Source organism: Episyrphus balteatus, chromosome 4 (genome assembly GCF_945859705.1).
Source record: "Episyrphus balteatus chromosome 4, idEpiBalt1.1, whole genome shotgun sequence".
NCBI classification, from domain to species: domain Eukaryota; kingdom Metazoa; phylum Arthropoda; class Insecta; order Diptera; family Syrphidae; genus Episyrphus; species Episyrphus balteatus.
This window is the reverse complement of record NC_079137.1, coordinates 69,923,250-69,984,197: the sequence shown is the minus strand read 5'-3', so window position 1 is coordinate 69,984,197 and position 60,948 is coordinate 69,923,250. Positions and strand designations below refer to the sequence as shown.

At 31.1% G+C, this 60,948-nt stretch overlaps 2 protein-coding genes across 4 annotated transcripts; one reads left to right on the top strand and one right to left on the bottom strand.

The window, feature by feature from the left end:
- Positions 1-275: 275 nt before the first annotated feature.
- On the bottom strand, positions 276-26,344 carry LOC129919338 (uncharacterized). The gene is made up of 2 exons (XM_056000197.1): positions 26,195-26,344; positions 276-913 (listed from the first exon to the last, which is right to left on the bottom strand). Exons 1-2 carry the CDS (start codon positions 26,342-26,344, stop codon positions 299-301), a joined length of 765 nt encoding a protein of 254 aa, XP_055856172.1. The 3' UTR covers positions 276-298.
- LOC129918622 (uncharacterized) lies at positions 26,225-30,758 on the top strand. Of its 3 annotated transcripts, none has more exons than XM_055999245.1 (3): positions 26,225-26,991; positions 27,138-27,449; positions 30,048-30,758. In XM_055999245.1, exons 2-3 carry the CDS (start codon positions 27,145-27,147, stop codon positions 30,652-30,654), a joined length of 912 nt encoding a protein of 303 aa, XP_055855220.1. In that variant the 5' UTR covers positions 26,225-26,991; positions 27,138-27,144; the 3' UTR covers positions 30,655-30,758. The 3 variants fall into 3 exon arrangements, with proteins under 3 accessions (XP_055855220.1, XP_055855219.1, XP_055855221.1); XM_055999244.1 differs by having other exon boundaries at positions 26,226-26,991; positions 27,086-27,449; XM_055999246.1 differs by having other exon boundaries at positions 26,228-26,991; positions 27,086-27,449; positions 30,066-30,758.
- The last annotated feature ends 30,190 nt before the right edge of the window (positions 30,759-60,948 follow it).

Here is a 60,948-nt window from a genome sequence, read left to right as displayed (position 1 = left end):
TATAAGTTTTTTTTTATTTTTATCTCTAATTTATAGTTTAATTTATTTTTTAACTGCAATCTATATCACACTGCTTAAAACCTCAGAAAGAACGGAAGAAAATGGCGACATTTTTTCATGGATCCAGCCAGGGTTCATTGATTTATAAGACGTTATCACTTCAAAACAAAACTAAAAAAAACATTTATTTTGTATTCTTTATCGAATAATTATATTTATTGCAATAAAACTATGTGATTTATCATAGTTAAAAAATGTTTAATAAAAAGGTACAGATTTATGTAGCTCACTCAAATTTTTAATGACGATATTTCAAACGCCTAACGGTCTTGTAACGATAACCATCTTCAGCTAAGTCAGCACTTTTTGGCTCAGCTTCTTCAACTTCTTCAGCTTCTGCTGCTGGTGGCAAGTATTCATTAGCAGCTTCACGACGATGACGATTTCTGTACTTGAGCTTACGCACAGTCTTGTAACGGTATCCATCTTTAGCTAATTCAGCACTCTTAACTTCTGGTGCTGCCGCAACTGCTACAGCATCTTCAACTGGTGGTAAATATTCATTAGATGGCAGTTCACTAACATCACGACGATGACGAGCGCGGTATTTAAGCTTGCGGACAGTCTTGTAGCGATATCCATCATCAGCGACTTTGGTATCAGCAACTGGAGGCAAATACTCAACTATTGGCTCGGACAATGGTGGTAAATATTCACTAGAAACATCCCGACGATGTCTATATTTCAGCTTGCGAATGGTTTTGTAACGATATCCATCTTCAGCAAGTTTAGTTTCAGCAGAAGGTGGTAAATATTCACTGGATGGTTCCTCACCAGGTGGTAAGTATTCACTGCTTGGTGCAACAGCAGCAGCAGCAATTGCCAAAAAAGCGAATGATACTACAAATAATTTCTATAATAAATAGACAAAATAGAAATTAATTAGATCCTTAAACAAATGATGAATAAATCTTATAATCTTACCATTGTTAAATGTTGTTTAAACCCCAGAAGGTTACTTCAAGTGAATGATGAATTGTAAGACTTAGCCTAGGGTATTTATACATTGTTTAAAAGATTGAAAAAAAAACAATAATATAAAATTGTACTGTGCGTACTTCAAATACTAAACAATAGAGATGGGTTTAGATCATCTATAAAATCACGATTTAATATTTTGATCTTAAGAGCTATTCAAGTTTTAAAGAATAACAACAACAATAATAAAACAAGTCAACGCCACCACATTGGCCATGTTTTAATATAGATACACTTCATGTATCTTTTTTTTTTCATTAAAAAATCCATGCCTAATATAATAATTGATTGATTAAGTGAAGACGGAAGCCCACGGTAATTAATCAAAAATAAAACATAATTTTGATGTCTTCTGCAATTTAATTTTGAACATAATGAGTCAGATTCTTTTGGGTGTGATGACGTTTTAAAAGTTGAAGGAAATAAAAATTGATGATGATATCATAATTAAAGAAGTTAACATTGGTTTAACTCTTTTTGGTGAAACATTCTTTAAACAAAAGATAATAACCATTTATAAAAATAAATTTCAAGTTATTTACAAGTTATTTGTAATTTTGGAAAGGAATGAAATAGATCAGTTAATTTTTATAGGAAACATACAGAAATCGCCTAAAAGTTCAAATGAGAATAGAGATTTGTCTAATTGGATTGTTTTGTTTCCCATAAGTTAAAAAAAATCAATTTAAAAATACTCACCACAATATTTTTATAGCAAACATTAAAAATTCGTTTAAGAGTCGAAAAGAAACTTTAGATAGCTCTGGCTCAATGGGTTTGTTTTAATCATAATTGATTTAATTTTTGTGCATCAAGTCATCATTTTTTTTGTGCAGAAAAATACTCACCACAGCTATTTTTATAGTAAACATCCGAAAGTATAACAGCTTACATATTTTTGGCCAAAACGCGTCCAAAATGCCTCCGAAACGCGTCCAAAACACATCTGAAACGCATCCAAAACGCGTCCAAAACGCGTCCAAAACGAATCCAAAACGCATCTGAAACGCATCCAAAAAGCGTCTGAAACGCATCCAAAACGCGTCCGAAACGCGCCCGAAACGCGTCCGAAACGCGCCCGAAACGCGTCCAAATCGCGTCCGAAACGCATCCAAAACGCGTCCAAAACGCATCCGAAACGCGTCGAAAACGTGTCGAAAACGCTTCCGAAACGCATCCAAAACGCGTCCAAAAGGCATCCAAAACGCTTCCAAAACGCGTCCAAAACGCTTCCGAAACGCGTCCAAAACGCGTCCGAAACGCGCCCGAAACGCGTCCAAATCGCGTCCAAAACGCGTCCAAAACGCATCCAAACAGCATCCAAAACGCATGCAAAATGCGTCCAAAATGCATCCAAAACGCGTCCAAAACGAGTCCGAAACGCATCCAAAACGCATCCGAAACACATCCAAAACGCGTCCAAAACGCGTCCGAAACACGTCCGAAACGCGCCCGAAACGCGTCCAAATCGCTTCCCAAACGCGTCTAAAACGCATCCAAAACGCGTCCATAACGCATCCAAAACGTGTCCAATTCACCTTGCCAGGTTTTCATAGCAAATATCGAAAAATCAAAAATCTATATCTTAAAGCGTAAAGGAAAATTTTGATAGTTTTGAATTATTAGGTTAATCTTCTAGTTTAATGTTTGTCCAGAAAAGATATCTTCAGTCCAATTCCGTGTTAAAATACTCACCACAACATTTTTATAGCAAACTTATTGTTTAAAAAAAAACTTTAATAAATAAAGAAATTAGCCTGTCTAAGAAGTATTTTTCAACCTTAAATCATAAAAGCTTATAGAAATAGAAACCTTTATCGGATTAATATGCTCTGATGGTTGTGCTCCCAGGATTATATTGATCCAGAATTGCAAACAATAAGAGTACTATAAAGTTTGGGACTCCTGTGTTCAAACAATTGAACAAGATACCACCAACAAGAAGACCGACCAAACCAAAAAGCTTGCCAATTTAAGGAAACCTTGACTTTCAATCTGAAACTAAACGAAGGAAAGAGATAGACAAATCCAATAATTGATTAAATGAAGATGATTTTATTGGCTTTGACAAATTCCTTATCCAGACATAGAAAGAATGGCACACAAATTGGTGCTCATTTTCTATCAGAATATACCTATCTATAAAGACTTATCTCAAAACCTGTGTAAAATAAAAATAAAAATAATGTTGTGGTGGGTGAACCTTGAATTTTGTTGACTTTCTTTTTTTTTCTCTGGGGGTTTTCTAGGCAACAAATTTAAAAAAAAATCCTCTTTCAATTCTCCACATTCACCGGTCACACAGAAAGGCAGGCATTAAGTCACACGTGCTAAGGATAATTTTCATTTTATTCTAAAATGCAGGAAGTTTTTTTTTTTCAAACGGAAATGAAAAGTTCAAAGAAGAAATCCTTGAAAAAAAGTAACGAAAGATTTTGGGAAGAGGGGGGCAAAATTTTTACCTGGTCTAGAACTATACTAAAAACCATTGTGATGCCTTAGAGAAGGTTGATTTAAGGGACCTTGGGAGGGTGGTTAAACCCTGGCGATTCATTGAAAATTTTTTTTTTCATCCTGTGAGCAAGATGCACTCTTTCTTCTTGACTTTCTAGTCAGTAGCTGCTTGGTTGGCCACATTACTTTCTTCCTTTTAGCCCGCGGTTGTCGTTTTAGTTCGACACTCGGGACTCGGATGTGTGTTTAAGTCAAAAAGGTGAACCTTTGTTACACATCAAAGTCCGTCGGATATGGTGGCAAAGTTTAAATATATAAAATACCGAAAAACCAAAAGAAAAAAAATTGAAATCTACAAAATCCTACCGAAGGATTCTAAAGGATATACCATCTGAGGTAACTGAAGAGTATTTGTGACTCTGTGACTAAAGTGCAGCTGGTTTTTCTTTAAGTTGATATATTTTTTTTTTCATTCTTTTTTTGAGGCGAAATTGTCCATTTAGATCAACGTTTTCTTTCGGCTTCTCCTTTTTTTTTTTAAGGATTTTTGGAGATGGATTTGTTTTTGTTTTCATTTCTCAATCCTTTCTAGAGCTTAAGTTTTGAGTAGAAATACACACGTGTATATAGATGAGATACTCGTACGTATAGTTAAAAGGATTTTGTCTTCTTTGTTTTTTTACTTGCTCTATAGGGCAAGTATTGGTTTCGTGTAGAAAAAAAAAATCGAGGTTTTAATCAAAACCAACATTACGATAATGGAGAAGATCAAAAAAGTGGTTTTCGTCATGCCGTCCGTCGGTCTGTGCGTGTGTGCGTCTGTGCGTCTGTGCGTCTGTGCGTCTGTGCGTCCATCTGTACATCGAGCTAGGGCCTAAACGGGTGGATGGATTTGCTTGAAACTTGGTACAGATGATTTTTACGTAATTCCCTAGGTCCGTTTTTTTATTTTTTTAATATCTCCAATTTAACGCATATCTCCCATATAACGTTTTCGAGGTATTTCAAATTTCTCGAAAACGGCTCTAACGATTTCGTTTAAATTTGGTGTGGGCAGTACTCTTATTGATTCCAACAAAACTGCGTTTTTAGTTTTTCTCAAAAAATGCCAAGAGCGGAAATATGGCGTTGCCGTTTTTCAAAAATTGACATGTTTTTTAAGTTCATATATTTCATCAAAGCATAAGTCAATTTTTTCAAAATTTACAGACATCATAGGTATTGAAGTGTAAAATGTAAAAAAAAATTTAAAAAAAAAATTAAAAAAAAAGTTTTTCAAAAAAATTTTTAAAAAATTGAATTTTTTTAACTTTCGATTTTTTTTTTTGTTTTTATTTTTTTTTCTTCACAAAATCTTAAATTTTCAATAGATATTTAAGATAAAGATGCTTTGAACTACAAGAGCAAGTACGTGCGACCCAGTCGTGCATTTTATTTTTTTGTATTTTGAACTGGAAAATCAAGGATTTAGACATAAAAAAAAATATATGCAAAAACAGACAGACAGAGAGAAAAATGGCAATAATTGAAAAAAAAACCTTAATTCGCATGGGATTTGGAAAAAGGCGACTGACTGGGATTCTCTAAGCCCAAAAAAGATTGCTTTCAAACAATAACACAAACTCAAAGTTTAAAAAAAAATTTCAAAGTTGAACACATTATTTTAATCAGATAAAGAGAATTGAAAAAAAATAACTAAATAAATATCGTAAAGAATTGAATTTTTAGAAAAAAATTTAAAAAAATCTTGACTGCCGCACCACAGCTGCACCATGACCGTTTGGCGAAAAATTTCAGAGCACCACCGCCACACCACAACTGCACCACGTCCATACCATTTCATTTTGAATGAAAAGTTCGGTCCACCACCGCCGCACCATGTCCGCACCATTTCATTTTGTTTGAAAAATTCGCTGCACCATGATACATAATTTTGGATCAATGAAAAATAAAAAAAAAAAACTACTGACGAGAAGGAGATTCGAACCCGAGTGTGCAGAGTACTTTCAAGTCTGTAGGAACTGGCAATTTGTTGCTTAGGTCAAAATAACTTTGAAGACGACTTAAACATTGTACCTACGAGAATAAAATTTTTGATCATGGTGCAAACGCGGTGCAGCGGTGGTGCAGCGGTGGTGCAGCGTTGGTGCAGCGAATTTTTCACTAAAAATGAAATGGTGCGAACGTGGTGCAGTCGTGGTGAGGATGTTTTGAAATTTTTGATCATGGTGCGGACGTGGTGCAGCGGTGGTGTGGCGGGATTCCATTTTTACTCTAGTTTTTAATGCAAAATTTTGTACCCCCACTTTAGCAAAGTTGTAAGCAAACAAGTCTACTTTTTCCGTTTTTAAATTTGAATCATTTAGGGTAAAACTATACAATACGCCCCAGTTTACAAAACGCCCACCAGTCTCGTACGCACACAGATGTTGTTAGGCAAACAAAACGAAAACTGTTCAAACTAATTTAAGTTGCTCGTCAATTGTGTTATTGAGCTGTAGTATTCTGTGTGCCCTGAAAGGAAAAAAACTGCAAAACCAAAATTTGGCACCAAAACATATTGCGGAGAGCGCAGACAAAATTTCATTTTTTCAGAAAGTATAAAGACCATATCAAACTGATATATATATTTAGAAAGTTAAAAAAATGGGCTTCTTAGTTCATTTTTGGTAATTTCTTGAAATCAGTTTGGGTTGCTATATTTTTGCATGCGCGTATTGCACTTCGAAATTTACAAAACGCCCCAGTACAGTGAGTGTAATACGCCCCAGTAAATTATGAAGTAAAATACTCATCAACATTTTTTTTAATTGCTATATGCTTAAGAATTGCATTAAATTACAAAAGGACGACACTGCGGCCATTATGGTCAAAAACGAAAATTATTACAGGACCGTTTTTAAAGAAGTTTTGAATTCAGCGCATATCTTGCCATATAGCGTTGCACGAGCTTTTTTTACCATGTATACATACAAAATTGCAACATTTGCGGCCGCAAAGCATTTCAAAATTCTATATTCCAAAATCAAATAATTTCATTTTTCTAATTTAATACATTTGTACCTACTTTTTCCTTAGGGGCGTTTTGTCACTGGTGTGGGGCGTTTTACCCAGCAAATGAGTTACAAAAGGCCCCACTTGAACTTTTTTTGAACGATTTATATATTATATATGCTAACATATTTTAGTACATATGAATATGCCAAAACTAAGAAAAAAGACCATACTTTCTATATTTAACACAAAAACTATTATTTTCCTTAATTTTTTTGGTTTTATTGAAGATTCAAAAAAAGTGGGGCGTATTGTATAGTTTTACCCTAATGCTTTTGCTCTGTCTATTGATTCAAATCAAAAATTTGCTAGATATTACCAAAAACTATGTCAACATTTGTTATAAAACTTTAAATTTTTTTTTTGTCAAAATCAGATAACCTCTCTCAACCACACCTCATTCACCTCTTTAATATTAGTTCATCCCTTATTTGACACTCACTAAATACGAGTTTTATCGAAATAGTCAACAAAACTGTCTAAAAATTCGACTGCCCCACATGTTGTCGTCGTTCATGGTTTTGCACCTTGTTTTTTTTCTAAATAGGACACATGCTCATGTATAGTTTAAGCCAGCATACCTTCATACATACATACGTAAGCCAACATAGCCGAGAGAGAAAGAGGATATGGATTAAATTTACCATCCACTTAAACAAATCCAATTAAATCTATCTGAAAACGCGTCTATTTACGCAATTTAATAATGTAAATGCAGTCAAACACTATAACCAGCCAAATGCAGCAGCATCATCATTGCCATCAACGCCATCAACCACCACTAGAGGGCAGCACAATGTTTCTCTCCCGTAAACATCATCAGTTTTTTTTTTTTTTTGTTTATATGAAAAATACATTTAGGTAGGTGGATAGAAATAGAGTACGAGTAAGAGTATCTACACAAAAATTTTTGTTTGTATGATGATGGTATGACTGAACTAACAGTATATTGTTTTAAGGACAACGCGAGGGAAGCTAAAATAAATTCGAAAATGTGCCATCCAATCTAAACACACGAGAAATCAAATAGAAAATTATCTGATTGAACATTTTCTATATCGAAAGAGAGAAGAGATATAAAGTTAACGTTTAAACAGATGGAACCGAATGGCGAACGGCCCAGCACCGACCAGCCAGCCGACAAGTGCTGCTTAAACCGACGAACGCCCAATTCAATGGATAAACATCATCAATTTCACCCGCGGGAAATACACCGAACACCGCACTGCACCGCACCAAAACTTCGTTCTCTCCCTCCATCCGCTTCGTCACGGTTTTTGGTATAGAAGGGTATATATTTTGCCTAAAGATAACGATGCACAGCCTGGAACATAGGCAATTACCTTTTTGTAATTAGCAACTGGTTTGAGGGATAAGGATGTGTGATATGGGTTTGGAGAGGGTAGAGGGAGGAGGAGGTTCTTTTGCGTGATCAGTTAATTGGAAACCCCATCGAAAAGTCTAAAGCGCGTGGTAATTTCCTGACTAAAAACTCATATTGAAGTTTTGGATTTTATTTTAGTTTATTTTTTTTTATTTTTCAATTTTTGATTCATGTATGAAATAGTGTTTGGTATGAAATTTCAATTAAACTCGCTTAAATACAACCAATAAAATCAACAAATTTCGAATGGACATTGATTTCTGTTTTAAATGGAAAATTTGATGATTTCATCATTTGAACTCGAATGTATGTCATATATTTTTTAGAGTGATATTTGATGTACTGAAAAGATATAGTTTGTTCTACCGTTTAATGTTTACATTTATGAATTTTATGTTTGAAACTTAAACTATCGTCAATAACTTCATGGATTTTCACTAAGAAATTTTGGGCCCCTCTTTATGGATTTTTATTTAGGACCAAAATTAAAGGTACCTGCCAAGCAAACAGGAAAAACTTACTTTTTCCAATCTTTAAAATTTTTTAGATTGCATCCTTCATAGCACCGTTTTCTTAATTTCTCACTTTAACTTTAACATCTCATAGACACTTTTATATTTATTTTAAACAGGTTTAAGTTTTGAATTTTTTTGAAATTTTGTTTTTGTACTGGAACTAATAATATTTTCGTCTTTTTATCTTATATATTTCGTTTGAATAAAATTTAAGATTTTATATGAAGTTTTTTTTAATTTGTTGTAAAGTTAATAAAAAATTAAATTAAAATTAAAAACTATAAGTGTTACAAGTATTTACCTCTCGTTATAGCTATGCTGAAGATTTGGCATATATTAACTTTTCTCATTTTGTAAGCTTGGAATTTTGCAAATCAATATTAATAAACTGCACGATAGGCTAGCACTTGTAGCTCGAAGTAGGTACATACCACACTAGGGCGCATGAATTTCTTTTAAAGTTGAAGTTTCTTAAATTCTTAAAACTTTTATATGGTTTCAAATGAAATGAAAGGTAAGAAAATCGTTTTTCAAAGAATATTAACAACATCATGAATTTGAGTTCCAAAAAAGTACCTATACAATTTTTTTTTTTTTTTTAAATCAAGTTGCGCTTTTCAAATTCAAAATCGCTTTTCAAATTGATGATTTTTTTTTCCAAAAAATCCTCTATAAGCCTCCAAAAACCACTATACATACCAAGTTTGAAACAAGTCAGCCCATCCATTTAGGGCCTTAAATCTAGGCTGTAGCTCCTTATACAGGTAGTCAACAAAACAGTAGTATTAATTGGTATAGCACTTTTTTTTAAGATAGCAAGTTCACTATAATCTACATCTTTCATAAATACTTCCTTATTTAGTATTTTTTAAATCGATTTTTCTTATTCGTTTGATTATTTTCTTTTTCTTTAAAAATATTTTTCATTCCACCAATTCGTAGTATTTTGTCACGCAGAAGAGGTTTGGGTTAAAATCCAGCCATCCTTAATTTTTTTTTGAAATCTCAAATTTTTGAAAATGGATTTCTTTTTAAATATTTTAACTTGAGTTGTTTATTATTACGAAACTATTAAAAAATGGCATTATTATTATTTTTTTATAAAGTCGTAAACGACCATCGTATAACTCTGAATTCTTTTTAATTGCATGCTTCACAAAATTACAATTAATATTACGCTTTGAATGGTTCTTTGCATTTAAAAATGTTTAAAAAGTTTTGACAATATACGAACTTTCGAAAGTATTTGTACTTTAGTACAAATACTTTCGAACAAGTCAGCATTTTATTTATTGTAGATTGTAGTTATTGTGGAAGATGGACAGCAAATTTCGTCAAGTTATAAAATTTTTTACAGAAAAAAGACATCGTTTCATCATTAAATTACGTTGAATTGCCGGGCCCCGGGGTAAGGCTGAATTTTGGAGGCCTCAAATATCAAAGAAGGATAGAAAATAACAAATGAAAAAGTACGTATTCAGCCTACTTTTTGTATCATTTGTTGGTCGCTCAGATTATTCAAGTAACTTTTTTTGGAGCCCTAAGACAATATCTTTATAATTTATTTTTTTGAAGCCCCTGAGGAATTTTTTTTTAATGAAATATTATGTGGCTGACTATACCAATTATGAAAAATTTTCACCTATAAATAAAATGTTTAAACTTTTTTACTTACATAACAACAGTTATTATAAAGGAATAGCAAATTCTTGTAAATTTAAATTAACATTTTTCTCTATAATCAATTAAAATCATACTTTCCTAGATTAAGTATAATTATTGTAAACTAGTAAATTAGTTATGTTAAATAAATAAATAAATAAATTATACATTACATTGCAGAATATAATTTGTCTCTCTTGTGTCCGATTCATGTCAAATAACTTATCTTTTTGCTTCGTAACTTTTATAAGTAACGAACTTTCTGCACTGTCTCCAGTGGGGGCCCTGGCGTTTCGGAGGTCCCGGGGCACCACCCCGCTTGCCCCAGTGGTGTGTACTCCCCTGACTTTAAAGTAGACTTTTAAGCACTGACATTTTATCAGATGGCCTTCTTTTGACCTACAAGTGAAGGAACGTGAGTTTAAGTTCGGTCGAGGCCTCAGGTAAATAAAAGTTTTAAAGTCAATAAAATGACAAATTTAAAATGTCTTTACAAGAAAAAGCAAAACTGATTTGAATTAAAAAAACAAAAATTAATTTAGCTAATAAATAAGACAAACTGAATTTTTGGACAACTGAATTTAGGTATTTTAATTGTCTTATCAGTAGGTTAAAAATAAGTAAGTAGGTAAGTAAATTGATTAGTAAGAATTCTCAAAAGAATATACCTACATCGAATACTTTAAATTTTACTTTTTGAATTTTTAAAATTCTTTAAGATTTGCATTTTCGATCTCCTATATTAATTTGTTTGAATGAGGATTTCTCTTTGTGTCAAACTAGTTCGCTTGTGGATTTGTGTAGCCTTGAGAGGCATGATTTTCCAAACACTGTAAAGGACATACTGAAATATTAGTGATACATTTGCTAATTGAAAAGATTGTGCCGGTAATGTAACCAAAAAACCAAAATTTATGGCGTCAATAACAGTCATCAAATGTCATAATTTGCACCCGGATTTTAAATTATTCACTTTGACTAACCAAAATATCAAAAAAATCCACCCCAAGGTCATTCAAATATGTACACAAATTCAATTCAATTCGAAAAATTATTTCAATTTCCGCTAGCTATTTGCTATTTGCCAGTAACAAATGTAGGTACTTAGGTTAGGAATATGCAAATGTATACGTGAAACTAGAAAACTAAAAAAAAAAAAACCCAAACTTTCTCGTCATCTTGTTTGTCCCCTTTCACAGTGTTTTAGGATAATAAATTCAATTTTTGTTTGCTTAAAGTTACAACGAATCATTGACTTTCTAACTCTGAAAGCTATATCACACACAAACTATGAATGTGTCCAGCTATGAAGCGATCTTCGGTTTTGATGTTGTTTACACCAGAATTCAATTTCATTACACGACCAAAGTCGTCCTCGACATCCACCCAAAAGGTATGTAGGATGAAACAAATCCTCCCTGCACGGAAAAATGCCTTCAAATATACCTACCACATTCGAAAAGACCCAGAGACAGAGTTAAAAGCATAAAAATAATTCCGACTGGCCAAAAATTGGTAAACGAAAAAGTTTTTTTCTTTTTCCAAAAAAACAAACGTAGCTTTCCAGCAGCAATGAAACAAATATTTGTACACCAATCTCGTGGTAAATTCAACCGGCTAGCGGCATTGATAGCAGCAGCAGAGAGTTGAATCCTTCATTCTGCCGGCCGCCACCATTTTTGGTTGGTCATTGGCTATATACATATATTGTAAGGTTGTTTTGGTGCGGGAGGTAAATATTATTGAAAAAGTTTTGTTGGCCAAATAGAAATTATCATAATGAAGCTTACAAAAGTAAAATACCCAGCCACGACGACGAATATAAGTCCAGCAGGACACGGAAGCAAAGAGATAAACAGAATAGAACAGAGCACAGAGCTCCAAGTGGTTTAGCCGGAATTAAAAAAGTTAAAAGAGGATGATGATGGTTGGTCGAAATGCAAATGAAAATTTATTGATTCAACAAATAAGGAGGACATTTTTTTTTCATCTTATTAAGAGACAGACTGAGAGTTAGTTATTTGAATGATGCTTCAAGGTTTTGACATTTTTTGGTGTTGAACAGGAAGAAGAAAAAAAAAAAAAGTGATTCAAAAGTTAGAAGACTATGGCTACTGTTAAACTTTATCAATTTTTCACTTTATTTATACTTTTTCATTATCCTTCAGAAAAAAAATATGGGGAAATGAGCAATTAACCGAATGAGAAAATTAGTAACAAATATGAAAGAAAAATTAGTTGGTAAGAATTTGGTTTAGTTTATTAATAACTTTACACATAAAAACCCTTGCAACAAGTTTCCAAATTAATTTCAATATAATTGTCGATTTCATTCTTAAGCTTCATCTGAAAACGACAGATGTCAATTTTTTCAATTGCAACTAAGAAAGATACGTCCAAAAAAATATTAGTTCATTACCTTTGCCCCTACAGGATACCACATTGTATTTCACATAACTTTACATATTTTATAATATGTCCTGCGGACGAATAAGATGCTTAAAACGATGTGTTATTTGTCAAGTTGAGTTAATAAACTCAGAAGATATGATGGAATACATATTTACTTTTTGAAATTTTTTGCAATTTTGACAATTTTGAGGAGGAAATCTGATTGCACTCTTCTCTTTTTAACATTAGTTCCTCCCTCAAAAGTTATTTGTTCTTATAAAATTTGCCTGTAGAGGGCGCCACGTTGTATTTCATAAAACTTTACATACCCTATAACCTGCGAACGAGTAAGATGGTTAAAATGATGTGTCATTTGTCAAGTTGAGTTAAGAAGCTTAGAAGATATGATGGAATATACAGTGCTGCTAAAAACATTCCGGATTTTTTTGTCATTTTCATCAAATAAAATTTTAAAATACAAAACTGGAACAAAATATTGTTTTAGTATTTTTTCTACATCCTTAATATATCAATTAAGGAATTTGAACACAAAATAATGTTCTTTAATATATTAAAAAAATTTAAAAATCGAAAAATGAAGGAAAGTCAGAATTTCGTCTGTGCAAAACTAACCGGATTTTTCAAGGATTTTGATTCTCGTTGCTGAGGTAACGGTTTTAAGCGTCACTTCTGTAAAATTTTTGTTTGCAGTGACAAACAAAGTTGTTAGCTTTGTGAATTGTACAAATTATTTAATGGAATAACGGAAAAAACGCATTATAGTCATAAAATTCGTTACTAAGTCGTAGAACACTTTCAAGTCGAAATAAAACCAAATGTTATCCCTCTTTGGGATGTTGTAAATTGCAACGTCAAGTGAGTATGATATCGTCAAACAGTAAAAAAGAGAAAAATCAGTTAAAGCAGATCACTAGGGTGGATGCGATAACAAAATATTCCTAAAAACTGATAGGCGAATAAAGAGTTTTTGATTAAAGATCCTTTTGCGACTTCTTAATCGATTTGTGAGGAGCTTAATCTGCTTTCAACATCAAGTACAGTAAGGAAGGCTTTGAGAGATTTGGTATTAATCTCTTTCCGCTCGGAAAAAAGCCATTCCTTAATGCTAAGCATTGTCTAAAGAGGTAGGCAATGAAAGGATCTTAAGAAAAACTTTAAATTTTAAAATGAAAATACTTCATCATGCTTGTATTTACAAAAAATCATCTGAATTGCTTGATAACAAAACGGAAAAATATGTTTTTCAATGATTAAAGCAATTTTAACTTGTTCTATTCCGATTGTAAAATGGCAGCCAGGCGCTAAAACATAGACATGTTTGAAACCAAAAAAAATATGCTCCCTACCGTGAAACTCAGAAGAGGATCATTGATGGTTTGGGGTTTTTTCAGCTGCAGGTTCTACCCCGTTGCACTAAATCAACGGATTTATGAATCATTTCCAGAATGGAGAGATGTTGGAGTCGATAATGGCTCCATAAAAGGAGAAAGAAATGCCTTTACATTGGCTTTTCCTGCAAGTTAAGATGCCAAAAATTCTTAAAAGCTCGTAAAACGGTATTTCATGGTAGACAACACTCCTGGTATGACATAGCCGCAACAATTATCCGACTTGAACCCGATTAAAAAATTTGTGGGTCATCTTTAAGTGACAAGTAGAGAAGAAAAAGCACACCTCAGCAACTAACGTACTTGTAGCTTTGAAAAATAACTAGGAGCATATTCCTAGTTCTATTTTATTAAATTTGGCCGAGTCCAAGTCTCATTGGGGCCAAGCAGTTTTCGAAAACAAAGGTTTCTCAACAAAATATTAACTTTAAACATTAACATTAAAAAATCCGGTTAGTTTTTCACATCCGTAATTCTGGCTTTGCTTCATTTTTCAATTTTTAAATTTTTGTAATGTGTCAAAGATCATTATTTTCTGTTGAAATTGCTTAATTGATATATGAACGACCTAGAAAAAATATTAAAACAATATTTTGTTTCAGTTTTGTGTTTTAAAATTTTATTTGATGAAAATGGTAAAAAAATCCGGAATGTTTTTAGCAGCACTGTATATGGAATTTTTGGCATTTTTTTGTAATTTTGAAAATTTTGAGGAAGAAATAAGATTTTCCAGTTTAGACTCTTTTCTTTTCAACATCTATTCCTCTGCTCTTTACCTAGAAAATGATTTGTTCACATCAAAATTTGCATTTAGAGGGTGCCATTTTGTATTTTATGTAACTTCACATAACCTATAACCTGCCGACGATTAAGATGCTTCCAACGATAGCTCATTTGTAAAATTAAGACAATAAGTTTAGAAGATATGATGGAACATATATGAAATTTTGTTTAAACATTTTTGAAGTTATACTTCTTATGGGAGGGTGGGTATTAGTGTGGTCCACGTTATAAGGCAAAAAAATAAACCATATAATTCATTACTTCCCCACCCATTATTTTGCTACTGACATCAATACCAACAAATGCTGAAAGTTTTAGCCCTCAAAAGTAAAAGGAAGAGGGCGCTCATCAGCTTTGAAATATTAGACTTTGTTACCCTTACCTTACCCTTAATATCTGAATATATCGTATTAGGACTTGGCTTGGGGTTGGAATTTGGCTTAAACATGGTAAGCACGCATGTTCCCGACAACCAAGTAAATGATTTTCATGTTTCTTTGGTTTTGAGTCACTACACCCAGAGAAAAAACGCATAGTAATTTTTAATCCGTTCTACATTGAATCAATGGTGAAAAATATATTCATTAATTTCCTAAAAAGTCGTCCTATGCCTAACTTACAGTTTGTCACATCAATTTTTATAAGTGAGATGGCACAGTGGTAAAGCACAAGCTTGTCAACCCAGGTATAGCAGGTTCGATCCCCAGCGGATGCCAGTTTTACTTTTTTTATTTTTTTAATGTGTGAACAACTGTGATTTAATGTGTGAACAACTTTGATTTAATGTGTGAACAACTTTGATTTAAAGTGTGCTACTTTGATTCAATCATTTTCCACTTTAGGCTAAAAATGTAGTGATTTTCCATTGATTCAAAGTGGTTTAGATTGATTTTACGTTGTTTTTTGGCTCAGTGTAGCTCGTATTTCATTGATTAATTCTGTTTTGTTAGAGTTAAAGCAAAAAATACTTACCAGACGAATTTAAATGAACAAAAATTATCTGTGAAAATATTACTTAACTATTGTTTTTTTATGAAAGAAAAAACATATCATGAAAAACTTTACGACATTATAACTTAATTCAATTGATAAATCAAAGAAAGAGTTAATTACTAGGCATGCGGACCCAGCTATAACAGCATCTGAGAAAAAATTTTGAGCCTGTTGAGCGCCCACTTACACTTCACCTAAAAAGCTGAAATTTCACGTGTGTAATACAAAACACATATGCAACCAATTTTTGAGTGGGGAACAATGGAAATGTAAAAACCAAAAAATTGGACCACCCTAGTGGGTATGAAAATTTACTTTTTGACAAGAATGTCAAAGGGATTATGACCCTGGGTAGCAGGGCTGTCGTTTCACCTTTAGAGTAGGCAGTACTTTAGTATTTACAAATGCAGTACGCCGCAGTACGGCAAACATAAAACACACAACACGTTGCAAGTTACATGTTTCATGTGGCAAGTTGCATGTGACAAGTCGTATGTGGCAAGTTGCATGTGGCAAGTTGCATGTGGCAAGTTGTATGTGGCAAGTTGCGTGTGGCAAGTTGTATGTGTCAAGTTGCGTGTGGCAAGTTGCATGTGGCAAGTTACATGTGGCAAGTTGCATGTGCAAGTTGCATGTGGTAATTTCCATGTGGCAAGTTGCCAGGGTTGCAAAAAGCTCATAGCTTAGCTCATTTGAGCTGAGCTGAAAGTGAGCTGAGCTGAAAGTGAGCGCCCCAACTTCCAACGCCTATATCTCGGAATTTTGAAGAAAATGAAAAAATTTTTTGATGCCAAAAGGTAGCGGGGACTTTAACCTACATTTGGGTACAATTTCCATCCCTGTAGGTCCACGCGTTCTCAAACCGGGAGAACTTAAAAGTAAAAAAAAAAATAAGCACGATTCTGAAAAAATAGGCATGATGTGGCGGTTTAACATGGAAGGCGATTTTTTAAAAATCTGACAATGTGCAAAGCGTAGGCCCATGACACAAGCTATCATTTGGCATCACTCCCAAAAATTGCTCTCAAGCGGTTTAGCTTCCAGGAGCGTTCAAAGATTCGGGGATTTTTCGAAAAAAAAATTTTACTCCAACTTTCAAACGCGATTTTCTCGGAATTTTGAAGAAAATCGAAAAACCGGATTATACCACTATCGGCTAGCTGAGAATATAAGCTTTCATATGGCACCACTCCCCTGTCTCTAGATCAAAGCGTTCCAACGCCTATATCGCGGAATTTTGAAGAAAATGAAAATAAATTTTTTTGATGCCAAAAGGTAGCGGGGACTTTAACCTACATTTGGGTACAATTTCCATCCCTGTAGGTCCACGCGTTCTCAAACCGGGAGAACTTAAAAGTAAAAAAAAAAAAATAAGCACGATTCTGAAAAAATAGGCATGATGTGTCGGTTTAACATGGAAGGCGATTTTTTTAAAAATCTGACAATGTGCAAAGCGTAGGCCCATGACACAAGCTATCATTTGGCATCACTCCCAAAAATTGCTCTCAAGCGGTTTAGCTTCCAGGAGCGTTCAAAGATTCGGGGATTTTTCGAAAAAAAATTATACTCCAACTTTCAAACTCGATTTTCTCGGAATTTTGAAGAAAATCGAAAAACCGGATTATACCACTATCGGCTAGCTGAGAATATAAGCTTTCATATGGCACCACTCCCCTGTCTCTAGATCAAAGCGTTCCAACGCCTATATCGCGGAATTTTGAAGAAAATGAAAATAAAATTTTTGATGCCAAAAGATAGCGGGGACTCTAGCCTACATTTGAGAACAACTCCCATCCCTGTAGGTCCACGCGTTCTCAAACCGGGAGAACTTAAAAGTAAAAAAAAATAGGCACGATTCTGAAAAAATAAGCATGATGTGGCGGTTTAACATGGAAGGCGATTTTTTAAAAATCTGACAATGTGCAAAGCGTAGGCCCATGACACAAGCTATCATTTGGCATCACTCCCAAAAATTGCTCTCAAGCGGTTTAGCTTCCAGGAGCGTTTAAAGATTGGTGGTTTTTTCGAAAAAAAAAAAAATTTACCCGAACTTTCAAAACCGATTTTCTCGGAATTTTGAAAAAAGTCGAAAAACCGGATTGTACCGGAATTTTTTTTTTATGATAAAAAAAGAAATATTTTACTAAGAAAATAGAAATATATTTACTATCAAAAACACCAAGAGAAAAGATCACGAAAAATTATCTGTCTTATTTATAAAAATACCTATGTGTTAAAATAATTCCATTAATAACTAGAACCAAACATCTTAAGCTATGGTGTTATATAAAAGTTTAAAATATCTTCATATTTCATTATACTTTCCAAATAAAAATCAATGTATCCTCTCACCCATCACAGCTCAGCTCAGTTCACTTTACCTTAGCTCACCCAACAGCTCAGCTAAGCTCACCGACAGCTCAGCTCACCCAACAGCTCAGCTCAACCATCAGCTCAGCTCACTTTCAGCTTAGCTCAAATTAGCTGAGCTATGGTACATAGCTCAAAAGTGAGCTAGCTCAAAATTTGAGCTGAGCTGCGAGCTGAGCTCAGCTCACTTTTGAGCTTTGTAGCAACCCTGCAAGTTGCATATTGCCACTACTAGTGCTGAAGCACACACAATCCTCATAAAATTACCATATAGCATATTTTATGCACAATTTGTTTACTTTCGTTAAGCATATACCGTACGTTCTGAACCGCACAACATGAGTAAATTTCACAAATTAAATTGAAAACTACATGGACGCAAGGAGGATGAAAGAATTAATTTATTGTTCACTTGATAAAAATGTAAAAAACGAAGTGTGGATTAATTTATTTAATAATAGAAATTAAAAATATCAAATGAAATGCTTATATATATAATACTGAATGAGAAGTATAACTTCAGTCGCGTGTACATGTGTACACACACTCTTTTTTTTCAAATTTTGACAATGTTGGATGAGGAAATCAGATTTCCCAAATTGGACTCTTTTTTTTCAAAATTTTTTGTTCCTCTGCTGTTTATTTCCTATTAATAGCTCCTAGTAAGAAGACCACTTAATTATTTCTTGTCTTATTCTAAAAAGACATTTTTCGTTTTTTTTTTTTTTTTTTTTTCATTTAAATCTAATCAAATGATTTAAGCTCTTAATTGAATAATGGAAAGAATTTGAACAAAATTTACACTGGCTACTCTCTTGACCCTCGTTTAAATTCGAATATGACCCACAACAGATACCTATAATTAGTTTAACAAAAATTTAAAAAATACATAAGCTTAAGAATTGTGTACAACTCGTAAATGTATCTAACACACATTCAAAGTAGTTCTTGAGCCTGTGTAAAAGTAATCAAGACAATTTGAAAATAATTATTATTATTATCAATGTGACGAGTGACGACGATGATATTCGCATTCTATACCTTACTATCAAAAGTCGTAAGAGCATTTATTGTTGCAACTTTTCATACCTACTTCACTCTCATCATAATAAGCCTATAAAGTCATGCCTTTGTCTTTCTTGACTTGAATAATTGTGTTCTGCATAACAATTGATTTAAATTTTTTGTTGTTTTTCTTTCTTTCTTACTACCAACACAATAAATGGATGCTGTTTGTATGGTTGTGTGAGTTTGCTCTTAAATTGGTATAAATTTGTTAATTGATTCTTTCCCCCAAAACGTAAAGATACTCGTTTTTTTTTTTATTATTTCTATAGGTACGAATACCAGCATAATTTTGTTGTTGTTAAGTAGGTAAGTAGGGGGTTTTGAGTGAAATTTATAGTAGTTGGTTGTACGAGTGAGTAGTGTATAGTTTGTTAGTAGTAATTTGAAACTTAAATGATATTGATGATAATGATGCAGATCATTAGTCTTACCTTTAACGCAGTGAAGCTTGATTTTTTAAGTTGACGATGATTTATAAATAAATGAAGGCGTCTCTCATACACACATATAAGTTAATAGGGGTTGATTCTGTTAACTTTTGTTGAAATCAAGGTAGTATAAGTTATAAATATAGTCAAGTCGAAAAATTATTGCCAGACTTATATTTTATAAAAAAGCATAAATTTTGTAAAAAGCAATTTTGTTTAGTACAATATTGAGATTGAACCAGAATTATCTCAGCCAAATATGTCAAAAAGGGTTAAAAGTGCTTAAGAAATAGTTATTTGTAAACAATCAAGAAACGCACATTTTGTCAAGAATTTTTACAACAACTAGATTTCTTAAATTATTTTATAAATTTATAAATTTAAATTTTGAAAATTTATTCGAAGCCAGTTTCGATTCTAAAAGTTATTGAAGTAATTTTTTGAAAATTCGCGCAAATTTTGTAAATTACTTTATAAATTGAAACACGTGTCAATTTAAAAAAAAATCTGCATTAAGTTTTCAAAAACTTCTAATTTTGATTTTTCAAAATCCAAATTTTGATTTTTCTAAACTGCTTTTGAAATTTATTTTATAAAGCTGGCTTTTGAACATTAATAAAGAATCTTACGAAAATTAATGAGCAACCCCATTTTTGAAAACTTGGTAGAATAATTTTTCGAAAATTTAACTCGAATAATTTAATGAGATAGTCTTAAAATATAAACAATATTTAGGTTGATTTGTCTGAACGTGACGGTGCAATATAAAACTTAATACAAAGTAAAACAAATCACTTAACTTATTTCGAAAAATTGATTTTTCAAAAAAAAAAGAAATATTAAAATGTTTTTTTTTTTTTTTTAATACTATTTAAGGTTACCTACTTTGATAAGTCGTTTAAAACTATTTTTTTGTCTTCCTAAACTAAATAGTCAGCGTCCAAATTAAAGCCATTTACTATTTCAACAAAAGATTTTTTTTAAGTGCTGGCAGCATCATGGGGGAGCGAAAAACATAAATAATAATAATACAAAAAAAAAAAAAACTGTAGGGTATTAACATGAATTAGTATTTATCATTCAAGTGTTGGTAAAATCATCTGGAATTGGTTTTATCTCAACGTACATTAAGAATAATAACGAACAATGAACAAGGTTCATATTTGAATTTCAATTTCATTCCGGCTGGAAGCTGTGTAAAAAACTCACTCGTTTTTCTACTTAAATTGGCACAAGATGAATCCGCGTATTGCGCATCATGAGTATGACGCATCTTGAGTTATTATTTATAAAACAAAAAAATACCACTACTCAAATCTTTGTACAAGTTATATTGTAAGATGAGGGATGTCGTACTTCAGATTTTGTTATTCGATTTCGTACACACTCAGTTTCGTATTAACAATCCAAATAAGTTTCACTTTCATAAAACTATAACGCACATATTCGAAGTCGCATTGTTTTGGTGGATGAGCGGATGGTTCTTTATTGTAAAGATTGATGGTGGTTATGGTATGGAAGAAGAGCATCAATGCGGGCATTAATTACTTCCGGTAGCACAGTGGAACCCAAGATAATATTAGTAAGAGGCAACGCAAATAAATGTATTAACTTTAGGCATCATCCCTTTGTTTTCCATCAAAATTCAAAAGGAGGTTCGATTCAGGTCTTCAAACTATGAAATAAGAGAGAAAGAAATTTTTTTACGTGCTAGAGTAAATTTCGCATCCGGTTTTTTTTTATTTGTATGCATAACTTGTCGAAAAGTACGAATAATTGGCGTGAAAAGTGGGTACATTTTGAGCTGTGACTGCATTTTGTTTGAATTTTTATGACTTTTTTTTGAATTTTTTGCATTTTTCTCAAAACTGAAGGGTGTTCGGGCAAAACGGACTTGAAATTCGAATTCAGAGGGTCCAAAAACAATAGAAAGATAGGTCTGGTTCCTGGTACATGAAACTTTCTTTTTTGTGTCGCGGGGATATGACAGCGACATTTCGCGACAGTGCCAGCAGACAAAAAAAAATTGTATGTACCAGGAACCAGAACTATCTTTCTATATGTTTTTGAATCCGAATTTCAAGTCCGTTTTATCCGGTCACCCTCCAGTTTTGAGAAAAATCTAGAAAAGACCCCAAAAAAACTTCCTTTTTTTTGAGTTTTTTGCATTTTACTCAAAACTGGAGGGTGACAGGGCCAAACGGACTTGAAATTCAGATTCAACGTGCCCAAAAACATGTAGAAAGATAGGTCTGGTTCCTGGTACATGACACTTTTTGAAGTTATACTTCTTATGGGAGGGTGAGTATGAAAATTTACTTTTTGACAAGAATGTCAAAGGGATTATGACGCGATCACCCTGGGTAGCAGGGCTGTCGTTTCACCTTTAGAGTAGGCAGTACTTTAGTATTTAAAAATGTTCGCCGCAGTAGCAAACATAAAACACACAACACGTTGCAAGTTACATGTTTCATGTGGCAAGTTGCATGTGGCAAGTTGTATGTGGCAAGTTGCGTGTGGCAAGTTGCATGTGGCAAGCTGCATGTGGCAAGTTGCATGTGGCAAGTTGCATGTGGTAATTTCCATGTGGCAAGTTGCAAGGGTTGCAAAAAGCTCACATTTCAGCTCAGCTCAAATTTGAGCTAGGTACCATAGCTTAGCTCATTTGAGCTGAGCTGAAAGTGAGCGCCCCAACTTCCAACGCCTATATCTCAGAATTTTGAAGAAAATGAAAAAAAAATTTTTTAGATGCCAAAAGGTAGCGGGGACTCTAACCTACATTTGGGTACAACTCCCATCCCTGTAGGTCCACGCGTTCTCAAACCGGGAGAATTTAAAAGTAAAAAAAAAAAATAGGCACGATTCTGAAAAAATAGGCATGATGTGGCGGTTTAACATGGAAGGCGATGTTTTAAAAATCTGACAATGTGCAAAGCGTAGGCCCATGACACAAGCTATCATTTGGCATCACTCCCAAAAATTGCTCTCAAGCGGTTTAGCTGCCAGGAGCGTTCAAAGATTCAGGGATTTTTCGAAAAAAAGTTTTACCCCAACTTTCAAACGCGATTTTCTCGGAATTTTGAAAAAAATCGAAAAACCGGATTATACCACTATCGGGTAGCTGAGAATATAAGCTTTCATATGGCACCACTCCCCTGTCTCTAGATCAAAGCGTTCAAACGCCTATATCGCGGAATTTTGAAGAAAATGAAAATAAAATTTTTGATGCCAAAAGGTAGAGGGGACTCTAACCTACATTTGGGTACAACTCCCATCCCTGTAGGTCCACGCGTTCTCAAACCGGGAGAATTTAAAAGTAAAAAAAAAAAATAGGCACGACTCTGCAAAAATAGGCATGATGTGGCGGTTTAACATGGAAGGCGATTTTTTAAAAATCTGACAATGTGTAAAGCGTAGGCCCATGACACAAGCTATCATTTGGCATCACTGCCAAAAATTGCTCTCAAGTGGTTTAGCTTCCAGGAGCGTTCAAAGATTCGGGGATTTTTCGAAAAAAAAATTTACCCCAACTTTCAAACGCGATTTTCTCGGAATTTTGAAAAAAGTCGAAAAACCGGATTGTACCGAAATTTTTTTTATGATAAAAAAAGAAATATTTTACTAAAAAAATAGAAATATATTTACTATTAAAAAAACCAAGAGAAAAGATCACGAAAAATTATCTGTTTTATTTATAAAAATATCCATGTGTTAAAATAATTCCATTAATAACTAGAACCAAACATCTTAAGCTATGGTGTTTTATAAAAGTTTAAAATATCTTCATATTTCATTATACTTTCCAAATAAAAATCAATGTATCCTCTCACCCATCACCCATTAAGCTGAGCTGTGAGCTGAGCTCAGCTCACTTTTGAGCTTTGTAGCAAACCCTGCAAGTTCCATATTATAACATAAGTAAATTTCACAGAATAAATTGAAAGCTACATGGACGCAAGGAGGATGAAAGAATTAATTTATTGTTCACTTGATAAAAATGTAAAAAAACGAAGTGTGGATTAATTAATTTAATAATAGAAATTAAAAATATCAAATGAAATTCATTTACATATACTGAATGAGAAGTATAACTTCAGTCGCGTGTACATGTGTACACACACTCTTTTTTTTGTTTTGTGTGCCGGTGTTATTTTACAAATTTCAATTAAGGAAATTTGTCAAAGAAGTTTGTTTTTTGTTTTTTTAATTTGCCGCTTTTTTAGTAATGGACGATAGGATTAAAATGAGGAAAACTGAAATGAAAAGTAATAAGAAATGCAATTTTAAATGATCGCATTTTTTATTTTCTTATGTTACTTTCTTTTTTTTTGGATTTCCTTGCAATTCTTCTTGCAGTTTTGTGTTTTTTTTTCGTTGTGAGTTTTAAAATAATAATTTTGGACCACCCTAATGTGTGTTTTTTTTGTGACGACGTGTTCTTTTCTAAATTACCTAATTCATATTTATAATGCTTATTAAATGAAAAAGAACTTACAAAAATAAGAAGGTTGCAAATGAATACAAACAAAAATGTAAAAGAACGAAAAGTAGGTACGCAAAGAATGCAAACAAAAGAATGAAAAATATGATTGCAATGAAAAGAATGAAGTCGCATACTTAAATAGAATTCATAAATACAGTCTTTTTTATTGATTTCTTCAATACTTGTTTTGAAATTTGATTCAAAATGATTGCAAGCATTTACAACCCTTTGGTACAGTATAGAATTTAGGAAATTACAATTATTGCTATAATCCAGTCAAATAAGGGTTTAACCTCGGAATGAATGTTAGTAGAAATTTTTTTTGCTCAATATCTTCCTTTTGCCATTCTATAACATATCTCAAAAGTCTAGAAAAATCTCATGTCCGCTTATCGCGATTTCAAGGTCAAATCGCGAAATGGAGATTTTCAAAATTAGCAAAAATAGGCTATGGTATTATATACACATATGATACATGATTTCAAGGTATTTTTTAATGCTGATTCCAAAAACTCTAAAATCAAGACAATCTGACGTCTCTGGAAAAAGTTATACCTGTTTTTCATCTTTCAACCCATATTATTATAACAGTTGCTAACTTACTACCGAAAAACCCTTAAAAGTAATGGTAACGGAATCATATTTTGCATGAGGGTTTTCATATCCATTATCATTAAGAATCAAAACAATGCAATGCAAAAAAACATTTATATCTATGACAAAATGGTATTTTTTGAGAAAAGGGGAAATTTTAGGATGTGCACTAAAAAACATTCTGGTACAATCTTGGAATTAGTGCTCATAGGCTAATTTTTTGGTTTCTATGTTTGTTTGGATATTCTATAACTTATGTCAAAAATCTAAAAAAAATCTCATGTCCGCAAGTTCTAATTTTCCAGGTTATACTAAGTTAGGTGCAGATTTAAAAAAAATAATAAGAAAACTTTAGATTCTTATATGTATACCAACATAACCCATATCATTTCAAGGTATTTTTTAACGCTGATTCCAACAAAACCCACAAACAAATCAATATGACCATCCCTGAAAAGTAATGTACCTTATTCATGTTGATCTGACACAAATATCTGAAGAGTAGTTTTTCAATTTTTTCAAATCTGCACCTTATCTTCAAACCAAGAAAATTAGGACTTGCGGACATGAGATTTTTTTAGATTTTTTAAGGGTAGTTAAAGAATATCCAAACAAAGATTAAAATGAAAAAATTAGCCTATTACCACTTATTCCTAAGATGAACAAGAATCTTCTTTAGTGCATATCCTAAAATTTGCCCCTCCATCAAAAAATACCATTATTTCGTAGGTATATATATTTTTTGTAATGGATTGTTTTGATTTTTAATAATGATGTATTCTAAAATCTTCATACAAAATTTGGTTCATCTACCATAACTTTTAAGGGTTTTTCGGCAGTAAGTTTGCAACTGTTATAATAATATGAGTTGACAGATGAAAAACAGGTATAACTTTTTCCAGAGACGTCAGATTGTCTTGATTTTAGAGTTTTTGGAATCAGCATTAAAAAATACCTTGAAATCATGTATCATATGTGTATATAATACCATAGCCTATTTTTGCTAATTTTGAAAATCTCCATTTCGCGATTTGACCTTGAAATCGCGACAAGCGGACATGAGATTTTTCTAGACTTTTGAGATATGTTATAGAATGGCAAAAGGAAGATATTGAGCAAAAAAAATTTCTACTAACATTCATTCCGAGATTTACCCATTTTTTCTCCTTATTTTACTGTATTACTATTCGACATAGAAATTCAGTTAAACAAATTATTTTTGTGTTGTACTTGAGAAATAAAGCCATATTCTCCACTCCTGCCATAAAACCTTTTTTTTTTTAATTTTTTGATTTTCTATTATAAAAAACTTAGCAAAATTTCCAAAAAACTAATTTTGAAAAAAAAAAAAAAAATATATACCTATTTAAAAATCTTTTTTCGTATTGAAACTAATAAATCACATAGTGACTTCTGCTGAGTCCATTTAAGAATATCACTCAAAACTCAATTTACATAAATTTTCTCATAAAAGTCTTTCAATATTGTAATCTATACGTATTTACTATAAAAAATGCCTTTTGAGTAATTTCGGTCCCACTGTGTTTCTTCTACTCTTTAATACATACGAGTAAAATAATTTGAGTGCATATCTTGGCATATTCAGATGGGGGCTGTTCGAGTGGGTGAGAATGTGATGTGATGCTGGCTGATGCTGTTGCTGTGTTATTGATGCCAATTCGCCGTTGTTGAATATGAATCTCTCTCTTTTCTAACATCGTTCTACATGGAGATTGCCAATGTTGGGAATTATCGATTTTCCAATTTTTGGTCGTTTTTGTGAATGTTTTTTTCTCATTCACATTGAAGAAAAGCATCCACTAAAGTAGACTAACACTAACAACAACAAACAAGAAAACAATTGACTACAATCTTAATAAAAACGAACAACGTAAACGAACAATAATAAGTTTTTACGCCCTGGAATCTGTGTGCTCTGAACTTTTTTAGTTCTAGGGTGGTAGCGATACGAAGTGGTAGTATAGAAATTTCAGAGAGAGACTGAACAATATTGGTACAAAAAATAGAATAAAATTAAATCAATGACAAACGAGAACGAAAGAAAAAAACTTAAGAAGGTTATAATCACAATGTAGAGTATTTGCTATAATTTGTTGACAAATTAACAAGAATAATCTCAGTGTTGTTAATTATAGACAGAAAATATTGCAACAACAAATAAAAACAACAAAACCAAACCGACTCCATCGGCATCGGCATACAACATTGTTCGAAATTAATCTTAATTCGGCGCAGTAGTGTATCTGTATCCACAACTTAGCATTCGGTATTGGTTGGTTGTCAGTTGTGTAGTTAACCAACTCTCGGTTCTCGAAGTCTGGTGGCAGTATTTTAAATTGTGAAGGTACCTAAGTTTGTTTTTATTTTTTTTTGCGTGCCACTGCTGCGCATTCTATTTTTAATCAAAGCAGATTTTTTCTAATAAAAAATCTTTAAAGTAAATTCAAATATCTAAACTCGCGCCTTTTACAACAACACAACACAACACAGAGTGTAAATGGCATTTGCAAGGCACAATATCGAAAAGAATCGTCTGATTGAAATGGTTCGTCAGAATCCGATTCTGTGGGATTGCCGGCTGCCGCATTACAAACGCTCGGATAAGAAAAAAGATATCAAATGGTGTGAGCTGGGGCGAGCGTTTAATGTGTCCGGCGAACGTGTCCAGAGGACATTCACATCGCTGCGAGAGATATTTCGACGTGAGCTGAATCATGAGAAGTTGCTTGGAGCTAGATTCACATCTAAATGGGAGTACTATGGGGCGATGAGTTTTCTGAAGGATGTAATAAGGGAACGAAAGTGAGTATTGAAAAAAATTGAGATACCTAACCTAACTTGTTGACATCATAGATAGCTACTATCATTTTCTATCTTTCTATTATATTGAAAAAGACTGTTGGGGTGTTTGAATTGTATATAGTTGTTGACAAATTAGATTTGAAAAAAAAAATGTGTTTTGATTTATTGGTTTTTAGTATCAAAAATGTAAACAAACTGATATTGGAATATGGGATTTGGGAATTTTTTGTTTTGTTTTTGGGGGTATAAACACAATTTATGTTAATAAAAAGAGAAAGTGACTTAAGAAATTCAAAACTGATTTCATTTAAATATTGTATAGATTTAAGGTATAGTTAAAGAAAATCTATCGGTAAAATAGATAATACTTAAATTGAGTTTTGAAGTCCCAAACGTCAATGTTTAGTATTATTTTTAAACTAAGGGTGGACAATTATTGCCAAATGACCAATTTGGAAAATCAAGTTTACTATCAAAAACGGCTCTTAAGAAATTGATTAAAAAAAAACTGTGTGCTTTGGAAAATAAGGTCCTACTTTTGAAATTTTACAAAAAAAATATTATTGAACCAATATGAACTGTATACCTAAGAATTCAAATCCGAAGTCGACATAAATCTTTGACGTCACGTGTTTGAAATATAAAAAGCTCAAAATTTAGAATGTTAAAATCTATATTAGAAAAGTATATTTTGGTTAACTGAAAAAATAAATTCTCAGTTTTATTGAACATTGAATTTTTGTTTTACATGAAATATCATCTTTTCTAATATTTAATTAAAAACATAGTTGGCAACCATATAACCCCAAAATACTCAATTTTTTATGAAATATAAATGGAAGAGATGTCAAAATGGTGCTAATTTACAAAAATATCCATGAAATAGCGTAATAAAATATCTAAAAGTGTGTTTTACTAATTTGGCACTTTTTGGACTTTGTTTTAAAAATTTTTGATTTTTTTGTATAAAATATGAATCTATATCTATTATATGAATCTATATTTAAGATCTAAAACACTTTTGACCAGAATTAAGCCAAATTTCTAGCTTATATACTATTTTTAAATAGAAACTCCTAATTAAAGGCTTATCCTAGCCGCCATTTTGGGGCAGCCATTTTGAATAAAGAAAATTCTATTTGAAGAAAAGAAAAGGCAGCTTTTTCGTATTCTCCATACAAATATTCTTCGAGTAAATGAATTTTGACACCAAAAATCACCAAAGGCACCACTGTGCGGGGCCTTGTTCCCAGCTTATTACACCAGTTACATTAACTACAACAACGACCTTAAATATTAATTGGTGCGGACTATTGCGCTATTCGAAACACTTTTTTTTTGAAAAATTGCACTACTTAGACCATAACAAGTATTTTCCGACGTTTGATCGGATTCAAATATTGGTTTTTGAGATCGCTAATGAAGTTGATGTAGTAAGCTCTGAAACAGGCCCCTGGTCAATGATTTTTTTAAAATTTTATTTTCATATGTCGAAAACACTATATATAACGAACAAGACTTATCAGGGGTTTTGTGTTCCGAAGCTCTGAATCCGACGTTAGTTTGGTTATGGTCTTATCATTGGGCCTGTTTTTCGTCAAGATACATCAAGTCCATCGAATACATTTAGTACATCGATGACTCTACAAAAGCAATAGCAAATCTTGGAAAATATTGTTTGTGGTCGGACTAATTAAGAAATACTAAAATTTTATCCGTGAAGTTCGATGGCACGGACATGTTGTAGTTTAAAGTCATTGATATAGCTGATACACTTGGGCCAGAAATTGGCCCCAGGTCGTGATTTTAGATAAAGTGCAAAATACCACACAAAAAAAGAGTTTTATTTTATATTGTGCCGATGTAATTTTTCAAAAACGGCGTGAGTGTCTGCCAAATTTATTTTTCAAAAACTTTTTTATTTAAATAAATGACTTTGACAGTTTTGACTTACAAATAATTTGCAATTGCTTTTTTGATACAGATTAAGTTTTTGAAAACCGTCACTGTAATTTTTAAGAAACAATAAACATTTCTATATTTATGTATGTTTTATGTGACCTAGAAAATTTTTTGATGCGATTTCGAAAAATGATTTAGGGAAAAAAAGACTGTGTAACAAAACAAGTAAACGATTTTTCGAGTAAAAGCTTTTACTTCTTTTCATGCATATTCAGCTTTCCGAAATGAAAATGTAAAATTTTTTTGTTAATTGTGATAAAACTGTCTTTCAGAAACTTGGTATTAAAGATATAAAATTAACTTAAAATACATTCGAAAAGCATTAGATTCAGAACCCGTTTCATTTTCATGTTTTAAGTGTTTCTTCTAAAACTAAATGAAATAATTTCCTATAGGATTTCACATTTGAAATAAAATATTTTGAGAAATTACTTATCTTTCATCATCAAGTCGATAAAAGATATTACTTATCACAAGTTCATATTAAAAACTTGTCAAGAACTATTTTACATAATCTTCAAACAAAAATCTTAAAGTAATCTTTTGTATCAATCTAGAAAAAGAAGCCTCTATTGATTTAAATGCTCCAAATCTTCTTATTTACCATTGATCAAATAAAGTTTAAAATCTGAACAGAACTTTTTCATTTTTCAGAACCCGAGAACGCTTTCGTCGAGATGGTTTATTCAAAGACATTATCAATGAATACAATTGTAATGAGAAACATCAAAATAAAAATGGCTCAAATCTAAAACCAGATGTTATAATGAATGATTCTCCACCTCCATTAAATCATGAGATTTCTTCATCCCGATCATCAACACCATCAATATCAATCAAAGAAGAACCAACCGATCATGATGGTGATGATGAATGCAATGACGATCTTCCAAAACCAGCTAAACGTCGTCGTAAAAATCCACCACAAACCTTACCAACAAATAATGAGCGTTATCCTCAAAATGGATCACCAACAAATGGTGGACCATCAGGATCTACATCAAATTACCAAGGACAAAATGCTGTTAAAAATCAATCATCATATATAAATTATACCAAAAAATCAAGTGATGACGATGATGAAAGCGAAGAAGAACAAACCAAAGTTATAAAACAAACACCACGAGAAATTCTCTACACAAAATTTGGAGAGTTTTTATCAGCCCGACTGAATACACTAAATGAGACTGTTGCTAATGAATTAATGAATAGAATTTTATTATTAGTTGCTGAAAATCGATAAAAAATAGTTATTATTTTTAAGTTTTTGGAGAGTTTGTAGATTTACACACATTTATAAAAATTTCTTTACAAAAGTCAAAATGTATTAGATTTAAGCAAAAGAAGTGCCATAAATTAGAATTATTTAATATTATTAAATACATTTTAGCTTTAAACATTTATCTCTCCAATAATTCATTACAAGTTTTTGACAGCCCTCTATGTTCTATTTCCAAACAGCATCAAAGTTATTTTGCGCATAAAACAAAAGTCAAACTCCCATCAAATTCACTTTTAATGTCAACTAAATTTTTGTGACACAATTTTTATCTCTGCCTTAGCCATAACCTTAGCCGATAAACTCTCCACCAAGACAGCATTGCAGTAGTTTATGATTCACAATATTAAATTACCCCATAATTTGTGTCAAATAAACTGTCAAAAACTTATAAAACGATCAAAAGTCATTAAAAAAACCAACATAACAGAGAATGTCACTTTCATCATAATATTATTTTTTCTATCTTTTCTTTTTCCATGAAGACATTAACAAATTTATGACCAATCCTTAAAAAAAAAAACACTGAGAAAAAAAAAACTACAACTGTCAAAAAGTTTATAAGCTTCGTCCGCGGTATAATTAAAATGCATCGCATACACTTCCAACCACATTCACCCTATTAACATCCTTTTGACAGAATACACCGGTTAAGGTTGTAGTTGTTGAACTCTACAAAAAACTAAGGCAGAGCGAAAAAAGAGAACCTGCAGGCAAAAATTAGTTTGAACTTTTTTTTTACTTATTTAATTTTTTTTTTTATCATTCAATGCACGTTGTTCTTTAGTCCTTTTTGATGATGAAGTTTTGTTTCTACCAAAAAATAAAGGCAAAAAAAACCTTCTGAAAGTCATTACTCCGTCTACATCGTAAAATAAATTATGACAAAACGTTCTCAGCTTTGCTTCTGCTTCTGTGCTGATGCGGTTACACCTTAAGATGAGGTTATAAATACTGTTAGTTTTGCAAGAGATGCCTTTAGCAGCTTAAATATGTAGGTATTATGTATGTACGATGCGATGCAATGATGAGAAACGTAAAACGAGTATTTAAGTGCTTTCGGAAGAAAACTATCTTTTGGATTTTCGTAAAAATGGCTATAATCAATAATATCGTAAATGTTTGTATTCTGGAAATAGGTATCGTTGCACGAGGCACATAATTTTGTTTTAGTGTTACCAGCTTTTTGTAAAAAATGAGATACAAATAGTGTAAATCAAATTAGAAACAACAACCACAAACAAGTGTCACTCTGTACACTAGAAATCAAGTGAATGTTATCCTTGCTTACGAGACCCTATGAGGAAAACTAGTAAGAAGTTCAAGTCATGGTTAAAAAAAGTGGGATTAAACTCACAAAATTCTGCTTTACAAAACTATTCTTTCAAAATACTGTTTTTCAAAACTCCGTATTTTTTAAATTCTGCCTTTCATATTCCTGAGTTTCAATATTTTGCAAAAAATTAAAAAGGGCTTGGCAAAAAAAAAAAAACGCGCAGAATCATCTTCTTTCAAAATATGCAGTCTATTTGATTACTTGCTTATTTTGTCAATTTTTTTGATATTCATTTTTCGTTTGATAAATCAATAATTTTCAAAATATTGAAAAATATGTATGTAATTAAAAAATTTATTAATTTATCATATAAAAACGAATATTCAAAAATTGAACTAGAAAAGGAATATTTTTTCATCACACCACATCGTTTCTAAAAATCAAATAGCTATCCTGCCAGAATTTGAAAAGCAGAATTTAAAAAGCCAAACTTTTGAGGAGAGAATAAAAAAATATAAATACTAAATTTTGAAGTCAGAACTCTGATCCGTTCCCTAATAAAGATCGTTACTTTTGTCCACGATTAGAATTTTTAATTATTGTTTAATGTTGTATCAATTTCCAAACCTTATACTGAAACGGTCACGGTGGCGTATGTGGAACATTTTTTGTTACAAATATTTGGTTGGTTAAGAAAAATGTTCCTTTTTGGATACAAATAATGAAACTAGTTGGCTTGTATGAATCACTTTCTGAAATTATGTTGTGACTCATGAATTACTGCCTCTTGTAGAATTTTCCAACAAATGTAATAGAAAATTAGTATTCAAATTTTGTTTTTTGGGAATACCCATCAACACAGCTAAAAATGTTTTCAAAAGTTGTTTCCATAATTTTCTTATTAATGTATGGGTTAAGAAAAATCATGACAACTTTTAAAATTTTTTTTTACAAATTATTACAAAAAATAAACAATGCCACATAATCAGCTAAAAAACTTCCTCCAAATCAATCGAGTAAGATACCAAAAGAAAGTTCGCTTCAAACTATACACGGTTAAAAATTCTGGAGTATTTTTAAATACTGTATTGAAGCAATTTTCAATACAAAAAATATTACATTTTAATACTTCCAAAATATTAAAATTATTTTTAATTATATTTTATAGGTATTTTGTTTTGCAAAATTAAAATAAAAATGACGTTTTTATTTGAATAATGAGGGAAGAAATACAACCACAAAATAATAATTATTTTTAATCTTTTTTGTGTTAAATTTAAATATTTAAGTATTAAGTTTACTACTTGTTATACAAAAATTTTTAGAAACTAACCTCCGTGGGTTAAATTCTCATCATGTATTCAATTATAATGCCGCTGTATTAGATTTTAATATTTTTGTATTACATTTTAATATATTGTATTACATTTTAATATGATTGTATTAAAATAAAATACAAATTTACTAAAAACTAATAAAAAAAAGTATTAAATTGTAATACAAGAATATTTCATTTTAATCAATCAACAGCAGCAGCCATTTGTTCCATTTGTTTGAGGAACTTTTTTAAAAACAAAAAAAAACTTTTTTGCTCAAAAATTTTAAATTTTTATTAATTTGATGGCGCAAGCAAAATGCATACATTGCAGATTAATTTTGATCGACAATAATATTTTACATGCCACATTTTGTGGAACAGATAATAATAGAGACAATAATATCACCTTAATTAGTTATGATTAATATTTATTTTCAGTAATGAATTTTGGAAAAGAATAAATTTTATTAATTTAAATACATTTGGTATTGAACAGAAATATTTTTGTATTATCTTTTAATAAAATTCTTATTAGAAATTAATATAAAAACATTAAATTTTAATATGCAATATTAGAAATTTAATACATTTAATATTAAATTCTAATATAAACTGTATTATTTTTTTAATACAACTATATTTAATTTAAATACATTTTGTACTAATTAAAAAATTTTAATATTTGTCATGTATTAAATTTTAATACATTTCTGGTGTAGACCTACATAAACCCAAAAAGTGTTAAAAAATACTCCAGAATTTTTAACCGTGTATTTATACGTATGAAAACTAACATTTTCTTTGAAGTCTAGTTGCTCAGTAATTTGCATTAAAACATATTTTTTCTTACATTGGGAATCTTTGAACCCAAGTCTCGAAACAAGTTTTGGTTTAAGGACACGAAATCATAGTAAACACGCCTATGGCGTCAGGTACGAAAGTTACAAATCAATTTTTTGAAAGTTGTGGAACAAAAATCCAAGGTTCCTTTATCGAAAAAATGCATTTTTTGTTTAAATTTCCTCCAAATCCATAGCGTAAGATATCAAAATAAAGGTCTCTTAAAGGTCTAATAAGGAATGAAGATTAAAAATTCGTTTAAAGTCTTGTAGCTCATTAATTTCCAATGAAAAATTTTTTTTTCTTTTATTCAGGATCAAAAATCAAAATTATAGTTCTCTGATCCAAGAACAACAAATCAAAATGAATAAAATTCCAACTAAACTAACTCCTAACTTTATGAACCAATAGAATTCAATAGAAAGTACATTTTCCAAGCCGGAATTAGTTCTTGAAAACCTTTCAAAAACAGTGATGTTAACTTTCTCGAAAACTTTAATAGTGGCGTTTGTTGATCTTGGAATTCCGAAAGTCCCTTTTAGAAATGCTATTGGTAAGGGTAGTACGTTGTTTCTAAGAAAAAAAAATTTAATCTGTCAGGATATGAAAGTCCTTTAACCTAAAATTTCGTAAATCCAACAATTTCGTAGAACCTAAATAATCGAATAATTCACAATGGTCACTCTAAACTGAAGATACCTTGCTTACATTTCATTTTGTTCTAAGAATCATCAGCAATATCATATAATTTCTTCTCCCAAAGCACGTAACATACCTAGAGATATCCTACTCCCTTTAACTTTATACCAATTGTATTGATGTATGAAATCTATATACAGGGTGTCCCACAGTCACCGCCCCAAATGAAAACCATGGATTCCTGAGGTCATTTTAAGTCGAAAAACTTAACTGGTAATTTTCTCGTTTTCGTCCCGTTTTCGAGTTACCACGGTTTTTATGATTTTTGCTCTCTTGTCCTTTAACTGGCTTTATCTTTGCCAAACTATGTTTGATTTGAAAGATTTTTTTTACAACCAATCAAGAATTTATTACAGTTTAAGTTTGTCTCAAAACTTTTTTTTCTGCGGACAACCGTTTCTCCACAATTTTGCATCAAACACAATTTTCTTCGTTTTTTAAGTTGTTTTTTACACTTTCATATCATTTAAGTCAAAAAAACACGTTAATGAGTATTAATTTTTTGTGCTTTTTATTAAAGCCCAGTTTATTTCGATAAAAAAAATAAGTTTTACTTCATAAAAAAGGCTACTGGAAGTAATTTAAAAAAAATAAACAAACTGAGTGAATTAAAAAAAAAAATAATTTTTAAATAAAAAATTAATTTAAATGAATTAAAACTTTTTCTGAGCTTTATCTATTTGTTCTTTTCTTAACCACAATAGCTCAGAAAAAGTTTTTAATTCATTTAAATTAATTTTTTATTTAAAAATTATTTTTTTTTTTAATTCACTCAGTTTGTTTATTTTTTTTAAATTACTTTCAGTAGCCTTTTTTATGAAATAAAACTTATTTTTTTTATGAAAATAAACTGGGCTTTAATAAAAAGCACAAAAAATTAATACTCATTAACGTGTTTTTTTGACTTAAATGATATGAAAGTGTAAAAAACAACTTAAAAAACGAAGAAAATTGTGTTTAATGCAAAATTGTGGAGAAACGGTTGTCCGCAGAAAAAAAAGTTTTGAGACAAACTTAAACTGTAATAAATTCTTGATTGGTTGTAAAAAAAATCTTTCAAATCACACGTAGTTTGGCAAAGATACGGCCAGTTAAAGGACAAGAGAACAAAAATCATAAAAACCGTGGTAACTCGAAAACGGGACGATAACGAGAAAATTACCTCTTAAGTTTTTCGACTTAAAATGACCTCAAGAATCCATGGTTTTCATTTGGGGCGGTGACTGTGGGACACCCTGTATACAAATTGATGTCATCTGTGTCATAGGGAGAGTTTTATATCTATCTTTCTATCTATCTTTCCATCTGGTTTACAATTTCGATATACCTAAACCTTTGCCTTGTGTATATTTCCATGATGATGGGCTTTTCGCTTGGCCTATCTCTCTCTGTGAGCTTCCATGAGCTGACTATATATGAACCGATTTATTGATTTTGCGCTCATTAAAAATTCACAATCCATTTAACGGATAAGTATCGAAATGCTGACGACAATTAAAACTACCTGCAGGGCAGATTGTGTATCTTTTTCTGATTATTGCACTACATTACGATTTATATATGAGAGTAGGTAGTAGATAACCCTGTTTTCATTTCTCTCGGTTTTGATGGTTATGATGTATTGCATACGAAAGTTAAGGATTCTATGGTGCATCCTATATGTGTATCAATAGCAAAGTCCATCAAACATTCTTGCTGTTCCTTGCTCCAACTGAATGCTCTACTAGCTTTATCAATTTTAAGAGGCAAAAACGCGAGACGAAAGATAGATATTGTATCTTTCTATATAGATATTGCGATAGATATAGGATTCGGTTCATTCACATATATGCCACGGCCAGGACATGAATTTGAGTTTATATTGAAAGGACCTCTGAATCGTGATGAATCCTTTCACAGAGGTACTTATTGTCGTCGTGTGGCACGAGTTCACGTTCAGAGTTGCAGTAATATAGTAGCAGTAGAGAAGTCCTTTCAAATTTTTCTATATATGTATACAGGGTGTCCCACAGTCACCGCCCCAAATGAAAACCATGGATTCCTGGGGTCATTTTAAGTCGAAAAACTTAAGTGGTAATTTTCTCGTTTTCGTCCCGTTTTCGAGTTACCACGGTTTTTATGATTTTTGCTCTCTTGTCCTTTAACTGGCCTTATCTTTGCCAAACTACGTTTGATTTGAAAGATTTTTTTTACAACCAATCAAGAATTTATTACAGTTTAAGTTTGTCTCAAAATTTTTTTTTCTGCAGACAACCGTTTCTCCACAATTTTGCATCAAACACAATTTTCTTCGTTTTTTAAGTTGTTTTTTACACTTTCATATCATTTAAGTCAAAAAAACACGTTAATGAGTATTGTTTTTTTGTGCTTTTTATTAAAGCCCAGTAAATTTTCATAAAAAAAATAAGTTTCATTTCATAAAAAAGGCTACTGAAAGTAATTAAAAAAAATAAACAAACTGAGTGAATTAAAAAAAAAAATAATTTTTAAATACAAAATTAATTTAAATGAATTTAAACTCTTTCTAAGCTTTATCTATTTGTTCTTTTCTTAACCACAACAGCTCAGAAAAAGTTTTTAATTCATTTAAATTAATTTTTTATTTAAAAATTATTTTTTTTTTAATTCACTCAGTTTGTTTATTTTTTTTAATTACTTTCAGTAGCCTTTTTTATGAAATGAAACTTATTTTTTTTATGAAAATTAACTGGGCTTTAATAAAAAGCACAAAAAAACAATACTCATTAACGTGTTTTTTTGACTTAAATGATATGAAAGTGTAAAAAACAACTTAAAAAACGAAGAAAATTGTGTTCGATGCAAAATTGTGGATAAACGGTTGTCCGCAGAAAAAAAAGTTTTGAGACAAACTTAAACTGTAATAAATTCTTGATTGGTTGTAAAAAAATCTTTCAAATCAAACTTAGTTTGGCAAAGATAAGGCCAGTTAAAGGACAAGAGAGCAAAAATCATAAAAACCGTGGTAACTCGAAAACGGGACGAAAACGAGAAAATTACCACTTAAGTTTTTCGACTTAAAATGACCCCAGGAATCCATGGTTTTCATTTGGGGCGGTGACTGTGGGACACCCTGTATAGACTCTCTGCTGTGACGAAATGATGACGCGACACGAGGCACTTCTGTATTTGTAGACTAGTCAAGCGTTTAACATCATTCGAGATCGAATAGTGAAACGAACTTCGATTATAGTCACAGATTAAGCCTTACATCGCACAAACAGAAGCCGAAGAAGAGAATGGAAGAGGAAAAAGGCTCAACTAGGAGGAGGAAAGAGGTATAAAGAAATCCTTTTTTGTTTTGTTTTTTGCCTATTTGAATTTGGAATTGGGATTTGGATGCCAATTCAGCATCTATCTAGCTATATCTGTATATACGATGAAATATTCGAACAAGGATAAGTGTAAATTTGTGAATGCATCGCAGTTTCCCACCGCCGCCGCCACTGCTTATGCCACTGCTGTCGCCGCAGGAAGTAAATTTATGAATGTGTCCTTAAGTGCTTTTGTCGATAGACATAAATATCGATGAAGAGCGAGAGAAAGGATCTTTTGGGACTAGGCAAAGATTCTTTGTATATTTGTTTTTTTTTTTTTTTGTGTAAGGTTCCTCAACTTGCTTGCAAATTGCTATGGTTGGGATAGGCCAAAAAGAGGAGTAGGATTATATTGAAATGCATGCATATAGCAGGGTAATAGAAAATGTTCTTCGTCAGAGTTGAAAAAAGAGGCTTTTTTCTTTATATTTTTTTATTTCATTTTCTTTTTTCGACAGTAATCTTCTCTCAGTTGTAACACAGTTGCAGGATAACTTTAGGCCTTGAGATAGAAAAAGAGTTGTTTTTTTGTTTTTTTTTCTACGTCTTGTGTCTTATGTTAGAGATTTTCATTAGTGTAGATGGATAAATATCCTTTGTGTGAAGTGTTTGTTTTTTTTCTTCTTCATTTTGTGCTAGAGTTGAGAGACCTTTTAGAAGAGCCTTTTGAAAATGACGAAGATACCAATATTGCAATGGGTATTTTTTCTTTTCTCTTGTCTAGAATGTTTGTGTGAAACGTCAAAAAGACCGGTTCCTAAAATGTTAGGGAAACGAAAAAAAAAATCTATGAAAGAACTGTGTGTGTCCTAAGGAAGGTCATCAGCATTTTTTAGAGACAAAGAGCAAGGATTTTAAAGGATTTTTTTGTGTGTTCCGACGGTATTGGTAAGTTTTGTACGAGTACCAGCTTTAAAATTTGAAAACTTTGTTAACGCCACCTATTTTGAAATCTTATGCCTTGTAACTAATTTGAGTTGAAAATGAAGACTTCTGTAAAAGTTTTTTAATGTCTTTAAGCTTTTCGAGGATCAAATTCTTTGGTATTTTACAGTTTTTATGATTAGGTCGTTGTCGTTCTTAAAGCGAGATAGGTTTACTGAACTGAATATAACTCGAAAAATTTTTCTCTCATAGGTCTCCAGGAGCGGGAATGATTGATTTTTGTTCAGTTTTGCGTTCTACCGATGATGTTAATTTCCTGGCGCAACAAATTAGGCCCGAGCAATAAGGCCCCAGTGAAATAAGGCCCCACTAAATGTTAGCATGCCTCAAAGAAAGACAATTTAGTTTAGTATTTTCATGTTAATTTTTAAAAATGAAATAAGGTCCTAAATTGTTTTAAAAATAAAACTTAAAATTAAACCCCAAAATTGATGTGTTTCTAGGATTTTTTTAATGCATTTTTTTTGGCAGGGGTTAACCTTGGATTTTTCTTCAAAAAACTTAAAAAAATATATTTTTTAATTTTTGTATCCAAATGGATAGATCTCTTTTCTATGAACCCATATCTTCAAACGAAAACTTGTTTCGAGACTTGGGTCCGAAGATTTCTGCTTCTGAATGTAAAAAAATATGTTTGATTGCAAATTACTGAGCAACTAGACATCAAAAGAACTTTTGGTTTTGGAGGTCTCATTCAATGCATTTGAAGCATTCTATTTTTCTTCGCAAACCTTCAAAAAAACATTTGTATTTTTTGTACCAAAAGTGTTTAATATTTTTTTATGAACTTGTATCTTTTATCAAGAACTTTTTTGGGGACAAAGATCCTAAGATTTCTGCTTCCAAACGTAATATTTGAATGCAAATTTCTGAGCAACCAGACTTCGATGAAACTTTTGGTCACGTATCAATAGAGTTTAAAAAGACCTTTGTTTTGAGGTCTCACTATATGTTTTGAGGTCTCACTATATGGATTTGGAGGAAATTTTTTAAGTTGCATTTTTTCCAACAAGGGGTTAACCTTGGATTTTTATTCGAAAATAAATTTTTGTATTTTGTAGCCAAACTTTTTGACGTTTTAACTTGAACTCATATCTTCAAACCTAAACTTTTTTATAGACTAAGGTCCGAAAATATCTCCTTCTAAAAAAAATCCTTTCGACTCTTCTAATTTTCGAAGAGCTTTTGAGACCTTATGAAACAAAGACTCATTACCTGCCGATGTTGCCGTATTGTTTTTTAAAATTAAAATTAAATTTTTTTTGAACAAAACCATTTTTTTTTGCTTAAATTTCATAAAACAAACTATAGCAAAAGATTCTCTCTATAATTTAAGGAAAAAAATATAAGTGAGTAAGGGACAATCTTCCAACGTTTAAGCGATAAATGCAATTTTCTCACAAATTGACTTCAAACACAAAAAAAAATATTTTGAACACAACACTTATTATATTTTGAACGCAACACTTACAATATTTACAGACACGTTTAAAAAAAAAAAAACAGAATCTCATTTCTATCAGTAAAATTTAAATCCACTAAATTTAGTCAAGAGTTTTTGAAAGAATAGTCCTCAACTCAAAATTTTGGATAAAAAAAACGTTATTAAAAAATTTTAAATGGCTTTTTTTTTACTTTTTCGTAGTAAAACATGAATTTATTTAAAAAAAATATTTTGGCCATAAATATTATGAGTTAAATTCCGAAGAGGAAAAGGTAATATATATTACAGTTTTGAAAAAAAATATAAAAATTACTTCAATTTCATTGCATTTTCTTGATAAAAACTGAATTTTTGCATTGAAATATTTGAATTTCTCAGAGACTTTGGCAAATAAGAACTTTAAACTTTTGCTATTTAACTTTCAACAATAAGGGTATTGAATGAATAAAAAATAACTTTTTATTTAAATGTTGAACTTTAAAAAAAAAATAAGTAAAATTTTTTCAAAACTTCTATTAAAAAAAAATTCTTTGAAAATGAAATATTTTTTAATTTTTTTCATGAACCGTAATACATTTTGACAATTCCTTTTATAATTTCAAATCATAATAAATGTGGCCAAAAATATAATACGGAAAAAGTTTTAAAAACGACATGTTAAAATTTTGTCAAAAATTTTTTTTTCCAAAAATCTGAGTTCAATTACCATTCATTTAAAAGCCCTTCATTCAATTAAAATTATTTACAAATATGACTTAGCTTCTAGCTTTTTAAAAATGTATTTTTGAATATTGTAGGTGTTGCCGTTGTGTTCAAATATTTTTTTTTGTGTTTGAAGTCAATTAATAAGAAAATTGCATCTATCGCTTGAACGATGGAAGATTGTCCCTCACTCCCATATATTTGTTTTCCTTGAATTTACTAGACAATCTTTTGGCATCAATTAATTTATAAAATTTAAGCAAAAATTTTGAAAAAAAATTTTTTTGTTCACAAAAATCTTCAATTAAATTTAAAAAATCAAAACGACAACACCGGAAATTTTTAATCTGTAGACCTTAAAGTATTTTTAATTACCTACGTTTGAAAAAAAAGATGATCAAAATCTAAGCTGTTCGGCCGGGTTCCCTAATATTGCCATTTTTTGAGCTTTAGTTACTCCACTATATCTGTTTTGACTTTAGAAAACAAAACCACATAATCTCCTTTTCGCAATATCCTTCTTTAAATTCACAACAAGACTGTGTTTAAAAACATAAACTTTAAGTTTTTACTTGCTTTCAAACCGATTTATTGATTGTTAAGAATAATATATCTTTTCTCCAAAGAACTCTTAGAACCAACCTTTAACCTTAACTTACACTAAATCTTCTTCAGTTAATAGAAAATAGAAAAACACTTCTATCTCTGACTTATATCCACTTCCACAGCATGGATTCCCCCTCACAAAAATATTCTTCGATTATTCTATAGCTATGAGTAAGGTTGGTATACATATCCCTTCCATAGAACAGTCTAAATACATTTAGAATGATTCTTTTAGATTTTCAGACCATAACCCCATCCCTTAGATGTATATGTAATCTAATGTATGTACAGTTTCTATCTAACTCCACTTGTCGCACACGCTAGGACCACTTCAAGTCCTGCTACCATAACACCGCCACCGCACTACCGTATGCACGAACATGGAACATCAGCTTACACAACGGAAATTCACTATGCCACCATTCTACTACATTATGCATGGAATAATTTAGCATAAAGCTCAACTCCACATGGTGTGTCCCTCGCTTGTCCACATATATGCAATACCCCTCTCCAAACCCCCTTCGTCGTCATAGTCTTCCCTAGGGTAGTGCTTCAATAAGTAAGCATTTAAAATCGTACCACAGGAACTTGCTCTATTTTTATGTTGTTTTTTCTATTTTTCCTGTAACTTCTTTAAGAAGTTTTTTTTTTTCTTTATACCTATACCTATTCCTCGTCACCGGAAAAACAACGTTCTATATATGCGAAAAAAATCTAGAGGACCCAAGGACACCTCCTTTGAAAAAGGAGAATATCACCTTTATCAACAACAAGATATTGAATTTAAGAAAAAAAACCCAAAAAGAAAGCAATAGAAAATAAGAACGACCTCAATCGAATCTGTGAGAATCAACAAGAACGAACAATTAGGAAAAATGACTTTTGAAAGAAAAGCATTTCATTTATTTAAAAAAAAAAATCTTTTAAAAGAGTTTTTTTTTTATTCGTAAGAGTTTATTAAATTTTTCAAAAAAGAAAGCAAACTAATAAAATTTGTGTAACCTCCCTTGAATCTGTGAGAATCAACAAGAACGAACAATTACGAAAAATTACTTCTGAAAGGAAAGCACTTTATTTATTTAAAAAAATCTTTTAAAAGAGTTTTTTTTTTTTATTCGTAAGAGTTTATTAAATTTTTCAAAAAAGAAAGCAAACTGATAAAATTTGTGTGACCTGACTCGAATCTGTGAGAATCAACAAGAACGAACAATTATAAAGAAAAATTACTTCTGAAAGAAAAGCATTTCCTTTATTTAAAAACAAAATCTTTTAAACCAGTTTTCTTGATTCGTAAGAGTTTATTAAATTTTTTCAAAAAAGAATAATAATATTTGTGAGACCTCCCTTGAATCTGTAAGAATCAACAAGAACCAACAATTTATTAAAAATGACTTCTGAAAGAAGAGCACTTCAAATGGGTTTCATTTGTTTGAAAAAAATACTTTTAAACAAGTTTTCTTGATCGGCAGAACAGTTTCAATGAAGAAGTAAAAAATGTTCGTTCTTGTTGATTCTCATCATTTCAAGTATCTTAAAATATTCTTGAAATTCCTTAAATTTTCTTATAGAACAGCAATCTTCGAACAAATTCACATAAAATTGTTCGTTCTTGTTGATTCTCATCATTTCAAGTACCTTAAAATTTGTTTTGTACATTTCTTAAATTCGATGAAAAAACTACAATATTCGAACAAATTCACCTAAATTTTTTAGACTGTTCGTCGATGGAACATCCTGGCATACGTTTTACTTACTCCATGGATGTCAGATAGATACATTCATTTGGTTACCTGTTACCGTTTTTACTGTATGCGAAATTGCTATTGTAGAATGTGCTTTAGAGGGTGCAACAATGACGAAGTGATAAGGACTTTGGGAATCGTCCTAGAAATATATGTACGTACATTAAAGAATGGACTCTTTCTATACATACACATACACAAACAATCCATAATAGTATATTGCAGCATATTTAAGCAAGTCAAGTGAGGTATAAATGTGTGATCGCATAGGAAGAAAAAAAAAAAACTCCCTTTTGCATCCATGTTGTAGGGACTATAGTATATTTGGGAGAAGAGAGCTGGATATCCAAAGAATGTATTTAAAATTGACTTGTAGAACTTTGTGAGCCTTATGGTGCGGTAGAGGGAGAGCGGTGGTGTTGGAGAACTGGTTAAAGAGTGTTTCACCCCGTATATATACGATGCATGCGATATATGGGGAAAGAAAACGGAAGCCTCTGGATATATATATCTGGAGTTTATATGGGAATTCTTTTGGGAATTTGCATACCAACACAGGAAAACTCTGTGCTTTGGTTTTTTCTTTTTGTTCGGACTTTTCTTTTCGTAAAGTAGGACAAGGCAAGAGGATAATATTTTATTTAAAGAAAATCGATCTGATTTCCACTTGTTTAACTTATCTTTAAGTACACATAAAAGATGATTTTTGATAAAGCATCGTTTTTTTTGGTTCTTATAGTATATTGGTTAACCATAAGCTATGGCGTTGACCCAGATTGGACACATTATGGAAATTTCTTAAAATTTAAGAAACATGTGTTTCTATAATCTAATATAAATAATTCTAGTAATTAGAAAAAAAAAAATAATTTTTTTTTGAGAATGGTATTAGTTAGGAAATCATTCAATTCGCAAAACTCAATATTTATAACGGGATTAAGAGGTCTAAAAATCAACGCTGGTGGGTGTACAAATGTGTATCATTGACTGCTTTAAGCTTAGAATTTAATAACGCACCGTTTAGGCCAGTCAAATTATATTCAGGCTCATATAAAAGTGCAAAGTTCTGATAGAATTGATTCTAATGACTAACAAAAAAAGAATTATTCATACTTTTACGGAATTGAAGTAAAAAATGTTGTTTAAAGAAATTTAGTTTCGAGCCCAGCACTCAGAAAGACGTAAAGTTAGCAATTAAATAAGTTACACCAGAACTTTTCACTTAAAAATTTATTTAACTGGGCTATTTATAAATATTTTTGTTAAAGCTTTTATTGTTAGGGGACTTCGGTTGATAAAGTTGAAAATTTGTAACGCTTTCTACAATTGAAAACAGTTGGACATATCTAAAGCCTAGTTTAAATAAACATTTTCAGCAAAACTTTGAAAATTGAAGAGCTTACCTCAACTTCGAGAAAAAAGCATCAGATTTTGTCTCATGAGCGGAGACTTTTTGAAGATTAATTCAAATTTTCAAATTCGATTTCAACATATTCACGCCTTGTTCTTTTAGAAAAAAAGTTATTACTAGTATATTTATCGCTCCTAATAGCACTTTGAATGACAAGCAAAAGCTTTGATAAATCAGATAATTTATTAGCCATCCTTCGTGGCACGCAGTATGACAAAGCAAAAGTCTTTGAAAGCATGTAACGCTTCATTAAATACTACCTTCTTCTCTCTTTCGTACATTAAAGCAGCTTTCAAAAAAAGTTTGACATCCAGAATTTTTAAAGCTGGAAGAAGACACTTTTTGAAGAGGGTGATCTAACGTATGACTCTTATAATTCCTTTAATTTTTCAAACTTGGTTTACAAAAGGCAGTCTTCTAGTATTTCTATCGAGTACTGACCTGGAAGCCTGGAACACATTTTAACTTAAACAATTTCAAAATTACATATTCATCAAACAAAAATCATTTTTATCAACAAAACGAAACCGACTTTCCATGGATCAAAACTGTTTTTTTTTCTAATAGTTTTTCAATACCACCAGTTTTTCAATACACAAAGAATTATGAAAATTGGTTCACTCAGTCCAAAGTTATGAGGTAACAAACATAAAAAAAAATCAGACAAATTGAATACCTCCTCTTTTTTGCAAGTCGGTAAAAATAAATAGTTTTTTTAAGTTAATTTTCAACAGATTTTCCCAAGTTGTTGCCCCTTCATAACTTCAACTTCTCCAGAAATGCCAATTTTCATAAAATCTCATTTCAAAACTCGAAAATTACTTAAACTATCCAGCAAACAATAAAAATTTGTAAAAGAGTAATTTCATCGTGATCTTCAAGTCTCTGCCCTCTATATTGTAAAATCATAAGAAAATATCTGAATTTTCAATTTTCCTTTAAAATTCGAGGAAGATGCTGGCGTCCATCCTTCGTTGTGACAATCGCTCGTGTTGTTCCATCTTCACTGTCACATTAATTGATGATGAAAATCTTATAAAAAAAGGCGGAAAATTCCCTCACTTTTCGAACATTCCAACAGCGAATCCAATAAAACATTCCATCCGCCTCTTTTCAGTGTACCTATGTATATAGTGTCGTCCTTGAGAATTCAATTACTTTCTCACCGACTCGCCGAAGGATGATTCATATCTATGAGTATGCCTTATTCCATTAACCCCATCGCCATCAGTATCATCATCATCATCATCGTCGTCATCATCTTCTTGAACCTTCCAAGGAAGCACCTATTTTATGAAAACACTCGAAAAAACACGTTCAATATTTTGGTTCATCCTTTGGAATCCTCTGTGATAGAAAAACAAGACGCAGAAGAATTGTTTGACTTTCGTATACGGATGGACACAGAAATTCATCAAACTTGAGCAATTTACAGAAGTGCATACTTTGGACTAAAGTAGACAAAAAAAAAGGAAAAACACTGAAATATTATACTTTACAGATTTCATCCTTAACAAAGATCCAAAAGGAGTCAAAATCTTAGAACAAACGATACATTTCCTCTCTTCCTTCGCTAGAAAAGAAAAATTAATCAATTCAATTCAATTCATGAAAAAAAAAACTTTGACTAGAACAAATATTTGCGAAGATCTTCTTGGACAAAAAAGTGACAGAGAGTGAGACAAAAAGAGGACTAAAAAGACATGATAACAAATTTAAAATGTCCTTAATTGAAATGACTCATACCGCCATTCTCAATTAGCGCCTAAAAATTTCAATTTCAAAACAAAATTCGCCAAATTTGCTGAAGCGAAGCGAAGGAGAGAAACCTCGCTGAATGACACATAGCCTAGCCAAAGTCTCCAATGAGCAAGTGCTTCTTCTTCTATATTTTCTATTACAAAACTTCTTCTCGCTACCAAAACTCCAATCAGAACTTTAATTTCTTCATCCAGAAGATTCTTGCAATTTTAATCAGAAAATTTGTCGAGAAAACTATTTTATGGAGAAAAGACGTTAGATTGCGCACACAGATTGCCATCCAGTGATGGTTCCACTGCTTCTGCTGTAGCTTGGTTATGTTTATGCATAAAAACGAGGTAAAAGTAAAGTAGTCCTTGCGCTCAGTTGCAGTTGTTCAATTCAGATGGTACTGCTGCTGCTGCTGCAGCAGCCACTTCTCTAGTTCTGATTTGTTATGCATTGAAAATTTTCTATATTTTCTGTGTCTTTGTACTCGCATATATATATTCTGAAGATAGGTAAAGAAAAGGAAAAAGAAATTGAATCATCCCGCAGGACATTCGATGAATACAACTCTGCTATAGAGAACTGTTCATAGTCGATGAAATGTTTTTTTTTTTTTTTTTTTGAAACGTACGCGCGTTTAAAATTTAAATATTACAATATGCCCAGAAGTGATTGGAAAATATTGAAGGTTTTTCTATTCGTTGAGAGTATAGTTGTCGATTTAATCAGGTTTTTAGTGATGATCTCGATGTGGATGTTGGTATAAGTTTATTTCTTTTAGAAAATATCCCAAGGTTTTTCTAGAGTACAGTTGCTCAGTTGTAAACCTAAAAGGGGTTGTTTTCTTCAATTAGCAAATTTTGATGAAGAGTATGATTTCCATAACGATCTAAGAGTGGAGTTTTTATCCGCTGGAGGGAAAGTAGGCTCAGATATTAAAAAGAAAAAAGGGGACTTAGCATTGATTCTTGTGGTACTCCATTACCAATTTGCAGTAAATATAGAACTGGGTATCCTATTTTTGTTAATTACAGTCTGCAAAGAGGAAATGTGGACAAAGTTTTTTTCAAGTCTTCTTTGAAATATAAAAAAAGAAAATTGAATTAGTTCAGGGAAAGAAAGAGAATACCGGAAATAAAAGATCAGGCAGAAAAGTCATAAGGACTGAAGCTTTTTTTTTTACAAATTCTTATTTTATGAAAGGTCAAAGTATCAACTAGATCAATTAATTCCTAAAAAATAAAACAATTTGCATAAACAGTTAAGGTATTTTTTCAAAATAAAAAAGAGGTTGTCTGTAAAGCCGGTTAACGGACGATGATTTTACGTGATAACGTCGTTAGAAAACAGGCTGTGTGCTTTTTTTAAAATGAGTCAATTGAAAAGTTTACTTATTTCAAACAATCATAATTTACAAGAAAAAGCTAAAAAAATACATTTTTTATATTATTTTTTTTTATTTTAAAAGCTTACAAAAAAATTATGCAATTTAAAAGCCAAGTATTTCTTTTTAAGAATAAAACCATTTTTAAATTTTTACAATGCGCAAAAAGTATAAAAATAATTTATTGAAAACAATAATTTTCATCAAAAAAAGCAAAAAAAAAACATGAATTTTTATCTTCTCACGTCATTAATTCCATTTTTTTCTTCTAACAACCTATAAAAAAAAGTTATGACATGTGAAAGCTTATTGTCTTAGCTCAAATATATATATTGATCAGGTCTATGAGATATCTACAAAAAGAGCTAGAATTTTTTGAACTCGATCAAATTTCATTAAAAAAAAGCAAAAAAAAAACATTTATTTGTATGTTCTCAGGCTATGGAATCAATTTTTTTTTGTTTGACAACCTATAAAAAATTGTATACAATGTGAAAGCTTATTATTTAACCTTTCATATGACGTACAAGATGCCTACAAGAGAAGTTAGAATTTTTTAAAGTCAACCATGTCGAATTTTCAGACTGAGATTACTGTACTTCACACACTGGTGGCTGTTCGGGGGGCAACAGATCTCCACTGGTGTTTTGGGGTTTTTCGCAAGTTTCTTGATTTAACATTGTGTAGCTTGTAGTTAGTCTACCGTTATGTGTGATATACCAAATGAAATGTAATTGTATCAAGATGCTCATACAAGTTTAATAAAATTTCTATCTGCTCTTGGTCAAAAGTTATAACCTGTTGAATTCTAACATTTTATTTTACCGTTATCTCTTGTCTATACGAAAATGATTGAAACCTCGCACACATATAGTCTTTGTCATGGTCTATCATTACTCCATATACTTTATTCCTGTATCTATTTAAGAAAAAAAGATAAAAATAAAAAACGATGAAAATCGGTTAAAAGCGGTCAAAAAACGTGTTTTTTTAAAACTTTTTTCTTCACTTATTCAGTCAAAACTCACTTAATGATTCCAAGTTTTTGCACACTTATGCCAAAACCTACATGTCCTATAAGTTTGAGATTTTTTGAATGCTCCAAAAAAAGCTAAAAATCAAAAATTACCCAAAAATACCCCTAAAAAACAAGGTGTTTTTCAAAAATTCATATTTCGTAAAATTCCCTCATCTTTAACTTGGAATCTTTAGAATTGTCAAAAAAAATTTTCTTTACCCAAAATCATTATTTTGTCATAGCCCCAGCACGTGTACAACGTTCAAACAAAACGTTATAGCTTAGTTTAAAATTTTTTTAGAATTTTTTCTTAAATGCAGTTATTCTTAAATTAATCTCATCTATCTATAGCAATTCTCTACGACTTCGCGTTTAGATTTTAGCCCAAATTTCATCTTTCCGCTTTACCCCTGTTTACCCTATTAAATGACGGAATTTTTAACAATCCTTCATTTGGATTAAGCTTTAGGTTATTATCTTACAAATAAGCTATTAAAGATTTTTGTATCTCTAATAGTTTGTTTTTAATTTTTAATCGAAATTTTTTGCCGCACTGCAAAAGTGCGAGAGTGTAACAATAGAAAATGGCGTCACTTTTTTGTGGTGGCTGCCATGGTTCATCGATTTATAAGACGTTATCACGTCAAAAGTTCCACATACGTGGTGTATGACGTATACGTGGTAGTGACCCCCTGTGCTAAATCGATGATTAAAACTAAATTATGCGTGACTTAGTAAAGAAAGCAAAAACTGACTTTCAAAAAAATTAATTTTTTGGGAAGTTTTGGTCGGGAGTAATCACCAGGTTGGTTTCATTTTTACCTTTCATTTCAATTTTAAATGACCATAGACAATTTTATTAACTTATAAACATTCTAAAAACGGTAAATTACAGAATTCCGTCAGTTGATTAAGTCCAAAGTTTGTCAAAGTACACCTTTACCTCGTGTGATGGGGTCTGAGTTTTTATTTTAAGCGTTAACGATGACCTGCAGCTATAAGGTTCGTAAATTTAATTTGGTAAAGAGGTTGAATCTTGTTAGTAGGTATTTTCTAAATATTTTGAAAATTAGACGAATTAACGAAGACGTATTTTGTACTTCTTAGATATTTAAATACCAAATTCAACAAATTGACACTCAAATTGCCTATCTCGAATGGTTTTCAAAAAATATCTGAAACCTGAGGAATAAGAATTAGGCAGCTTAAATATTAATTTAGACTTTAGAGTAATGAAATGGTTTTGGATTTGATCACTTAAAAAACTTCTATGGGACAATTAGTTTCTTAGTCTCTAATTTTGAGCAGGATTTTTTGAATCGTCTTCTAATTTCCATTCTTGCAAAACAGGTATTCGTGTAAAGAAACATAATTCGGATAAGAAAGGAGATTTATGCAATGGAATAGGTACTGTATTGTTCATATGTATTAACTTTTAAATAAGATTGCCTCCGTAGTAAAATAATCTAATATGTCAAAACCAAGAATTAAAACAGCTTCTCATTAACATTTTAATGACATGAAATTTCCTCTACTACAACCCATCAAATAAACTTCCTTATCATAAAAGAAACAAAACCAAAACAAAAAGACACAAAATGAAATAAAAAAAATCTGTCCCCATGCATATATAGTCTTTAAATCATTTTTATTTTGTCTGTTGTCCATATTTGTTTCACCGGAATCAACAGTTTTTATGAATGAATAGGACATTATGCAAATTTAATAGCAATCGTTATGATGATCTTCTTTTCAGCGGAACAAACGAAAGAATTATATCTGTGAAACAAACAGGAGACAGAAAAAAGTTTGTTTTTTTGTATTTTTGTTCTCCCAATGGAAAAGTAACAAAAGAAAATCATCAAAAAACTCTTTCAAACAGACAAAACATAAATAGAAAGCCATATATGGTACCTCTATACATAAACAAACAATCAATAAATAAAATCTACAGGACACTCGTGTTCTTGTCTAGCATCGAAAACCTCTTCTAGAAGGAGGACCCATCAGGAACGACCCATCAGGGATGAATGTATGATGTTCTCTCACTATAACAATCCCATTTTGATGACATAAAGGATATATAACTCGTATGATGATGTTTTTATGTTTGATATTTTTTATGGTTGATTGAAACAGAGTGGACGATGAATGTTGATATTTTTATACCGACTTGTATCTCTTGAGAGTGTTGTTATTTTTTTTTCTCTCTTTCTCTATTTTTGAGTTCAATTGAAAAACAGAAATCGAGTTATTAAGGAAGAAAGGAATCCTCGAAACTGAGCGGAACAGGGATGTCGGATGAAAAAATATGCTTTAAAAATGGTGAATCTGCAATTCAGGATCAATATCAACCCAACATATCACAAAGTTATATCATTATAAGACAGCTCATCATGACACAAATCAAAAAATTTCGACTTGAACAAATCCATTTAAAGCTCATTTCTAATTTTACTTGAAATTTGTTGGTTGTTTTTGTTTTTATTTGTTAAACATTTCACTTGATGGATATTCCTGTTTTTAATTTTCGCCTGACATGGACAGCCCATCCATGATGACTTGTCCTAACAGGTAACAAATAGCTTTGTTACCTGTTAGCTGGGTATGTTGATGGGTGGTTGAGTTACTTAACCCAATCTTTTGAAATTTTGAAGAAAAAAAAAAAATAGCAACATCTTGACTTTTATCATTATTTAGTAATTTCAAGAATTTTTGTACATCCTCGATGGAATATTATAGTTTTTAAAGTGGGCACAAAAAAATTTTAAGATCATTTATTGGATTCAATTTAAACCTCATAAGTTATAAGTTTTGAACAAGCTATTGCTATTTTTAAATTCTTCGTCTTCATAATCGACGTCTATCCTGATTTCCAATGGAGCAACAACTTTCCGACAATACTCCTTGACTTCGTGGTCACGAAGTTGACTTCAACTATCGTGGACAGGCCTTCGGTTCTTAATTTTTCCTAATTTGAAATTTGAGGCATTGCATTTGTTTTTTTTCAGAATTAATGATTAAACTTTCTAAAATTCTTTCTTTTTTGTTATTGGAGTAAGCATTATTACTCCATGTCAGCAGCCATGAACTTACTGTTATACATTTTGTAAATTGTCTAACATTGTGAATCGCAAGTAAGTGCTGTTAGCGCAATTGCCCTCTTAAGATTTCCCTTTTACTTAGGAGGCATTTTTCGGAAGATGCCAAAATTTTCTCCAACCTATAATAGTTCACTATTTATCGTTGATCCAAGATATTTGAACTTATCGCACTTAGTAAGCAACACTTCATTCAAATAGATGTCCAGATGTCTTCAAATTTGCATCTTTTTTCAACGTTTTAAAATCTAGTTCGAATCGTGCTTTTTCATCCGTGCATGTTATGAAAGCAGCATTTTGATCAATTTTTAAAAGTATTTTTTTTTTAGTTATCACTGCTTTGAACGCTGCTTTTTTCAACTGCTCAAACAATTTAATGAACAAATCAACTGGCAATATTGCACACCTTTCTTGCGTTACAAGTTTTAGAGACATTAAACAGTCATTATCACTATAGTCTTCGAACCAAAAACGTAACTTATCGCAACGGTACGTGAAAATGTTATGTTTTTACCTTGATCTATCTTCTTCACTGGCTATGTGAAGTTGGCACCCCCAATTCGCTAATTTTTTTTCAAAACTGTCTGATTCGATTGCCCAAGGTTAGCCCAAGATTTTTTTTCATTTGTTCAGTGTAAAAATCGTTGATTTATCACTGTGGTTGATTTGCCAAAGGTTGGCTAAGCCACCATTTATTTTCGTCATCCCAACTATAGTTGCAAAGCCAAATAGTTGCATTCATTTTTTTAGAAAAAAAAATAGTACGCATACACCACAGTGACCTTTTTAATTTATAATTTGGAATGAGTAAATACACTGGTGTGAACCTGCGCCTCAAATGTTATTTATTTGACTTAAAATTCTTACTTGATTGAATTAAGTCCATATAAAATTCCTGTTAAAAAGCTTAAGTTGATTTGTTTTATTCACCTTTAAAAGCACAAAACAAGAATATTTTTTCAAGATTTTTTGGTTTGCCATAGATATAAGCACCTCAACTAACCATGGTAATTCCAAGAAATTCCATCACTTTTTTCGTTAGTCCACGTTTAGTTAAAAAATTATGACAAAAAATACTTTTTCCAAATTACCAACCTCTTAAAAATCAAAATTTAATTTTTTTTTTTTCAGTGTAAAAATTGTCCTTATTAAACTTTTTCTCAATTAAAGAAAAAAAAGTTTGGCTATCCTGGGCTAACATTGGGCAAACGAACCACAGTGCAAAACCAACAATTTTTACGCTGAATATAAAAAAAATTTTTTTGTGGCTTTGAGGATACCTAAAAGAATATGAAATGCTGATCGATTTCAGCAGTTTTTTCAAATTTCCATCTTAAAGGTACAAATTTAATAATTAGACAAATTATAGAAAATAAAGTTAAAAACAAAAGGGATGATGATTTCCTATGTACCTTCTATATTATCATTTCGACAGCACTGATTTTAAAACCGGAAATTTTGATTTATAAAAGAATATAAAACTTCAAGTACAAGACAATGATGACAGATGACAATATATATACGAGTGTATTATTGCTATCAAACGTGACGAATTGATATTTTTTGTTAATTTTTGAAGTTGATATTTCTGCCTGCAAGTGCATTTTATTTTACGAAATGAGTGTACCAACAAAATATGGTTTTAAACAGAATTCTGTAATTTTACCTGAGCTTTTTGAAATAAAAAAAAAAATCATAATTACATCTTCAGATGCGGATTTTATCTTTATTTTATTACCGTCATTGGCACGAAAAAGCGTATCATGCAGCAATAAACGCCATTAATAGTATTATCAATCTGCTGCCGGTGTAATCGTATCTGTAATTAATACCTTCACCAAAAAAAAAAAAACAACACAAGAATTCAAAAAATAAGTAAAACAAAAAAAGTATGCAACTCATCATAATCGCCACAAGGACATTCCATTACACGCTGATGGGTTCGATTCGAATTTTCGAATGCAATACAAACCAACAAAATTTATTAAATAGGTGAAAGCCACCTTTAAGGTACATATGTGTGTGAATTTGTATGTATGTAAATAGGTAAATAAATAAATCGAGCGAAATCCATCATTACCGCTGGGGATAAATAATTTAATTTTAAAATGAATATCAAGGACTTTCGTTTACTTTCCTCGCTTACGGCACCACACCCAATTTTTCTTCCACCAATTTTTTGTATAGTTGTGGTGTAGAGATATGTAACAGGTATGTGTATAAAAAGTACCTTCACATATATACACAAAAGGGTCCAGAGCAGAGATGCAAAATGCAGGGATGGCCTTTAATGCGCTTAATTACTTGCCCAGTTGATTCCGGTTGTTGATTTCGTCTTTCACTAGATGCATTAATGCGATATTACGTGCGGCATTTATTTTTGTTTCTCATTCATTCATTTAATGAAAAAAAAATGAAAAATTAAAAAAAAAAATAATACTCATGTATGTGATGTGAATTTAGGTCATATTATAATTTATTTGTTTTTGTTTTTTTTTTTAATTTTCCGTTTTTTGTTGTATTTGTAGTTTATTTTAATGAGAAGGTCCTCGTTAATTAACGTAAATTAAATTGAGTTCAAAGGTGAGTTTTAACCTTTTATTCATGCAAATTTACATGGGGGAGCTAGAGCTATGTATGTATGACTTTTTTTTGTATTTCTTTTATCGTGGCTTTTGTATTTTGTATGCCTTTAAGGTGTAATTTAGTTAAAGAGCTTTGCTTTTTTTGTCAATTTTATAAAAATAATTACTGCGGATTTTGGAGGCAATTGTGTGTATGGCAGGATAATCCTAATTATTGCAATAAAAATTTATTGCTCTTTAAAGCCTTAGAGATAAAAATAATATTAAGTGGATAAGATATAATAAACTTGTATTCAGTAACTTACGAGTTATTTGCCACTTCCTTGATATCTTGTAGCAGGGTAATAAAAATATCAATAAAAACAAAACAATGCATTTGAAATTAAAAAAAAAATTATTGGAAATAAAAACATTTTCGTTTAAAAAAAAAAGTTTATTGCAACTGGAAATGTTTGTATTGAAAAAAAATTATTAAAACATTGAAAATAAAAACATATTAAAAAAATGTAACTGCAAAAGAAAAAAAAAATTGCGTTGAAAATATTTTTTTTTTGCAAATAAAAGTTTCTTACAAAACAAATAATTTTATTACAAATAAAAAAATTTCTGCATTGACAAAAAAAAAATGTATGCAAAATGTGTAAATTTTGTTTTAATATTCGTCGAATTTCGTACAATTTTGACTATTTGGCCTTATATTAGTTTCAATTTTATAGTTGAAATAGGCAATGTATGGTCAAATAGCCAAAATTGTACTAAATTCGACGAATAATTAAAAAAATTATTAAATGTACACATTTTGTGTTGCTATTTTTTTTTTTCAATGCAGAACATTTTTTATTTGCAATAAAATTTTTTTTAATGCAAAGTATTTTTATTTGCAACAAAAATTTTATTAAAAAAGCAAATTTTGTACTTGCTCTATAGGGCAGGTATTGGTTTCGTGTCAAAAAAAAATTTCGGGTTTTGCGTGTCGGTGCGTCCATCTGGTACATGAAAACGCAGCCTAAACGGGTGGACGAATTTTCTTGAAATTTGAAACAGATGATTTTTTTTCGTAATTTCCAATGTTGTTTTTTTTCTCATTAAAACTTGTAGTTCCACACAAATTTTTCGAGTTGTTGCATTTTTTCTCAAAAACGGTTCGTACATTACAGATTAAATTTTGTATGTGTAAATATCTAAGATATTCTAGCAAAACTGCATTTTTAGTTTTTCTCAAACAAATCCGAGAGTGTAAATATGGCGTTGCCGTTTATTTCGAAAACTGAAATTTTGGTTATTTACTTATATTTTGTTGATGGCTTGAACGATTGTGTTTAAACTTTTCAGACAGAAAGTTCGTATATTTTTTTTAAATTTATAATAAAAAAAAAATGAAAAAAAAATTAAAGAAAAATATTTTTTGTGAAAATATTTTTTTTTTCTATTTTTTGATTTATATCAAACCGAATCGAAAAATGTCTAATGGGTAATTTGAATGTACTTTGAACAGTATGAACAATTTCGTCCGATCGATACAGTCATGCATTTTATTTCATTTGCAATTAAAAATTTTTCAATGCTAAATATTTTTCACTTGCAGCAAATATTTTTCAGTTGCAATAATTTTTTTATATGCAAATTTTTTTTTATTGCAATAATTTTTTTTTTAATTTGTAAGCATATGCATTAAAAATAAAATAATTTTTGATTCAATTAATTATGGCGACCCAAAAAAAGACAAAAATGGTTTTTTTGAATTTTTTTAAATTTTATTTAAATTTTCTTACTTTTTCTCAACGGATCAACGGATACAATTTCGTCGCTATAAAAAATATCAAAAAGGCTTTTTCTTACAAGTAATTATACATAAGTATGCATGTTATTATGTATTATTAAATACAAGTTAAGATAAATAAGAAATAATCACTCGTTTATCATATATTCCATCATTACATGGATTCTTAAAAAAAAATTAACAATAAATATCATCACCCCCATATCAACAACTCACTTTTCATCCATGATTTGAATTAATATTCCTCAACCTCAAATATCTTTTCAGCCAATTTCTCTCAACTTCTTCATCACTCATTTAACCACACCATGTCGCTTAGTGAAATGGGCATCCATCAAAGTTGTCTGATATTGTTTAAGTATACTTTTTTTTCTTGATTTCTTAAGTTTTTCCATCAATTATTTACAATTTTTGTTGCATGATACACATAATCGACATTCATTTCAGTTCAACTTTGGGTTAAAGGTTGATACAAAAAAGTTGTCATTTAAAAAATGTCATTATTTATAAAAGTCGAAGGACACGCTTCGAATAAAAAAAAAAAATACAAAAGAAAAGCCTTTTAGATACAGCTGCTTTAACATGCACAGGAGCACATACTTATACTTTTATTTTCAAGGTCAGACAAATGAAAATTTCGGTCTATGTCGTTGTCAACCTGTCTCAAGAAAATTTCAACCTCTAACACCTGCCCTCACATTCTCATAAAAACAAAAAAAAGCAGCAAAACCACACTCTCACACCCTCTATGATCCTGATTACATTTAAAACTTTCTACCTTTCAAGTAGCAACACCCTTTTGATTCTTCAAAGCCTTGTTGCTGGAAAACCCACAATTTTCCAGACGATGTATCAAGAACTTCCCGCATATCCTTTCATATATTCGTGTTTTTTTCTTCTTCGAAAGGCGTTAAAGGTTAGCCTCCCACTTTATGTCTCTCTCCCCTCGAATATAAACCTTCGTCTTTAATGTCGCGCACTTAAAAAAAGTTTGCATACATTAGAGCGCCGAGAGAAAAAAAAAATAATAATAAAATTGCTATCGGAGCTCAGGACAAGGTATTCCACTTGTATGTGAGCTGTGACTAGAGGTGTAGCTGATGTTCCTCCTTCTACAGGAAGGACATTTTTATAAACCTATTCCGTTAGCCAAAACACTGATCCCATTTCCGAAAACATTTTTCCCATTCTAGTTTCCTGTGGCGGTTTTTATTTCATGCAAATTTTTTTTTTGTTTGGTCCTTTTTATATGTATGCTTGTTCCTAGTCGATAGTGATGGGTACCTCATACATGAGGCAATACAAATGTCCCATACACCACTCTGAAATGTCCCATCACCTCAAAGCAAAAAAATGTATTACCTCACACCTCACCACAAAAACAAGAAAATATCTCTTTACTCTTTCGTCTCCAGAAAAAAACTTATTCGTATTTCTCTCTGTCTCTTCTCATGATGATGAGCAGATGAGGAATGAAATTGAGTGTATGAGGAAAAGGAAAATCATGAATGTACCGCGCCACGAAATGTGTGTACATAATGTGTGTATGAAGAAATGCATGAAGAGTAAAGAGTACCAATGTTTTAAAATGAAAAATAAATAAATGTATGAGGTTTTGTGTTATGGGACATTTGAAGTAGGTACGTATTTTGAGGGGAGAAAATTAGAAGTAATGAGGAGGAGGACGTGACGTTTGTTTTTTTTTTAAGAAAGAAAACGAGGAGGACATACGACAATGTACTAAAATGAAACCAATAATAAAAATATGAAAAAGAGAAGAGTGAAAAGAAAGAAAGGAAAGAAAAGAAAAAAAAAAGATAAGAAAGAAAAGAAAGAAAAGAAAGAAAAAAAAGAAAAAGAAGAATAAGAAAGAGTTGTAAATTGAATGAGGTTTGTTATTGTTATTTTTAATTTTTTTTTTTTTTTTTTTGTAATCGAAATTGTCCACTAAAATTGGTTTGTCCCATGGGACATTTGAGGTGCGACAAAGTACCACCTCATTTCGAAAAATGAGTACCTCATACAAACTCATTTTAAATTCGTGTCCTACCCATCACTACTAGTCGAGGACGATTTTTTTTTGCAACGTTTTTCTTTTTATGATCGCATTTTTACAGACATCCTGCATTTTTTGGTTTTGGCGGTCGTTGGTTGGAAGAGGGCTTAAAGAGCAAAGGATGAACATCACATAGAGAGAGATACATGGTTATTGGTGGCGTAAAAAGTCATAAGCTTTTTAAGGTGGGTTACACACTCTGGCACACACATATCCCAAAAAATATCTCTGTTGCAGTGTTTGTTTATTTGGAGAATACTATATTTGCAGAGATGCGGGACTTAACAAAAAAAAAAAAATGCATATGATGTCCTATTTTTTTGGTAACACTGATGTTACCTTCATACCTACCAACAACAAATCGTATCTTCCTGTAACTAACTTTAAATGCGGGAATGAAAAAATAACATTAAAAATCTTCAAAAAAAAAAGAAATAACCAAAAAAATATCTAGAGCGTATAGAGAGCCATTGCGGCCATTGGGTTTGGAGGGTCGTGTCGGTTTTCTATCTCGCTCTCTTGTTTTGTTCAGTTCTGACTAAATAACAAGTGTATTTTCAAAAAGGCTACAAGGATAGTGTAAACAATTTTGTGGTAGAAAAGCATCAACAAAAAAAAAAAGATTGTTTCATTTAGCTTGAAGCCGAATTTATTTGCTCAAAAAAGCATTTTGCATAAAAATCTTTGTTGTGAGACGAAAAACACGTTAAATGTATGTATATAGGATTAGCAATGTTTACATATAAATTCAGCAGTGCATTTCGATTTTTTGAGGTTATTCTTTTTGTTTTTACTTTTTTTTTTGAAAATATAATCAAATTTTATGGAATTTAGTTCATAAAATTTAATTTTATTGAAACACATTAATGGTATGGTCTTGGTATTGATTCGTGGTCCAAATAAATTAAAAGAAAAAATAAAAGAAAAAAAACAATAGGTATAAAAAAAATCATGTGTGCAATTCACACGTGGTTGAAGTGAAACCTTAAATATCATTTTAAAAAAATCGAAAAAATATAAGTTTTTTTTATTCCATCACTTTTAGTTGCTCTATAGGGCAAGTATTGGTTTCTTGTCGAAAAAAAAAATTGAGGTTTTAATCAAAACCAACATTACCATGATGAAGAACTCCGAAAAAGTGGGTCTCGCAATTCCGTCCGTGCGTCTGTGCGGTTGTGCGTCCATCTGTACACATTTCCACATCCTAAACGGGTGGACGGATTTTCTTCAAATTTAGTACCTACAGCTGATTTTTATGGAATTCTGAAAGTTGGTTTTTTTTTATATCTTACTTGGAAAGTGTACCTCCCATACAAATTTTTCAAGTTATACCAAATAACTCGAAAACGGCTCTAACGATTTTGATAAAAAAAAAATTTGTATAATTTTTCAAACAAGACCCAAATTTTGTTTTAAAAAAAAATATTTTTTGGAATGTTACTAACGGTACCTGCCATAGAACCGGTTTTTTGGTTTCAAAATATCTCTTACAAGACTAACCCGATTTCAACGAAAATTTTTATACAAAAGCGTTTAATTAAATTTTAATTTTCGAAAATTTTCAAAAAACACATTTTTGGATTTTTAAAAAATATTTCAAATTTTTTTTCTTGAAAAACCAATTTTTTGAAAACGGGTTTTTGAAATCTTTCAAAATTTTGTTTTTAAGTTTAAATTAATTATTTCTTCAAAATGGCATACCAACTTTTTTTTTAATGTTAGAAAATTTTTATAGATACAAAAATAATTTAAAAAAAAAACGGCTCTAACGATTTTCAAAATGTTTTTTCTCAATATTCCTTTTCATACAAGAAATCAGATGACATATTTCATTTTGTGATTAGAACCTTTAAAAATTGTGTTTTATTAATATTATAAAAATAGATTTTATATACTTTTTTATATAATGGGAAATGGTTTAATTAAATCTAATTTGCTTAATTTTTTTTATAAAAAGCTTTAAGATAAGATCTACTTTTACCATAAGAGCAAGTACGTGCGACCCCAGTCGTGCATTTTATTTTATATGACAGCAGGTGGCCATGGCACAGAGGAATAGATGGATGACTTCAGAGCCAGACATCGTGGGTTCAAACCCAGCGGTCGGCTCAGAAGTTTTTTCTAAATCGCCAGCTTAACTGAAGCCACCTGTGCGATAACATGAGACAATTTTCAACTATGTCTCCTCCTCTGTGCCACGTAGTTCAGTGTTGTATGTTCTTCTCTCGTTCTTTCTCTCTTTGTCTTTCTGTGTTGTATTAATG

Excerpts from the sequence above, each read along its gene's own strand:
- LOC129919338 (XM_056000197.1), bottom strand. The coding sequence starts at position 26,344 with ATGTTAGAAAAGAGAGAGATTCATATTCAACAACGGCGAATTGGCATC. Across the intron at positions 914-26,194 it reads GCACTCAAATTATTTTACTC|AAATTATTTGTAGTATCATT; the intron begins GTATGTATTAAA and ends TATTTATTATAG.
- LOC129918622 (XM_055999245.1), top strand. The coding sequence starts at position 27,145 with ATGGCATTTGCAAGGCACAATATCGAAAAGAATCGTCTGATTGAAATG. Across the intron at positions 27,450-30,047 it reads GATGTAATAAGGGAACGAAA|AACTTTTTCATTTTTCAGAA; the intron begins GTGAGTATTGAA and ends AAATCTGAACAG.